The sequence below is a fragment of the Chenopodium album genome, chromosome 23 (assembly GCF_948465745.1).
Source record: "Chenopodium album chromosome 23, dcCheAlbu1.1, whole genome shotgun sequence".
NCBI lineage: Eukaryota > Viridiplantae > Streptophyta > Magnoliopsida > Caryophyllales > Amaranthaceae > Chenopodium > Chenopodium album.
In genome coordinates this window covers 28,626,407-28,687,803 of record NC_137856.1, presented here as the reverse complement: position 1 = coordinate 28,687,803, position 61,397 = coordinate 28,626,407, and the positions used below count along the sequence as shown (strand labels likewise).

The 61,397-nt window shown below is 34.4% G+C and overlaps 2 protein-coding genes and 1 pseudogene across 3 annotated transcripts; 1 reads left to right on the top strand and 2 right to left on the bottom strand.

The window, feature by feature from the left end:
- Positions 1-5,991: 5,991 nt before the first annotated feature.
- LOC145608432 (F-box/kelch-repeat protein SKIP20-like) lies at positions 5,992-7,639 on the bottom strand. The gene has a single exon (XM_081664048.1). It carries the CDS (start codon positions 7,523-7,525, stop codon positions 6,260-6,262), a length of 1,266 nt encoding a protein of 421 aa, XP_081520174.1. The 5' UTR covers positions 7,526-7,639; the 3' UTR covers positions 5,992-6,259.
- A 14,083-nt stretch (positions 7,640-21,722) lies between these two features.
- On the bottom strand, positions 21,723-31,583 carry LOC145608019 (cysteine protease ATG4-like). 2 transcript variants are annotated; one of them, XM_081663620.1, is made up of 9 exons: positions 31,361-31,583; positions 30,525-31,226; positions 30,357-30,442; positions 30,209-30,259; positions 29,595-29,950; positions 28,526-28,667; positions 24,110-24,165; positions 23,957-24,027; positions 21,723-22,208 (listed from the first exon to the last, which is right to left on the bottom strand). In XM_081663620.1, the coding sequence occupies exons 2-9, from the start codon at positions 31,063-31,065 to the stop codon at positions 22,006-22,008; spliced, it is 1,506 nt and encodes a 501-aa protein (XP_081519746.1). In that variant the 5' UTR covers positions 31,066-31,226; positions 31,361-31,583; the 3' UTR covers positions 21,723-22,005. The 2 variants fall into 2 exon arrangements, with proteins under 2 accessions (XP_081519746.1, XP_081519747.1); XM_081663621.1 differs by having other exon boundaries at positions 28,526-28,664; positions 31,361-31,576.
- A 16,451-nt stretch (positions 31,584-48,034) lies between these two features.
- On the top strand, positions 48,035-51,194 carry LOC145607282 (putative methylenetetrahydrofolate reductase (NADH); annotated as a pseudogene).
- Positions 51,195-61,397: the final 10,203 nt, after the last annotated feature.

The window sequence follows — 61,397 nt, the reverse complement described above, 5'->3', positions numbered from 1 at the left end:
GGAATATTTAAAAGTTGGAGGCCACCATACAGAATTTCCTAAAATATTTATACAACTCAAATATTTTGTATAAGAAGTATACCCTCCGTTTCAAGTATTTTCTCATTTTGACTACACATGTTTATCAATAATTTTTCAGCAACAAAACAATTTTATGGCAATCCATTATGTTAACAACCCCTGATTTTAAATAAGAAATGTTTTCCCTCAACATGAGAAGGAGATAAACATTGTATTTTCAAAAGAGATTGGAAAACCTTATACTGATTTGAAAGCATAACCTTGTCTGACTCGTCCTACGCCATCTTCGTTCAACAAAATGGGGAAGATCAGCAATCTGTCTATCAACCTAGACTCTATTAGGTTGCCTAGTAGCGATGCTCAAAGTGATATTATGGCCTTATCCACCATGATGCTGCCATTGAGATAATGGTAGAGAGCCCTATCACTACATCCAATATTCTTACCTCTTTGGATAAGGAGGAGGATTGATGCTGCTAGGTTTCCAAACAATCAAGATTTTGGATATACTAAGGACAGGGGACCGAGGAAATTTCATATGTTCCTCAACGGTTCAAAAAATTACCAGTCTCTTAAGAATTCCAATTTGTCTTATTTGGATCTCTGTCAAGGGAAAACCTGAGTTTCTACAAAAAAAAATGTTGTATCATGGATGACTGTACGAGTGAAGGAAAAGAAAACATATAATGGGTTGTCATAACTCCAAAAGCAAAGGAATCCAAAATTCCTGAAAACCTTACTCCCGCCCATAAAATGGTGGGTCCAAAAAAGAGGTGTCGCAACAGAAAGGACCAAAAGGAAAAGGTCAAGCGAACCCTGGACTCCGCCGTGGTCAACCATGTTGTTGGACTTTCCAAGCCCAACAACGCTGCATTGGAGAAGTTAGCTAATCATTTACCCACTAATAACCTAATAAACTTCTAGTATCAATGAGGGTTCAAATATCGGGGGGGGACCGAGTTGCCTGCGAGAGATAGATTCAACTACCACTGAATTCGATGATCGAAGTGGAATTCGTAGGTTCTAACGACGAAGACCCCATGACTGTTGAACCCGACCATGTGCAGTCCTCTCCACCACTCACCACCTTCATGTTCTCCGCCATGTCAAGGAAAAATGGAAGGCCAATCAGGTTAAGGGTGAAGAACAAGAAAGGTAAAAGGTATTCTACTAGGAATTGCAGGATCAAGAAACGCAAGGGAACAAGTTTGGAGTAGCTTAGGGCTTTTTCAAGCAGGGCCGTCTATTAGGGGAGCACCTTGAGCGACGGCTCAGGCCCCCCTATTTGTGGGCCCCGACATCTTAGTTTTTTTTTATTATTTATTTATTTATTTTTTACAAAATAAAATGAATTTTTAAATACTATATATATATATATATATATATATATATATATATATATATATATATATATATATAATTTTTAAGTGATAATTGTAATATATTGCTTGACTTTTACACTATTCAATTCATATGCTTATATTTTACTTTGACATGTAAAATAATTTTGGATTAATAAATATATATAGTCAAATGTGTGCATTAACATATGTGTTAGTGTTGTGATTATTATGAAATAAAAGGAGTATATTATTGCTCTCTTCTCTCTCTAGTTTCAAATTTTGTGATACCCGTCAAATTTTTTTTTTTTTTTAATTATCCAATAATAAAGGGTAAAATATTTTATTGCTGAATTATATATGTATAAAATACACTTTGTAGTTTAGGGTCGGGGCCCCTATTTAAGTTCTTACTCCGGGCCCCAAAAATGTCTGAGACGGCACTGTTTTGAAGAGATGGAAATTCCCAACCCCCTTATTTGTATTGCCAAGCAATTCATAGAATCTGTAACCCCAACCCTCTTTTTAGTTATTGTATTAGTTTGGTTAAGAGGTTTAAGTTTTAGCGTTGTTGTATTGAGTCAATTGGAAGCTAGTGTCCTTTTGAACCGTTGTAAAAAAAAAACTTAAGAAAAAAAAATTATTTATTTTGGTAAAAGTTTATAAAAATGAAAACCGAACACTATATTATAAGGTCACGGGGGTATTTCCTATCTTAATCAAGATTATGACACGTAGTTCAACAATTCAAATAATAGCCCTATAATTTTTCAATCATTCACACAAATGTTCCTCTAAGAAATGAGCCATTTTTATTCTTTTCTATAGAAGTACTATCTAGGACTAGGTACATTGGCATGCATAAGAAAATAAGAAAATAAAGTTTTTTTTTGGTGTCATAATACATAATAAAATATTGCGTGGGGTTTAATTGTTTGTATTGTAGTGTTCCAATTCTTGAACCCTACGCTATCTAGGAGATAAAAGATTATTCTTAAGACCCTACCATGTGATCCTTAAGTACTATTGTCGTTACCATGGCTATGGCTATGGCTATGTTTAGTTCACCTTGTTTCAATACCCTATTTTAGATTAAATTAGAAAAATAATAAATTCATATAGAATTATATATATTTTAGTATTTTATATATGATTTTTATTATTAAATATGTTAATTTGTTATGTATAAAAAATTTAAGAATTTTATAAATTTATAAAGTACACATTAAAATCCAAGAAGATCTCACAAAAATTAAGTTTTGATTAGATTATTTTTTTATTTTTTTTAAAAAGGCTCAAATCAATTTAGATAAGTAAAAATATCAGATGAACTAAACATAATCTATGTACGTATGTTTAATTCATCTTATTTTATAATCTATGTATTAAAAAATGAAATCAGATGAACTAAGTACTAAACATAAATTTTGTAAAATATTTTTTTTAAAAAAAAAGTACTAAACATACATACATACGTACATAGAGATATTTTGGTAGTTTCATTTGGATTATAACTGATCGTTATTATAGTTGATAGATGGGAACTACATTAATAGTTAAATTTGCAAAGTAGAAGTAATCGTTGAAAAAGAAATTGAGGTTTGGGAAAGGAAATTATCAATGCCTAACATTTTTTGTAATAATTCTAGTATTTGGTACATTAGGTTGCTACATGAAATATCTTTTTCCTGATTACAATGTTAGCCATTGTATGAAACATTTTACAGCTTTTTCCATATTTGTGTACCAAAAAGATTATTTGATGTTCATATAACCACAAATATGACTTGAAAATCCCTACCAAAAAAAAAAAAGAAAAAAAAAAAAGAGTTGAAATATCTGTTTAAAAAATTGGTATAGATGGGGTAAGATTGTAAGAGAGAAAACGATAAACATTTAACCATTTTACGACTATCTGCTAAGGGCATAAAAAGAGAAAGAAATATGAAGTAATTGATATATATAGATGGATGAAAAATGAAAAAAAATACCTTTATATTTATATAATCTTTTTTAAGAAATTATTTCACTTTATTAAATTTTTTGGAAAAATTGCCCAGAATATTCCCACCTTTGGCCCGTCCGCTAAAAATAATCCTACTTTTGGATTATTTTTAAATAATCCCACCTTTACCCCCTATCCTTTTTAATGGTCCCATTTTACTTGGAACCGGTTGAATAGAGCCACCATCCCACCCAAGACTAAAACACCGCCACCTAGAAGCCACCGCGCTGACCACACCCAGCCAACCCAACCACAAAACCCCATTAACCCTTTAATTCAAGACTACAAAACCCACCACATTGGGTTCGCGCGTGGCCGAAATTTAATTTGACGCCGCTACAATCGGGGCAAGGAGTTCGCGCGTGGCCAGAATTCGTGAAAGGGGAAGGTCGACGCGGCTGGAGGGGGCGGGGGATGTCGGCAAAGCCGAAATTGGGGAATGGGGGTGGTTGCGAGGTCGGAGTAGGCGATGGGGGTGGTCGGAGTCGTAGGACGATTGGGATAAGGGAGTTCGGCGCGTCGGGGTTGGTTGCTAGGGAGGTTGGCGTGCCGGGATTGGTGGCTGGGGAGGTCGGAGCTCCGGGATCGGTGGCTGTGGAGGTGGTTTGGTTGGTGGGTGGCTTTAATATTCATTAATTGTTTTTTTTTTAATTTTATTATTTAGACTAATCGGGTGTTGACACATGTCAAGTAACTTGCTGCAGCAAGTTAAGTGACCGGTTGGGACCATTAATAAAGATCGGGGGTAAAGGTGGGATTATTTTCAGAGGAGATGCCAAAGGTGGGATTATTCCGGGCAATTTTTCCAATTTTTTAATCCATAGTAAGGTAGATGTTATAAACTATGTTCAACATAACGACGACTGCTCGTGTTTGTAGATTTTAGGTTCACAATTATATTTGTGAATTAGGTCCACACAACTTTTAATGAAGATCATTGTATTAAAATTAGGAATCCTATATACACCATTGCATAACGTTAGCTGACATGTGTTGACCATCTATTATGATAATTGTGAACCAGGTCCGCACAAGTTTATTTTCTGTATATGAGGTAGTCCCGGTTAATCAATTTGATAAACAAAATTTGTTTATCAAATGACAAAATGGTATATTTAAAGCCGCCCAAAAATATATTTTATACTCTATCACGCTCGACCCCTCATAAATGAAAAAATAACATATCTTCATACAGGTACTAATAAAGTAATAAGTATAAAATATATAATAAAAGTAGTATGGGCTATCATGCAATCAATTTCATCAATTATTTTAATTTAATTGATTTGTGTCAGCCAAAAAAACAAAGAATAAAGTTTAAATTAACAAATACTACCTGACTTATTAATACAGGCAACAGATTAAATTTTTGGATTTATAGCTCTGTACAAGTACTACACTATACTACGTGTCTACGTTTGTCGATGATATTGTTTTGTTGGTTCTTCAATCTTCATTACTCTTGTAGTCTTGTTCAATAATTTCTAATCCCATTATCTGAATTGTATTGAAACAGGAGATAGATATTTTATTTGTCAACAAAAATAAACCAAATGTAGAATGCACATCATTTCATTTGTGATTTAATCATAGCAACACAATTATAAAAATCGAGTGACTAGAAATTGATTAGGAGGTGAACGATAAGATAAGACCCTTGTTTTATTCACATTTTAAAAATAATATAAATATGTAGCAAATATGATTACTAGATTATCCGAATGACAAATGACCCGAAATTGACCAAAAACTTGAAATCTACTGTAGCTACTACTGAAGTCTTTAGTCTCTTGACCATTGGAGCTAGAATATGCAATTAGGTTTGTCTAATTTAATTGTTTGAAAAAAAAAACTTGCCAAAATAATGCTAAAAGTAAATTAATACTCTGTAATTAAGATGAAAGCAATAAAATAATAAATTAATAGCTAGCCATTGAGACTCAAACTATATTTAGAAAGATAATAAGCTTAAAAGCTTATGTGGCATTGGAATGGCTCATAATAATTGTCTCTCCTTTATGTTACAATTGATAGACACATCTCTATCGAAACAAGACTACGTAATTCCGTCAAATAAAATTGTATAAAAAAACATACCGAAAAATGATAATTAAAAGTGTTGTTTTCTATGTAATTGACATGTACGATAAATTACAGGTTTAAATCCTTCCACAGGCCCACCTCCATTTGTAATTCACTAGGTCTCGAACTCCTGATAGCTTATTTTGTGCTGGAAAAAATGAATTAAAAAAAAAAAAAAGTATTCAATTGATATTAAATTCTATTACGTTATGTTCCATTCAAAAAAAATTCTATTTTGTTATGTTATCTTTACTTGTCTATGTACATGCCAAACGGGTTTCTAAGAAATCAAAAAATTGAAATTATTCTCCCCAAATATAAATTGTTTGCTTGTACACCTTTCACAACATCACACCACTTTACACGCTACTTCATACACCACTTCCTTTTCTCTTTATAACCATAACAAGTCAATATGTGCATTATTGTTCCAATATATAGACCATAGAGTAGATAGTATTTAAATTGCAATCTATAAATTTTAAACACTAAATCTTGAGTAGTTAGTATTCCCTATTCCGTATTTAAAATACAAAGTCAAAATTAATAATAATACTAACGTTATAAAGACTGTAAAACGCTCAATGTCTAGATTTATACAATCTTCAAACATCCGTATAAGACACAAAGTGACAACATAATAACATACTCATACTACATTAAAACATTGGTAGAGACACTTTTTCTCAAACTCTTTGGCGGAATTTGATTTGCAATAATAACCCCTCGACCATATTTCACCTCGACAATTTCTCTAACAAGTTATACTCGTAATAAACTTGTTACATATTCGGAAAATAACAATGCAAGCCTAGATAAGAAGGTGAGAAGCGGAAAAGGGGAACCCAAAAAATCTAGGAGGAGCATGAACATGTTGCCATCTCCAATTAACTCCACCTTGACCTTTATTGCAATTGTTATTATTATTGTTGTTGCTTTTATCCACATTTTTTCTCTCCAAGATGAACATCCCTTCCCCACCACAATTCTCCCCATTTCCCATCAAAAAAATCTTGCCATTTCCAACATCAATCAAGGATACAGATGATGAAGATGACCATAACTCCGTTACTCGTTTCGGAATCGATCCTAGGTTCACCCCTTTCCACACCTTGTCCTCCCATTGGAATTCTTTTATTTCGCCCTCGAGGACGTACCACCACCGCCGTTGTCCTTCTACTGTGACAACGGCGGTGGATTTGGGATTGTTTCCGGGGTACGGCCATACCCCGGAAACAATCTCCCAAGTATTCGATACTGGATCGAATACTTCGGCATCGGGCCTGAATCTCCCTTGAGATTCAGTCCCATATCCGCTTATAACCCAGAACTTTTCTTCTTTGGTTAAGGACAGGCCGTAGCTCTCGTCTCGTTCTTCCGCCATTGGCGGCAGGGCCTTCCACTTGTCGGCCACAGCGTCGTAGGCCTCCGCCGATCGGAGGGCATTCTTCTGTCCGTCATGCCCTCCGGCGACGTAGACCGTGGAAGGCCCTGTCACCGCACAGGCAAAGAACGACCGGGCTGTCGGCATCGGAGACCCCTCCCTCCACGTCCCGACAGCGAGGTCCAGAACCAACACCCTCGAAACCGGCTCCAGCGTCGCCGGGTCCCACCCGCCCAGCACCACCAGCTTCCTCACCACCGGCAAAACCACACACTGCGAAAATGTAGGAATTGTAACCCCACTTAAACACCTCCATTCATCATTATTCGTATTAAAGACGTTCAAATTGTAAAGTAGTGGACTCCCATTAACAACATCTTTAATACCATCATCGGATTCCGATTCTTCGAGTGAACCTTTATCTTCAGCCACCGGTAACGGCGGCGGCGGCGGCGGCGACTGTGGCTGTATAAGAAACACATGATTCTCGGCAAAGCGGCCGAGGCGGCGATTCGAGAAAAAAGAAGGATGAGAGACAGTAGATTTCCATAGATGAGAAACTAATCTAAGTGAAGGATGAGAAGTAATGGGTACTCTTAAAAGACACTCCATTGCTAAATCATCTGGTAAACCAGGGATTAATTGCTCAAATTGGAGAAACCCCGTTGATTTTGTAGCACTAATATCCCCCATTAATCAACAAAATTAAAGGATCAATTGATTTTTGTCGTTGAAATTTGTGAGGAATTTTGGGAAGTTAAGCAAATTTGTTTTTTTGGATTTATTTTCTCTTTTATGAGTGATGAAAAAAATGGATGTGAAGTGAAGTAGTGAAGACAAAGTGGTAAGAGAAGAGTATATATAAGGGAAAAATTAACCGCGCCCACGTTACAACTTCGAGTTGGAAATTTTCTAATTGTGTAAAAGTTGTGTCGTTTGGCAATTTAATTGATTTTGTGCTCTATTAAGAAATAAACTTACAAGTGTCTAGATTTGTAATTAGGGTTATTTGATTTGCTCGAGAGTCTTTTCTCGGATGATTCATTTAGGATAAAGCGAATCTGTTTTTCTATCACGTAATCTCACCGACCTAAATTATAAGTCGTTTTTTGGGTAGAATCTTTTTATTCGAAATATAGGTTGTCTTATAATGGTAATTTGATTATTAATGACTTTTGTTTATCAAAGTTTCATTTCGAAACATTAACTACAATTAAATTACAATAGTAATGCACATCATACAAACACTACAATGACATGTATGATCTATAAAATCATAGAGTGTGTATTTTCATTTATTTATTTATTGTTCTAGGGAGTTTATTATAAATCACCAAAGGTTTCCTTATCAATATTTCTTATGGTTTAAATTAATAAACATGTATGGAGCAATCTTTAGAACTCCTTTCTTAGAAATAATCTTATAATAGTTGAGTATATATACAATAGCAAAGTTTTTAGGTCACAAATAAGAATGAACTTCATAAGCTTAAGCTAGCTTGCCACATCTATTAGTTCCCTCTTGAGGTTTTCGGTCTTCAAATCAATTTAGGGTTTGGAAGGATGCAGTTGTCAATGCCTAGTAGTTTGAGCGAGGTAAATCTATGTGTTGATAGGAAAAATTGTGTCGAATCGGACTGAAATTTAGTATCTAAGGCCTACCAGATAACATTACACTATATTCATAAATATGACATATTTTAGTCTCTAGTGTATTGAAAACATTGGAATAACTTATGTTTTTTTGTTCCTATCGTAATCAAGTAAGTCTCTTTATGATTATCTCCACATTTCAATTCGATTTATACACAGGGCAAAACTTTAGTATGCGCTCAATGCAATACCTTGGTTGGAGCAAAATTTCCATCCATCGGTAGGGGTGTACAAAAACCAGCCCGGAGCTGAAACGACCTGAACCAAACCGGAATAGATCGAACTGGTGAATTCAGGTCCGGTCCAGTCCTTAAAAAACCATGATTTTGACTTTTAGGTTCAGCCTGGGTTTTCAGGTCCGGACCTTAAACCGGTAAAGCTACTTTTTTATTTGATAAGTCTAAATAGGTCCAAATAGATCCATAATCAGGTTTAAATAGGTCCATAAACAGGTCTAAATAGGTCCATAAACAGGTCTAAACAATGGGTCCAACAATTTTTTTTATTTTTTTTTATTTTAAAAAAAATCAATAATCAGGTTTATTCAGGTCCAAACCCAGGGCAGACTTGTTGATTCAGGTCCGGTCTCCTATCCTTAAAAGTCAATGATTCAGGTCCCGGTCCATGTCAGGTCCGGTCCGATTTTGGACTTGTGTACAACCCTATCTATCGGTGCCCTTTAATTCAAGATGTTACGAAAAATGGTGCCTCCACCAATAATGGTGATCAAGGGTGGATATTAGGTAGTTTATGATTTGTTCTATCTATTCAGTAAGAGTTTATTATTATGTCCACATGATTTTTTTATAAGAACTTATACAATGAACTTTATATAGCTGAAAATTGAACCTAGTACTCATTATACCTTTCTTTTAATTTATTTATTCAATAATAAATGAAAATATGGTAAAAAAATTTGATCTTAGTTGATATAGCATTGAGTATAGTATATGTTGAAGTGTTTAACAAATACTCCCTCCGTTTTTAAATACTTGCTCCACTTTCACTTACATACTTGCTCCATTTCCTTTTTTGGAAAGCTTTTACAATATTAATTCATTTCTCACACTTAGTGGACCCAACATAATACTCTCTCTCATCCTATTCTTCCACTACTTTTACTATTTACAATTTTTTATATTTTCAACTACCCCACTACCTCCATATTTTATTACTTTCTCCAATTTCTCCTAAAACTCCGCACATGGAGAAATGGAGCAAGTATTTTAAAACGAAGGGGGTACCATTTATACCATTGCCTATGTGGGAGCTCTCAACACACTTAGAAAAATCAAGATAATATTATCTATACATATGATCAATTTTAAATTCAACTAAAATCTCAAATAAGCCGCACAAAGTTGTTCACCCATGCATGTAGATATGGAACTCACACTTTATAGTTTATACTAGGATAACTGAAACAAATGCACATGGTCTCCAGTGCAATAATTTTTTTTTTTTTGGCAGTAACAATTCATAAAATAGTTGTTGAAAGATTTGAGCTAATATTTAAAATATCACACCATCTATTATAAAAAAAAAATAAAATGATTTATATTAGTATATACGTAATGTCATAAAAAAATAAAAGTAATTTCATTAATTAGGCAAAACTAAAATTGAGTTAAAACCAAACTCTGTACTATTTTCATACAAGAAAAGTGTAGCCTATAAAGCAATAGTAATTTGTTAACTGAATTGTCCAATTAGGCACCGATTATTTTAGTCCAAATCAAAGTACTGTCTAAAGATCTTAATATACTCGTACAAACCTATCTTAACTACCTGTGTTAAAACAAATCTTACCAAAAAAAAATATCTCACTCATAGTTTTGATTTTTATTATAATGACTTTTTTTTATATTTATATACTTCTCGTTTTATATTATTTGTAACTTTAGAGTGTATAATTTCATATTATTTCCCGTTTTATAACAAAGTACAGAGTATTATATTGTCTAGATGCATATTAAAATTATTTTGTGTTGGATGTTCCTGATTAATTGCACGCTTACTCGTATTCGTTGAATATAATGTCACAATGTAAATTTTCTTTACTCTGTATTTTTTCTATATTAAATTTACTATCATTTACTTTGTATTTTCTAAATCTTGAATTCTTCAAAATTATTACTAATACGAAAGTAATAATATTAAAGATCAAATATGTGCATTAGCTACCGCATAAAATAAGTAAATGCAAAGTACGGAGTACTTAGTAAGAAGATATTTAAAGAATCTACCTCCTACTATCTTAACAAAGTAGCCCCGTTGGGTCGTCTAGAATGCAAGTTGATTAAAATGTACCTAAAGCTAGCTATTTTTGGCTAATCAATTGGAAAAAAAGCTAGCAACAAATTGCCAAAGTGCAAATATACATATTGCATTAACACTTAAAGTTGAAAGACGTTTTTCACGTCTTTAATTTAACAAGTTTAATATGAAAACGTCTCTTGTACTCGTCAAATGACTATTGAATTGAAAAGACAGCTAATAATCGAGATATATCTTCATTATTCATCCCCAACTTCATGTTATAATGCTAGTATCACATGGTGTTGCATTCATAGTTGACAAGATCAATACAATTATCTTGATCAAGTTAGGGCATGCAATTTGATCTAATGTTTAAGGTAGAAATATCATTAATGTTTAAGGTAGAAATTAAATATCATGGTGGTGTTTGGTGATGATATTTTACTTGTTTTGAAATAATTTTAGTGCGAAGTAATACGGAGTAAATTAAATTTGCTTTAACAACGATTTACTTTACTGCATGTCTGTATTATCTATATAGTATTAACGTAGGAATTTCTAAATCGATAATTTCTATATTAATGAATTATAACTGTATGATGACCCACAATATCAATTGCTTAGTTGGTTTATACGTGTGAAGTAAACCTAGCAATTTTATGAAGAGGTGCAATTGGTTTTTTTCCTTTAATTAATATTTCTACTAATTAAGTGTCTATGTACATATATTCTTAATTACAATCAATCAACCACACCAACTATGTATGAGAATATGACCAAGATATCATCAATGGTCCATCCGTCCATATATGAAACACGGAGTAGTGATAATGTTGTTTACTCTCATCATCACATTTTAAATGCGACATTTATTTTGAATCACTCATTAATCATTATTGTAGAAATTGTAGACATGAATTAAACAATAACCCTACATGACTTCTCTCTCTCTCTTCTTTTTTTTTTCTTTTTTTTTTTTTTTTTAACACTAGAATTTACTTAACAAATTTCCACAAATTGTGAACATAAAAAAGAAACAAATCAAAGAATGATATTCCTTCATTTAAATAAAAAAAATTAAAAAAATAAATAAAAATATAAAAAATCAAGAGTGATATATAAGAATAATATAACATTCATCATGTTGAACCTCTTGTAACAGTATCTTTTTTTTTTCTTTTTTTTTCATTTTTTTTTTTTTTTTTTTTTTTTTTTTTTTTTTTTTTTGTAATAGTAAGAGTATCCTTATATATACATTATTTACTTTAATTATTCTTCTAGATCGATAGACGTTAAATGAAGGGAGTATACTATGTATATATATTTCGAGGAGAAAGTAAGTAAAGTAAACACTAAAAGCCTTGTTTTTTTGAGCTAAACTGATAACTAAACTAAACTAATAATAAGTCCAAAAAAATAGCTAGGGCTGAAGTACTCCTTGTTCAACCCATTTCTTGTTGTTTAGGTGCTAGGACAACTGAATGATGTAATATAGTAAAAAAAACTCGTAAGATATATAGTAATATTCCCATTTTTTTTTTTTTTATTAAATATAGTTTAGTCCAATTTGCAAAAAACTGAACTTAATAAGTCTCTTAAAAGAAGGCAACTTCATAAATAATGATGTCATGTATTTTATTTTTGAAAGTGTCAATTTTACTTCTCCAAAATCAAATCACTAACGTAACATGACTCAATTGTAAAATTTATTATGATTTGGATGTATGACACTTTTAAAAAAAACCATTATCGAATAAAATCTTTTTAAGTTTCATATATTCCTAAAATATAGTATCAATGTATCATATATGAGTGAGAAAGAAAATGAGGGTAAAAAAAAAAAATAACTATGGAAAAAAGGAAGGTATCTAAACTTTTAAGTAAATGAAAAAAATACAAGTAGAAGGTATTTTAACTTTTAAGCTAATGACCTGAAGTGATTTTTTTTTGTATTTTTGTGTGGATAAAAGTTTCGAGAAGCTAGCAAAGATTAGGGTTGATTGACTTGTAAATAGTGTAGATTTTGTATGGACTCATTCAACTTGAAGTCCTTGTTTTCATGTCACAACATTGATGTGGTGAATTCATTGTTTACTTATATATTATTCTTATCATATAAAGTAAACGAATATCATTCTCTAGTTGGTGTGGTTGTGATTTGTTTGCTGCAAATGATTCTTTTAAATTGACAAATGTTACTACAATATTTACAAATATATATAAAATATATATAAATAAATAGGGTTTATTTTAGATTAAAATGACTAAATTTAATTCTTCAACATGTCGTCTTGGAATTATTTCACAAATGACTTAGGACATGTTCACATTTACTGAACTGAACTGAGCTGAACTGATTGGAGCTGATGAACTGAACTGATTGGAGCTGAACTGAACTGATTGGAGTTGAACTGAACTGAACTGAAATGAATATTTTATGAGAGAAAGAAATTAGGAGCTGAACTAAACTGATTGGAGCTAAACTGAAATGAAATTAAGTTGAAGTGAACAGACCCTAATGAGACCGCCAATTTTCTCTCACAACTATTACTTTTTATCATATTAAGTTTGTCTCTTATGAATTTCACCCAATAAAAACAAAAAATTTCATAGCAAAATTTAACAAGGCAAAAAAAGAGAGAAAGGGATTACTTCGTTTGTACTAGCAGTCGAATATACACTCTTTTAAGTATTTTACAGTTTCACCGGCCATACTTATATGTCAACGCATAATTTTGACTTTTTATACCTAATTGCCTTCTTCCTCCGTTCTTTTTTACTTGACCCGCTTTGACTTTTACACTGTTCACCACCCCTCCTTTGACCATGTTTTGTGAATAATATGTAAGAAAAAACATATTCATGTTGGATCTTTTTGAATTCGTCTCAATAGCTACTATCATAATATATAACTTTTATTTTTTTACTTATGTAGAATTAAAGTTATTGATCGTTAAAGTTTTGCATTGACAAATGTGATAAATGAAACATGTTAAGTAAAAAAAAAACAGAGGAAGTATTAATTATTAAAATAACAAAAAATCAATATTATGAATTATAAAATAAGTTGTGACTTATATAGTTTTTTAAATTAAATATTAGTTATAATATGTTAGATTCAATAGTTCGCATATGAATAGTGTAAAAATCAAAATGTAAAGGAGAGAAAATATTAAATCTTAATAAATCAATAATCATTGCATGGACATTAAACAAGCTTTGTAAATAGTGGGAATGACGTTTATCTACGGTTATCGAAGTGTAAAAAATTGAAAGAAAAAAAAAAATCTAATGAATAATGAAGAAAAAAATTGGTATTTCATAATGCATTGTATATTTAAAGAGAAGCGTACAAGTGTACGACAATTACACAAATAAATCATTCCATTGATGTGATAATTTAAGTGTGTCATTGAGAGTGTAAGAAAGTGTGTAAACGTATATATTAATGTTTCGGTTAATCATCTTAGTTTTATCACATGGATTTATTTATTAATTTATTACGAAGAATTTTTTTAAAAAAATTGTTCTCATGAAGCATGAATGCAGATAGTCAACAATGTAGGGTAATGAAATACGCAAATTAATTAATTAATAATTTATTCTGTTTTTAAATTGGTTTAGCCGTTTAGGGTAATATAATGTGTCAATTGATGTTGATACATTGATTTAACTTGGTGTTTTAATGTTTAATTGATACATTGATTTAACTTGATATTTATTTATTTATTTATTTATTTGCAATAACTAAATATATACATTGATTTAACTTGATATTTATTTATTTTTTTTTTTTTTTTTTGCAATAACTAAATATATACTCTCTCTATTTTACATAATTAAAAAGAAAAAAAATTTACTTTTACATTAATCAATGTATAATTTTGAGTAGAGAGTGAGAGATAGCTCAATTGGTTAGAGCTTTCCTTCCGATTTCAAGAGGTCCTGGGATCGATTCTCATCACCCCCGCCCTTGTGGCTCTCTAAGCACCAAAAAAAAAGAGTATTATTTTAACTTCTTGACAATTAATATCTCATATATATATATTTTTTTCAGAGCAATTAATATCTCTTATATGCTTTTTTTTTTTTTTTTTTTTTTTTTTTTTTTTTTTTTTTTTTTTTTTTGAGGACATATCTCTTATATGCTTGAGTAAAAGTTATAAGACCAAATATTTTGTAGAGTAATCCGTTACATTTATATATTTTACTACTCCGCATATATTTGCCATATAATATAAATATAATGCATGGTATTGATGGTAATCATCTTATTTTGATGGCATGAATGTCTTTTGTGTGTGTTTGTTTTTTTTTTTTGTTTTTGTTTTTTGTTTTTTTTTTCATGTAGGATGAATGCATAATCATATCCATTCGCGCACCCATACAATGCAATGTAGGGTAGTGATATATAACTCTATTTTTTCATTTTTTGAATTTCTAATAATTTACAATGTAGGACAATATGATGCATTGAACAATCATGTTTTATATTAATGTTTTAATCTAATATTTTAACGTTTGCCTTTTAACCTAATATTGGTAAGTACGTAACGATTAACAAATACATATTTTTTTTTTTTTTTTTTTTTTTTTTTTTTTTTTTTTTTTTTTTGAGGGGAACCATACGGTGTAATCATTAATCAATGGACAAAGTGTCCGAAAGTACATAAGGAGCAACTTCCGGGGGACAATGATTCACCCAAACTTGCTCTACACCGAAAGGCCTTACTTTAGCTAAATGATGGGCAACGATATTGCCATCTCTCTTAACATGAGCCCAAGTAAAAGAAGAAAAATCATTACATAAAAATAAGATATCTTCTAGAATTCCATCAAGATCAGAGAAGTAAATCGCACCCTTGGAAAGCCGGTTCACAATAACTTGGCAATCAGTTTCCAAAATGACATCTTTATACCCATACTTCCTGGCAACACCAACAGCAAAACACAACGCCTTTGCTTCAGCCACTTCAGGAGGCCACCAAGCTCGTACTCTACGGGAAGCAGCCAGCAGCACCCTCCCTTCACCATCACGAACCACGGCACCCATTCCAGCCCAACCCTCTTCAGCTAAAGACGCATCCGCATTTACTTTAACAATGCCACTAGGAGGAGCAATCCACCTATTGCTGCTGCGAGTGCGCTTAACAGGGGCAGGGGTATAAATCTTCTTGCTATAGGCGCCAAAATCATCAACATACCTCTGCATACGAGCCAAGAGAATAGCATTTGGAGTGCACTTGCCCTCAAACACCTTCAGATTTCTCTCCCCCCAAATGCACCACATAAGGAAAGCCACTCGCTGCCTGAGCTTCACATTCACATCTTCCCAACTCATCACCATTTCGCACAAATCAGCAGGTCTCCTCTGGATCAGTTCAGCACAGCCACTGTCCTCCCAAAGCCCCTGAACACGCTGACAGTCAAACAAAGTGTGGGAGCTTGATTCCATCGCATCCCCACACCAAGGGCAGGCAGTTTCCTCGAGCATATGACGTTCAGCAAGGAGAGCACGAGTGGGAAGAGTTCCTGTACATAAACGCCATAGGAAGTGTCTGACTTTAGGGGTTACTTCTAATCCCCAGATAGTCCTCCAAACACGGTGAAAATCATCCATATTACAACCTTTGCCAAGCATGTAAGCAGTTTTGGTAGAATATAACCCATCATTTGAAAAAGCCCAAGTTAATAGATCCTTAGGCTCCCTCAAACTAAGCGGAATAGAATAAATACACTTTTGATCCCTCTCATTAAAATGAGCAGAAATCAAGTTCTCATTCCACTCAAAGCGACTAAAATCAATTAAATCGCTAACCTGGTTAATACCTTCACAAGGCTCAGTTGTAATGAATCTCCCGAGCTCATCCGCAACCCATGGATCCCTCCAAACATTCACCGTCGAACCATTCCCTATGCGCCAAATAACTCTTTCTTTAACCAGTGATTTTGAGCTCCATATGCTCCTCCATGAGTAACTACCCGCATAGCCAAGAGATGCATCAAGAAAATCGCAATTTGGGTAGTACTTAGCTTTCATGACCTTACTAAGAAGAGAGCCATCCTTGAACACAAGCCGCCATGCTTGCCTACCAAGGAGAGCATCATTAAAGACACTCAAGTCACGAAAGCCCATCCCTCCAAGGCATTTAGGTGTACACATCGCTGCCCAACTCCGCCAATGAACCTTCCGTCTCATACCTTTTTGGCCCCAAAAGAACCTAGCCATCGCACTTCCAATCTTCTCAACAACCGAGCATGGAAATCTATAAACTCCCATCAAATATGTCGGAATAGCTTGGATGACTGCCTTTAAAAGTACTTCCTTCCCAGCACGAGATAAAAGTTTCTCTTTCCACCCTTGGAGCTTCTTCCACATTCTATCCAAAAGAGCCGCAAATATAGCTTTTTTTGAACGACCAACCACCGTAGGTATCCCAAGGTACTTCTCATGTCTATCGACCTGTCGCATATTCAGAACACTCATCAACTCATCTCTTTGCCCTTGTCTAACACCTTTGCTAAAGGAAACTTCCGACTTTTCATAATTAATTTTCTGCCCGGATGCAACTTTGTACTTGTTGAGGATATCAACTATGGCTTCGCATTCCCGTCGGTTAGCTCTAGCAAAAAGAAGACTATCATCTGCAAAGAGGAGATGAGAAACAATCGGCCCATTACGACTTGCCCTTGCTCCATGAAGAACCCCAGACTAGACTCTATTCTGCAACATGAAAGACAAAGCATCTGCCACCAGAATAAAAAGGTAGGGGTGCATTTGATTAAGGGCCGCAAAAATTTCATCCTTCGTATAAGGCTTGAGCAAATCGAGATTTTGCTCTGTAGAAATTGTGCTTTGAACATGCTGCAACACTTCATCAATACCCAAATCCGAAGGCAAACCTGACCCAAAAATACCTTGAAAATAATTGGTGATTACCTTCTCAATCTTTTTACCATCTCTCTGCCACTCCCCTTCTTCATCAAAGATCCCTTTGATAGTGTTCTTTTTCTTCCTTTGCGAGGCTTTGTGATGAAAGTAACTCGTGTTTTTATCCCCGTCCCGAATTTCAGCCACTCTAGAGCGTATGTACCAGTGCGCTTCTTGCTTCTCGTGGAGGGCATTAAGTTCCTTCTCAAGACGAACACACACATCACAACTAGCTGGGGAAATCACGGCCTGCTGAGCAGCCCGAAGAGCTGCTTCAATGTCTTCAATTTTGCGCCCAAGATCGTCAAATTTTTCCCTGCTCCAATCCAACAACTTGCTGCCAACTGTTAGAAGTTTCACCACAACATTCTCACCAACACCATCAGACCACACCTTGCGTACTGTCTCTTCACACTCTTTGTCGAGAAGCCAAGCTGTCTCAAACATAAATCTTCTTTTGTTCTTCTTCTTTCGGGCACCATTATCATCAAAACGAGTCAAGATGGGCGTGTGATCCGAACAATATCTCAATAGGTGTTCCACATAAACCCCGGGGTAGAGATTGAGCCATGAAGGAGAGGCAACAAAACGGTCCAGCCTTTCCCTGATTTTAGTGGCAACAGCATCCCCCCTCTCCCAAGTCCACCATTGGCCCCGAAAGCCAATATCTCGAAGCTCGCACGTATCCAAGACTTCACGAAAACTAGCCATCTCCCTTCTATCACGATCCGAACCCCCCTCCTTCTCATCATACGTTAATATTTCATTAAAATCTCCACCAAAAATAATTGGCAAAGAACTCCCCTCACATAAGTGTTGAATGAGCTCCCACATTCGATATTTATTCGAAGAGTCCGGCCACCCATACAACCCCACGAACCTCCATTTCACCCCACTCTTTGTAACATCCCCACATAAATGGTTTTGTGAAAAAGAAACAAGGGAAAAATCCACCTTATCAGCATTCCAATACAAGCAAATACCACCCGACCTTCCTACACTCGAAACACCAAAAGCATTCGAATAGCCAATTCTATCTTTCACACCTTCCGAAACCAACTTACTGATCATAGTCTCCGAAATGAACACCATGTCAGGGGCATAGAGATTGCTCCACTTACGGAGCCTACGAACTGACCAAGGGTTGCCCATCCCTCGGCAGTTCCAGCATAAAAGACTCATTGGACCTGGCGGGGTTGGTCCACGCCAACCTCCGCCATTATATCATCTTGGTATTCAAAACCCACCTTCGAACGCTTCACCTCATTTGCAACCCCATCTTCGAGAACATCCTTCAGCAAGCTAACCCCCCTTTTCTGCCCCAACTCCAAATTACTACTCCCACCTGATGTCCCTACTCCAACTCTGGCAATCCTCTTGAAAGCTCTCACTCCACCAGACTTCCCAGTTGGTTCTTGGACTTCAGGAGTGCCAACACTACGACCACAGTCCTGCACATTAGCACCTCCTCCCTCCTTGATCATAGCAGCACCTACACTCCCCACCTCCACTTCATCAATTACAGCAAGCACACCCTTATCTCGATCACAAGTAGTCAGGTTCTCACTTGGTTGTTCAATGCACTTGAGAGTCGGGTCAGCTTCCTTGGTTACAAATAACTGCCGTTTGCCTTTTGTAACTAACTCTAACTCCTCAGTTTCCTTCGCCCTTCCCTTCCTAGGAGAGGCACGAAGGAAAAGTCCCCAGCCCAACTTCTTCTCCTTCTCTTCATCAGAAACAGAAAGACAATCTTTCTCAGAGTGGCCGATAACACCACAAGCAAAGCAAAAATATGGCAAACGCTCATACTTAAAATCTACTTTTAATTCATTCCCTCCCCTGTCTCGAATTTTCTGGTATCTCCGCAAGGGTTTGTTCACATCACACAAAATTCGAACTCTCCTGTATCTGTTCAGTCCAAGCGCATCCTCCTCCATCTCAAAAAAATCCCCTAAACCTGTCACCAAGGCCTTGACATATTCATCCGATCGACAATTGAAAGGTAAATTACTCACCCTCACCCAAAAAGGAGTGAATTGCAAATTCACTTGGTTAGGTTGTTCATCTCCCCTCACCTCGTTCAAAACCAACAGGTGATTCTCCCAACACCATGGCCTTCCTTTAAAAATTTTCTCCTTGTCACGCCAATGGAAAAATTGGAATGCATATAGGTTAGGGCTTAAAGTTCTAATAATTAATCCCTCAGATGGAGCCCAGACCTTCAGCATTGTTCGTTTGAAAGCCTCAACATTATAGGGACGAGCAGTACACAATCTCCCTACTAGCAGCAATTCAAGGTTTTCCTCTGTTTTCGGACCTTCGATATCACCAAGATCAATCACACTACTATCATCCTCGTCCAATCGAAGGGACGAGCACTTTTCAATCAATTCCTCTGCCATGAATCCAGAGTCCAATCGTTCGAGACGAAGAACGGCCTTTTTCGCAAGGGAGCAAACCCTATCTTTCGAGGGAGTTTTTTCGTGGGAACTTAATTTTTACTGAACTAAACTTAAAAAAAAAAAAAAAAAAAAAAAAAGAAAAAAAATCTAAGTTTAGTAAATAATGACAAAATCAGATTATAATAAGATTGAAATTATGTACATTCAAGCTACATTTATCAATTTCCTTACGGCTATACATAGTAATAAGTTTTCTCATACTCCGTAACTATTTTTTCTTTTATATACATTCTCACAATCTTTCCTACGTGAAATAATTCTACTAGTATTTATTTTATTTTTTTTGGAAAGAACTACTCGTATTTAATAATGGATAGAGTATTATCATGTACTCGTATTAAAAAAAAAAAATTGGATTAATCCAGAAAGTACAAAATCCAAATTATGTGTGTATAAAAAATTGAAGTAATCTGAAATAGTGAGTATGTAGTGTATGGCTGAAGTTGCGGAAGAAGTCATCCAGAAATCATCAAAGGTGAAAAAGACATGGACCACTTTTTGTCACACACACTAACATTCATATCACTTGCTGGGGCACGTGAACCCTTTTCTTCTAGAAGATATATGATTTTTTTTTTTAAATAAAAATAAATAATTAAAAAAATAATTTTCTGTTTAACTTTTTGATTGATTTTTTTTTTTGGGAGGTGAAGAATGACAGCTTAGAATTGTCTGTGTACACAAAACGTCCGAACATATTACTGATTTGTTCCTTTCATCTAGAAGCCCTTCTTTGTTTTTCTACTTTTTATTTAGGATGCAACAATTATTGATGCAAGTGATTTTTCATAAAAATTTAAGATTACAAGGGTCCATTATAATCTTTTATAACTTTTTGAATCATTACAGGCTACCCTTAACAACAGTGATGAGCCAAGGGTAGGTCCGTAGTAGAGTTGATTGTGAATTGGATTCGACTTTATACCAAAATCAAGCAATTTGAGCACTAGGAAAAGATGTTGGTATCTTAAAAAAGGATTCGATTAGACCTAGTCGGATTAATCTTCAAGTCCAAAAGCTAAATGCCAGCAATCGAGTTAATTTAAGCTTTTTATGTGGTACATATACACTTTGATTATGATTTTTCATTTATCACTATTGAAATATATCGAAAGTAAGTTTAAGATCAATCAGAGCTACCCAAGTTCAATTCAACAATATACGTAATAAGCGCTAATTAGATTAGACACTAGTACAACTTATATTCATGGCTTACAAATTCTTATAAGCGAAAAGATCACACTCTTTAAACTCCAGCTTACAAATGCCAAGGTCTTCGTAGTACTCTTAGGACAATGTTGATAAAACAAACCTAAAGAGGACAGGCACTAATTTTCAATGAAATTTACTGAAAAAAAAAAAAAAAAACTTTGAGTAATTTAAGCCCCTAATAACCGAAGAAACCAACAACTTAAAACAAATTAAATTACACACAGCACAATGAAGCACAACTATCATAGCAATGCCCAAGAGGAAGGGGGATGAGGAGTCGAACACGAGTGGAGTGGAAAGGAAGCCGAATGCTTTAAAGCCCAATCAACTGAACCAACCTCATAATATTTAAATACAATCTGCAAATGCCAAATTTACAAAAAAAACAAATGAAGATATCATACGCCTTCCATTAAATGAACGAATTTACACCTGTTATGACATGTGATAAATACCTCTACAGATGCTAACATTTCACTATCTGATCTGAAATTTCTAAGATTCATTTACTTGAAACAAAACAAATTAAAGTTTTAAGTGGGACGAGATGCCAACCAACCAACGGACAAACACGATAAAAACATTTAAACTTGTCAAGCTCCTGCACAATTGCTTCAGTTCCAATCAGATTTTAAGGTATCAGCACCCATCCATCTTCAGAGAAGTTGCCAATCGTCCTCTTGCCCGTCGTTTGAATGCAGCATATCATATGAATCATCTACGCGGTTTTCACCAGCGCCCATATCATGTTGACTGGCTGTCTTAGGGGAGTTACGGCTATGTGTCACAGTAAATAGCGGAGCACCATTTGACTCGTTGGCTAGCTTAGAAGCTCGAGAGCAGAAATCATCAAAGTCATCTGACAGTAAACCAAAAAAAAAAAAAAAAAAAAAAAAAATAATAATAATAAGCATTTTTTTTTAATAACCTCCTTTTCTTATATCATTAACCAAAAGCTATTTGATCTTGTTAAACATTAAAACAGTAGAACCTAATAAAAATTCTTTGGTCATGAAAAAGCGACATTAACCTATTGTTTATGGAGGCTTCTAGATTCAACTTAAAGGGCTCTGGAATCTAAAATTTCAGCAATATGTCAAAACACAGAACTACACTTTCAGGTACTGTACATAAGAATTTCTCTCACCCATAATCTAACAAAATAAAGCCACACAGATCTTGTTACCAGTCACTACAAAGTATTTGACTCCTCTGTATCAAGAAAGCAGCAAAAATATCCCCGCAACTAACCCACCTCCCATCCCCCCGCAATAGGTTACCTAATTAACCTTTATAAATTATTTAATCTCAGATTCTACACAACCAGGGAGTTTGTTTAAAAGTTAGATTGTAGATTTGCGGTATTTGGCATATAATACGTTGTAGACATATATGTTTTAACTTTACCGATACACATTTAACCCTAAGAAATTAATTGTAGAGAGGAAAAGAAGAATCTGAGCAGACTATCTACTCCAACAGAAGTATCTAGTTCATTTAAATGACTTAAAGCTTACAATGTCTTTACTTCTAAAGGTACCAAAATGGACCCCATGAAAATTGTGAGGAATTTCTCGCAATGAATGGGAAGGCTAGTAATGACATCAATGTCTTAAAAATTTGCTTCCTTTGTAAAAATGTAGCTCCCATTCCACTAGTTCCAGGGAGGTACTGGTGTTCTCAACCAATGTAGGTGAGCTTCCCTTTTGTGGACAACAGATATTTATAGCTCCTAGAGAATGAGGAAAAATAGAGCGAGGGAGCAGCAGGAATGGGATGAGGAGTCAGAAAATTTGATTGTGGAGAGGCAGCAGGGGGAATATACGGCTCTCTTGTAGCGCAAATGGACAAATCTTCTCAAGAGTCAAAGATCTAACAGATTCAATTATAACTTTTCAAGCCCTGGAGAGCAGCGGTTAAAAGTCAAAACCTTTGGAGATCAATTCCCTGCTTGCTGATACCAAGAACTAGCATCTCGACACACACTGACTGTCAATTATGGCTAGAACCTTTAAATAGGTGAGGTTAGTATCTTAATGTCAGTCAGTGCTAATTTACCTAATACTCCAAGTTCTAAAGATATAATCTTCTATATGCAAATACTAAATATGAAGTACTATTTATGCCATCTCCACCAACTACAGTCCTTCATGTAAACATAGTTACTTTTCCAACTTGAACTTCATAAGCCACTTTTTTAATATCCACCATTATAATAGTTCTTTCATGAGAAAATGTTTGAGCTCATTTTAAGATCTTGAATGAACTCATAATGGACTCTCCTCTAGCAGCCACATAAAGGCCCTGGAACCCATTACACAAGCAGAGGCATATCCAACTTCACAAATTGTCCTAGTTGACTTATACTATAAGTGACCAGTCTAGCATCTGCCCTGGAAACACTATGGAGCTGATATTGGCTTGGATGACGAAACTATTGATTATGGGACTACTCTTGGGTACCCAAAATCACCAAGAACAAATAGCGCCAGACTAACCGTCTCATATAGAAAGGATCTGGCCTTGTTTAATTACATTTGCAACAGACAACCAAAAAACCGAACACTACCATGGACCAGATTATGAAATTAAAGACATAGTGAGTACCTTTGTCTCTGCAGTAAAATCCAATCGCCAATGAGGGATCAATAGATTCCAAAGGAATATGTCGGATCACGCTGATGCAAATTAAGTAAATGAGTAACTAAGTCAAGGAAATCCAAGATAACAAGGACATCAACCTCTCAGTATAACTCTTACTTGCTGTGGAATGATGAAGTATCAGCCTCTAGGTCAGTTTTTGTAATATTAGTCACCTGCAAGGCAATACAAGCACAGTGAGAGCTAAAACTTGTTATCAAACTCAATTTATGCAAGAATAACAGAAGTAAAAATAAGCTACCGGCATATTCTGGTCCAATGTCAAAAGAATAAAGGCAAACAAAAAAGATAGGCAAAAGCAAAATCTAAAATCACAATATTTCACTCACTTCTAAAGTGTAGAAAGAGGATTTCATTTATCATGGTTGCATTCGTAATTTATATACAAGAAAGCAGAAAGTATAAATATATGATTACAAATAGACCAAAGGAAAGGAATAAATTGACAAGGAGTAGAGAGACAATCAGATTTTCAGGAAATATTGACTAGTAGGATTTATTTTTTATATGCTTTGCATTGCCAGTGAGCAACCACTTGACAATAACATAATAACGGGACGTTTGGTGGGCCAAACAAGCTTTTAATGGCTTAAAATTTGGGGTCCCCCATATTTTGGACCAATGAAGATAATGGTAAGGGCAGATTTCCAAGATAAGTAAACGTAAGTACACTTTGTGAACAACCTAGTTTGTGGTGCTTTTTGAAAGGTTCTAGACTGCTCTACTTGTGCATTCTTGTGTAGAAGGTTTTGGCTAGGAGTCGTCTAACACTAGTACATATTTGTAAGGAAGTATGTATAAACTTTCTAGTATGTATGTTCCTTTGGAGGAGGAAAGATTCTTGAGAGTAAGTGGAGATTATAAATTAAGAACATTCTATAGTTAGGAGCAAGAAGGCCTGCACATAGGCACTATCATTCATTTGAACATTGTAATCAAAGCATTCTTTGAAACAATCTTACTTGCCTACTAACTCTCTTAACCATTTTTGTTGTAAATTTAGCCAAACGAAGTAAAAGCAGCACATGATTTGGAAAATTGAGCTTAGAATTGATTCAGAGTTGTAGAATTGTTAGTTTTTATATATTTGCTAAAAACGTGAATGTAAATAAATATTAAAAATCATATTTAAAGTAATAAAATGTCATTTATAACACTACGTATCAAGATATGATAAAGTACATTCTGTCTCCATCTCAATTTACTAGTCTGATTGACCAAAATCCAAACTGGCCCATATGACCAAAAAGCTCTCCCACATTTGGTAATTTTTTTGTCAAATAGAGCAAGTAAAATGAGGGAAAAAGAAAAAATTATAAGAGCTTAGATTTTGTAAATTTGAAAAAAAAAAAAAAAAAAATTAAACTTAACCATAAATTCAATTTTTTAACTTAAATTTGTCGGTAAAACCAAATCACTAGAACATAAAATAGTATTAAGATATTAACACTTCAAATGTTTAAATTGTTATATAATCATACAATTCTACTCCAGCTTGCAAGTTGCAACACTTCATTATAAAAATACAAATAATCCACAATCACTAAAAATAATACTCCTTTCGTTTTCCTAATTTCTAATCACTTTCCATTTACATCTGTTTTTCTAAGTTTTACTCACTTTTGCTTTATTCCTTTTATGATAACTTTTTATCATCCACAATTTCACTTTGTGTTAAGAAAATACAAGATAGAAAATTAAAACTAAATACAATTGAACAATTACAAACAAAAATAGGATGAGATTACCCTGTCCTTAGGAATTATTAGCCCTCCCATATACATATAACCTATGCTAATTTGCCCCCACAATGAAAAATACAACATAAGAATTCATCCTCCATGGACATATTATGTAAAACGTTGTGTAAAAAAAAAAAAAAAAAGAAGAAGAAGAAGAATAAAAATGGATGATTAAAAATTAAACGATCATATATAGAGATTGACATGGCATATATTAATCCCAAAATAACTACCATTCAATTCTATCTGGAAAAACCATCAATAAAATTAATTAAAAAATAAAAATTAAATTAATCGGCAATGTTAATCCAATTTAATTAACCGTGCGCGTGCCGCAGTGCTAAGTCTTTGATTAGTAAATAATTCGTATATTAATAAAAATACTACTAACCAAACTACTAGCATAGCCATGACCAAGCCCAATACTATAGGCCTTAATTAATTAAATTACATATGGCACATACAAGTCAATAAATACATCCAAGCTTTTACTTTCTTTCCATATGGAAGAATTTTTATTCACTCTAAGACTCAAACCATTTGAAGATTACTTACAACAATAGGGGGTGTACATGAAACAACCACAAGGGTTTGTACTTCTTGAAAATGAACAAAAAGTTTGCAAATTACTTAAATCATTGTATGGTTATAAATAGGCTCATAAGCAATGGCATGAAAAATTAGATTCTATAGTTTTATCTCATGGTTTTGTGCATAATTCTGCAGATAGATGTATATATTCTAAGCTTACAAAGGATTATGGTATCATTTTTTGTCTTTATGTTGACAATATGTTGATTTTTGGAACATGAAAGGCATAAATGAAACCAAGGATTATTTAAGTTCATGCTCTAAGATGAAGGACTTAAATGAAAATGATACTATTTTGTATATCAAAGTTAAAAGAAATAGTGGGGGTTATTCTCTTAGATAGTCTCATTATGTTGAGAAGATGCCTAAGAAATTTGAGCATTTAAGCTTTAGAGGTTTAATACTCCATATGATACATCATGTAAACTTAGTAACAATTGTGGAAGAGTTGTTGCACAATTAGAGTATGCTAGTGTAATAGGTAGCTTGATGTATGCTACTCATTGTACTAGACCAAATATTGCATTTGCTATTTGCAAACTCTTACTAGCAATCCTAGTACAGAACATTGGCATGCAATTGGAAAAAATTATGATTTACGTAGTACTTGAAAAGAACTAAGAAATATGTTTTGCATTATGGCAATTTTCCACCTGTAATACATACATTGATGCTCGGATATCAAATGATAAAGATAACAAATCCACAAGTGGTTGGATTTTTATGCTCTCATTAAAGGTATTCTAAGGGATATGGTTCATGGAACAAGCCGAGAGAGATGGGCTTGAGGCCCATGTGATTAAATTAGCAATAATGAAAACCAAACCTTATATTTGAGAATACCCATGATTACAAGGTTCAACGTGATAATTACAAATAGTTGATAATTGATTGGTTTGCACTAAGATATTTATTATTTAGTGCAGGAATTCACCTATATAGATATAAGAAGTGGTGCTGCTTCTACCAAAAGTATGTACTTAATCTCTTGTAAATATCTATGAATCCAGGAGAACACATGGCCATAATAATGCTACCTTGTTTTGGATACGTCATACAAAACAATTGTGTGTGAGGTAACTCCGATTTAAACACTAAAAATTGTGACTCAAAAGCATTTTAGCTTCCACTAATTTCATTAGAGTCTTAAGGTATCACTAAGTGAAAGTTCAAATCGAAAGATACTTTCATTATACACTTGTTAGTTTGAAGACTAAGTGGGAGATTGTTTTAAGTAGTCTTCAAATGGTATGAGTCTTGGAGTGAGGAAAAGATCTCTCACATGGAAAGAAAATAAAAGCTTGGATTTATTTATTAATTTGTGTGTGCCATATGTAATTAAATTATTTTGATCTATAATATTGGGCTTGATTATAGCTATGCTAGTGATTTGATTAGTAGTATTTTTATCGATATATTAACTAATCAATGACTTAGCACTAGGATTAACATTGCTGATTAATTTAATTTTTATTTTGTAATCAAGTATATTGATGGTTTTTCGAATAGAGTTGAATGACTTGGGATTAATAACTGCCATGCCAATCTCTACATAATTTTTTAATTTGGCAATGTTAATCATCAGTTTTCATTCTTCTTTTTTTTCATACATCGTTAAATCGTTTCACATAATATGTCCAATGAGAATGAATCTTATGCTATAATTTTCATTATAATAAATAGGAGAATCCATGGGGTAAATTAGCATAGGTGTTCCCGATAACATGTATATGGGAGGGCTAATATTATCCTAAGGATAGAGTAATCTCGTCCTATTTCAGTTTGTAATTTTTCAATTGTACTTGGTTTTAAAATTCTACATAGTAATTTCTTAACACTTTGTAGGACCCGATATGATTTAATAAATCTCTTATTCTCTGTTCTTTTCTTATTTTTTTTAACACAAAAGTACCTATGCAAACCAAGAATAATTGAAATTAACTAATCTGTCTAAAATCTTAGAAAGGCTAAAGTGATGAGATTAATTCGGAACAAAGAAAGTATAATTTTAACAATATTTAAATTCGAATCTGGTAGTGTATTTTAGGATAGATTTAAGACACTGAATTTGAATTGTGATCTTAACAACATCATGCCAAACTATCTGCTTTAACTCTAAAACATCCTCGAGACATAATCAATCAAATAGATGCCACAAAATGACATAACAGTGCATAAGTACCTGTTGAACTTCATGGGGATCAAGATAGAACGCATTTTCATCTTGCACGCCAACAATGTAAGTTGAAACACCAGGCTTCCCACCCAAAATGCCAAGACTCTGGGGAAATGTAAATGTAGCACCCAATAAAGGAACATACCTGCTGAAACAATAGAATAATCAATGCAAAATAAACAATATCGATGCAAAATAAACAATTTTTAAACACACACACACACACACCCAATGAAGTCATACTTGATCAAGAAAACTAGTCCCTCTGTTTTGGAACAATTAACACAATTTCCTCTTTCGGCCGTTTCAAAATAATTAACAAACTACCATACATGGTCACATGGACAAAAAACACTTATCATAAAATGTATTTACCTCACCCAACATAATCCACTAATTTTTCCCACCCTCACATGTCTCATTTTTTAATGATACAAAATAGAATCACTAGATAATTATTATTATGTTCCCATCCATTATGTTAATTATTATGAAGTGAAGGGAGTAAAATACAAAATAAAAGTATAACAACATAAATAGTTGCATAGATTATCATAGCAACAAGTAAACAATCAGCAGATTGTAATAATGTCTCACAATCATACAAAGGATTGTGCAGCCAATAATTGACCCACATTATTGTGAAATTGGACAAGAAACTTAGATCATAGATCAAAATCATAAACCATAAGATTAAGCAGGGATTAAAAAAAAAAAAAAATAGTATTCACTAGAATTAGGTGTCCTTTGAAAGTCAAAAGAAAAGTAGAAGCTTTGAAGTTTTAACACTACTTTCCAAACACTCCGACCTTCTAGCTTGTGTCTCCAAAGGTTCTAACTTATTATGCAGCTTAAAGGTGGTTAAATTAGCTATATCAAGATCCAGAAAGAAACTTAACAAAATAAGAATTCTCATCTCATGAGGACATCCCAAAATATTAAGAATTTGAAATCTTCAATAATATGTACCAAGATTTGGGGTTTTTGGATTCACATTCTAATAATGAGATACACTAATTTACAGGTAAAGATTTAAAATTTGCATATTTAGGATAACTTGTAAAACATAAGTAACCTGGGATTAAGTTTATCAAGTCCAAGTACTAGAGGAACCAGCAGCAGAATAGCCGTCCAATCAGCTCCACCACCTGAATGCTCACGGCAGCAGCCAGATACATCTTCTACACAGACAACGGGAGCCCCACCTCGTTCACCATCTTCATCACCAGAAACAATATAGACTGCCATTGGCACTGCTTTACCAGTGCGGGCCAGAGTTTCCCATGCACGACATGTGGCATAGGGACCTATCCATGACCCAGCAGCAAGGCCATAACCCTTCCCAGCTTCTAGAAGCTTGTGGATAGAGAATGCTGATTCTTCAGAATCACCAAAATCGTGTAGGATTTCAATGTACCCTTGATCAATTTGCTGCATCATATGAATATCATTACCACAGCATCTACCATTCAAAATATACCATAATATAGACTTTAATTACCCATTTCCACTTTTTTTGTATATTTATATGACTATTGAGACTATTGACTATTGAGCAATATATGGATATAGATTCTATTACAAGTGAGTAACCAAAGGCATATATATATTCACTCTAAAGTTTGAAAATCAAATGCCTTGTCATCAATGATATAATGCACAAAAACAACTTAAGCCATTTGATCTCACCTTATTCATAGATTTCCTCCAAGACCTCCCGAACCGATGAACCAACAATGCCTGCACAAATTAAAATTTAGTCCGTATTTCACAATATTTGAATAATACAACCGAGAAAGCTAACTAATTTAGCTAGAGATAAAAATTATGTACTCACTTGGGCAACAAGCATTTGACTGCTTCGAAGCATGCAACCCCAATTAACATCACTAGTATACTTTGAATCCCCAATGGCATCAAACCCTGCAATACAAGAATAATAACAATCAATCACAATACTTTTAATTACCTTAATCAAGGTCATATTTTCAAAAACTAATCGAACCTTTCCTATACGTCATCAAAATCCTCGATGAGAAATCCTCGACAAATGCAGCAAAGCCACTGCTACTAACAGGATCACCACCAATGGCATCATCAAGTTTATAGCAAACACCCAACAACCAAATATCACTTGTAGAAGTGACAGCACTAGACTTATTAAACCCGAACATGGACTCCCTAATCCTCCTCATCGATCCACTCGCCATAACCCTCTTTACAGCAGCCGCCCACCCATTACTACTACTACTACAACAAGTACTAATCTTAGTCTTAGTTCCAACCCCCTTTTTCTCACGAGAAGAACTCGAAGTCGAACTCGAACTCAGATTTACACTCTCCTCTACCCGAGGCTCAAAAATCGAGAAAGCGGAAACAACAATTCCAGACAACAACGAAGAAGCCTTAGTTGATGAGGATGATAAAGATGAAGACTTGTGATTGGAAGAATTAGAAGAAATGCAATTAAATTTAGGGGAATTTGGAGAAGAACTAGTACCAGATGTTGAATTTGCAGTACCAGTTCTCTCAAACAAATTCTTCATCACCTAGAATTCTACTTGAATCATAGCTGATGATCATACTACTCAAATTAATCAATCAATCACCTAACTCTGCTTCAATTAAGCACAAACAATTCAAAACCTAATTTATCCAATTTAAACCCGTTGCCGAAACAATGATCTCAATAACAGCGGAAAATCACCTGAAAATTGAAAATTGCAAAGAACAACAGCAATTTCTTAGGAATTGAAATCGCAAATCATAATCAGAGGAAAAGAAATTGAAGAAATTTTTGATTAAGGAATTGATAGAGAGAGGAGATAGAAAGTAGATTACCTTGATTTCGCCGGCGAGGAGGAGAAATTGGGGAAGAAGGAGGAGAGAGAATGGCGTGAAGGAGTTGGGCGTTGATTTCCCCTTGGAAGGGAGAAGTGGTATTATTATACGCAACGCAATGTGCGCTCCGTTAAAATTATTGCGGTGATGAAATTCATCAAATACTTGTATTGTAGGTGTTGTGTTCCCGGGTACAAGTCTCCCATACCCAATACAATTATACGGAGTGTGATTAGGGATGGCAATGGGTCGGACTCGGAGCGGATTATGCTAAATTCGACTCCGACCCGACAGGAAGTCGGAGGTTAAATCCGACTCCGACTCCGACTTCAATATTCGACCTCCGACTCCGTCTCCGATCCGACCCGACTCCGAGTTTTTTTCATTATTCAATACACTTTGAGATGTTGGGCTATTCGGGCCTTTACAACCCACACCCAATGCCACCATGACCCACACAAAAATCCACTATCTATTGGAGTCGGAGTCGGATAATCCATCAAAGTCGGATAATCTGTTAAAGTCAGACATTTGTCGGAGTTGGATTTTTTTTCTCGGATTTTTTGTAGGATCCAACTCTGACCCTCCTCCGACTCGGAGTCGGATTATTTTAACGGAGTCGGACTCGGATTACTTTTTTCTTGGACTCGAAGCGGATATTTTTTACCTCGGATCGGGGCGGAGTAAGGTCGGATCCGGACTAGATTGTCATCCCTAAGTGCGATAGGACTCATAAGAAGCTGTAGTAATTGGCTAGTTTTCTGACTTTTAGGTGTGAACTCAGAAGTCGAATCTCATTAAACTCTTGTTAGAGAATTGGTGAAAAAGAAAATGTACGTTGAATATCAAACACATAGTAGCTAGAGGTACTAAGTGCCCTTTAATGAGGAAATACTGGTTGATCTTCTTGATCAACAAAAATTGTCAATCATAAGGTGTAAATGAGGTTTCCATCATTTAATTAGGGACGACATTGTAAATTTGTCGTTAACAGTTGGCATTCTTGCCATGTCACTACTCCAGCTCACAGTTACATAATTCACGCCGTTAACAATAACATTTTCCATCCAACTTTCTCTTTCCTCATAGGCAACTTCCAAGACAAGAGCTTATCACTCGATCGGCGATGTCAAACGTGGAAGCACTCCAACACCACCACGACCAAAACCATCATCACAACCACCGTCATATATATTTCATCTCCTCTCTTCGCCATCGACGACCTCAGTTCTACCATTAACGACCCATCTTCGAAAAACAAGTTCAATAGAGGGAGCTTGAATGGAGGACAAGGTCACCCCTACCCTTAGGGGTTGACCATGCCATTAATTTCACCCTTTATTCATAGAGTTTTCGTTTAAGATTGGGGAAGGTGGATGGAGATCGGAGAATCTTCAATGGTGGTGGAGATCGATGGGGAAGCTAGCTTCAATGGAGGGGTGGAGGTTGATGAAGCTTTAATGGAGCAAGAAAGAGTAAGAAGCTTTTCAATGGATATTGTCAAGTAACCCAATTGTAGTATGATACAGTGTCAAATAAAATGATGCTTCATCTTGCTGATTCATCGAGTGGGGGGTCAAAAAAGCTGAGGTGGAGAATATGATTGACAAATTATGTCAATCATGAAGATTAATTGGGGCAAGCCCTATATATTGGATACGACTCAGCTCTATTAGATAATCAATTTCAACCTAATCCACTTAAGCAATTTGCATGTTTCAACTTGAAATTGTTGGACCCTACCCATAATTGGTTCGAATTGACGTTGCTAGGATTTAGGAAATTTTCACATTTGCTACCACCTAAAACACCTCGCTTCACATTTGCTACCTGTTTAAATTTTTTTTTTTTACTTTGCTACCACCTAAATCAGACTTTGTTAAAAATCACTACCACTTAACGGAATCCGTTAGGATTTCCGTTAAGTTTATTAAAAAAAAAAAGAAAAATTAAAAAGATTTTTAAAAAATAAAAATAAAAAAAACCAGCAACCCCACCCACCCCCTCCCCTAATCTGCCACCCTCCCCCTCCCCCCTTCCGGTAGCCGGCGCCTAAAGATTCGGCCAGCGCCGGCGACCTCCCCCCTTCCCTTTTCCCCACCCAAAATTGCAAAGCCGACACCCCCAAACCCAGACCACCACCGCCACCCCCTTTCCCCTTCCCTCCACCGGAAATCGGCCCCCCTCCCCTGATTCCCCCACCGAAATCGACCCCCCTCCCCTTCCCCTACCCTTTTCGTCCGTCCCTAACCCTAAACCACCACCCCAAAACCACCACAAACGAAACCCTAAAATTCGTTTAGGGTGGTTTTGGGGTGGTGGTTTAGGGTTAGGGACGGCCGAAAAGGGTAGGGGAAGGGGAGGGGGTCGATTTCAGTGGGGGAATCAGGGGAGGGGGGCCGATTTCCGGTGGAGGGAAGGGGAAAGGGGGTGGTGAGCTCAAGAACGGGGAAAGGGGGATTGGTGGGGGAAAGGGAGGGGGTGGGTTCGCGCGGCGGCGCCGGCGCCGGCAGGGGGAGGGGGGAGGTGAGGGGTGGCAGTGAGGAGGAGGGGTGGCTGCAAGGTGGTTGGAGGGGTGGCTAAACGGTGGAGTGGGCCCACTAACGGAAATAGTAACAGAATAAGGCATGTGGTAGTGATTTTTAACAAACTCTGTTTTAGGTGGTAGTAAAATAAAAAAAAAAAAAAATTTAAACATGTAGCAAATGTGAAGCGTGGTGTTTTTAGTGGTAGGCTGGTAGCAAATGTGAAAATTTCCTAGGATTTATTTTAAGATTTGATATCAAATTATCACTCTATTTTGCTATTTAAAAAAACTCTTCGTTGTTGCCACCATAAGAGTGAATGAAGAAAAATGTGGTGAAGGAAATGCGTGAGAGATAGGGAGAGGTTGAATGGCCAAACATTTTACTTTTTTCGTTTCATAATAGTTGATAGTTGACACATTTCTTTTTGGACATGTGTCAATGCATTTTTCAAACATTATTATCTCCTATTATCATCAATAAGAAAAACTAATAAATTATATTATATCAAGACATCATATGATTTTTTTAAATATATAAATCACAAAAAAAAAAAAAAAAAATAATGCAACTTATGTCAAAACATGTCGACTTATATAAAACTAATAAAGTACATTGAAATTAACCTCTTAATTTTCTTTATATCCCCATCCCATTCTTATTTTTCTTTCCCTTTCCATTCCTTTCTTATTAAATTTTCTTTACCTAGTGTGAATAGAACACCCCCCCCCCCTAAAATGAGTCTTAGGGCCTGTTCACATTTACTTAATTTCAGTTCAGTTAAGTTTAGCTCCAATCAGTTCAATTCAGTTCAGTTCAGCTCCTAATTTCCCTCTCTCATAAAATATTCATTTCAGCTCAGTTCAGTTCAGTTCAGCTCCAATCAGTTCAGTTTAGTTCAATTCAGCTCAGTTTAGTAAATGTGAACAGGCCCTTACTAATGTTGTTCTGACTTGAGTGTTTGACGTGGTGTTGGATCCTTTGCTACCACTAAAATTTGTAAAATTTCATAATTGGCCCCTATACATTTGAATTTCGTGTCACGTCAAATTGTGAAAATTTGACATGCGACTCCTATTTTACAACAAGGTGGCGAAGTGTTTTTTTTGTTGTTTTTGTTATTGTTGTTTAAAGAGCTACATGGACGGATGATGAGAATCGATTCCAAGATCTCCTAAAACCGAAAGGGGAGCTCTAACTGCTTGAGTTATCCCTCATTTCACAAGGTGGCGATGCAAAATAGAGTCTCACCAATACGGTAGCTTGGTTGGCAAATTATAAGATACACCACGGTGTACCTTAAACTGTGTCCACCACCAATGAATTGATGCCACGTAGTTATTAGTTGCCAGCTATAGCTTTCTTCTTATAAATTATTCTCTCTCAATATTTTCTCTCTCCTCTCTTCTCCTCCCTCATACTTCCTTAATTTCTGGTTTCTTTCTCCTCATCTTCTTTCTCTTCTTCTCCCTTCTTTCACACCAAAAAGAAAAAATCTACTCTCTCTTTTATTTTCTCTCTTAAATTAATTCATTATTTTGTTTTTCAATTCATTTAATTTCTTTATCACCTACCATTGTTGATCACCATTGATTGAGATCTTTCATCTCCTCCTCTTACAATTCATAATTTCTGATTTCTCTCTCCTCTATTTTTTTTCTTAAATTCATTCATTATTTTGTTTTTGATTTAATTTCTTTATCACCATTGTTGAATTACCATACATTAATTTCAAAGTTCGTTTTCTTCAACCTTTAATTTGAAGCTTTGTTAATGAATTTTTTGCAATGAAATGAAGTTTAAATTGGCGGATTTGGCGAGAAGAAGGTGGTTAAGACTTAAGACGACGGAGATGATTATTTTCCGATGAGACTCCATTATCTAAATCACTATGGCTAGGTTTGAGTTTCGAAATATGTAGTTTTCATATTATATTGATTTTTTTTAGTGATATTTGTGTATTCTATTATGAACAGTTCTATTTTTGGTTATATTTTGGTACTTTGAACATTTTTAGTTACCAATATGAACACAGGATACGTTTCCTATAAATATATATATTTTTACAAACATATATTTTTAGATTTATGAGCATCTTAATTATAATTTTGAACAAGAGATACATTACTTATGAATTTTTTGTGATCTATGTATTTTGTAATCATTTAAAAAAAAAATAAAAAATTGGCATTCGATACTTTATAAGGAAAGTTCCAAGGCTGAGCAGCATTCTGAGCAGCGTCTTCAGTGCAGAAGTTTTTGAAAGATGTTCAGTGGTTTGTGGTTATTAGGGTTCAGAAGTTTTTATAGAGGGTTCAGAGGTTTTTGTAGGGTGTTCATGAAGGAGTTATGTCTTCGTCGTGTGCAATTACTAGATATATAATTGGATCAAATTATGGAGATAATTAAGTCCGGACATTTGGGTCGTCGTTTTGCCATAGCTAGAGGTACTTACGATCTTTGGACTAGTAAAATAGGCCAAAGCCCAATTGGACGGATCCTATAAGGTCACACAAAGGGGCTAGATCGAGCATTAGAGGACGAGGCCCATTATGGGCCTCATCACTCTAGGTGGCCGGCCATATAGGGGCTTTGAGAGGCTATTGGGCTTCGTGCCCTAGTCTAATTATAATGAGATTATAAATAGACTAGGTGCCTAGGTTTGCAAGTAAGAAATTTACTGATCATTTAGATCAAACCCGAATTAGCAAACACGAAACCCAACCCCTCTCATACTCCCCTCTCTCACGGCTCTCTCCTCCTCCTAGGCGCCGGTGGTGTCTCCTGGTGGTGGTGGTTCGTGCGGTGGTCGGTTGTCCGAAAAGGTGGTGATCGCGGTTTTCCTCAATCACTCGACCAATCTAGTATTGGTGGGGGCTCGTTCGAATCTCGTGGACTAAGTAGAGGAGCAACACTTGGGGCTCTATTCTCTCCCTGATTTGCCTGTCGAATAGCTACGTGGAATTCACGCTTCAAAGGTATGATTATGTGTCTTGTGTGTTATGCATGTGATTCTTGGGATTAGGTACTTTATTGAATATGATTCATGTTATTTCCGCTGCGTAGTACCTATAAACTCCTACAGTGGTATCAGTTAGCCTCTTGCATGAGCGCGCTAGATCATAATAATACGATTATTTGATGTCCACGTTAATTTTATAATCAATTAAGAGGGAGAAATTAATTTAATTATGGTTCGATTATTATATTTAATGTGATTAAACTTTTGGAATCGATTAAATACGATTTAATTATGCTCAAATAGCCATGAAGAGGACCGAATTAAGCCCTAATATGTTCGAATTTTTTCGAAAATCCTAGCCCTAAAATATGATTTTTGTGCTTGATTTTGATTTAATTCGATTTGTTTTATGTTTCATAATTTTAATTGGATTGATTTATGCATAAAAATGTTTTATGTATGATCATAGATTTAATTTTAAAAGTTATAATTAAATTGGGATTAATTTTATGATGAACCCTAATTTTGAAGTTGAATGTGATTTAATTTTAATCTTATGGACTAATTTAATTCAATTAGGATAAATGTTATTTTAATTAAATTAAAAAACACAAAAAAAAATTTATTTAAGGTCGGCAACCCGGCTGGGTGACGCAGCCACGGCGGCTGCCGACCAGGTGGCGGTCCAAGAGGGAGGAGAAGGGAGGGCGGCAGTCTAAGGTGGCTATGGGCAGCAGCGTGCAACCGTTGCACGGCTGCCAGAGCTGGCGCTGCTGCTGCCTTGCGCGGTAGTGGCTGCTGCAAAGCAGCCAGCCACCGTGGCTAGCCTCGGCTGGCCACGCACGGTGGCCTGCAGCCCGGCAGAAGCAGCTGCCACGCTGCTGCCCTTTGTGGCAGTGGCTGCTGTCACGGCAGCCAGCCACCGTGGCTAGCTTCGGCTAGCCAACCACGGTGGGCGGCGTTGGTGGTTGCGGTATTTTTATAAAAAAAAAAAATTCTGTTTTGAAAAATTATTTCAGGATAATTACGAATTATTTTGGGATAAAATCAGTTTTATTTTGGATAAGTTAAAATATTTTTGAAAATATGATCTTTTATTTTAAAAGATAAAATTGGTTTTATTTGGATAAGATCTTTTATTTTAGGATAAAATTAAATATTCAAAAGTTGTTATATTTGATATTATCCATATTTAGTTTGTTATTTTGGTAATTATCCTAAATTAAAGTGGTTAATTATGGATAAGATTGATTAGGATATTCTGAGCATATTCCAAAAGGATAATAATTGATTTAAATAATGTGATTATCCCATAAATTAGATTATGATGTAATTGATTTTAAAATTATTTGATTGGCTAATAATTAGGATAGAATCTCCTAAATTAGTTAGGATAATCATGGAAGATTAAATATGATTTATCTTTCTAGATTAAAATATGATTTGATTCTATCTCATGACTAAATTAAATATATGATATTTTATGAACCATCATGAATAATATATGATATTATCTAATTATGATTTAAATATAAGATATTTTAGGAAATGCGTTGTCTTTATTATGATCATTCGATGTTATAGTTTAGACAAGCATGTTGAGTGATTTATTATATTGCACTTTTCTAATATATGATATTATATTGCTATATATAGACTAGTATGGCCCATAGATTCTTAAATACGATCTGCGTATCGTGATGTATTTTTGTAATCTAAATACGGTCTGCGTACCATTGAGTATTTTTATAACTTTTATTTAATGTAAATAGAATAGTTATTTAAATGGTGTTAGCCCAAAAGAAGCCCATGAAGTGAAGGCCCAAAGGAGCAAGGTGGATGAAGATCCATGATGATTCAAGTGGGAGCATTTTTCATTTCTAGTTTTCTTAGGATTAAGGGGCCATACTATGTCATATTTTATTGCATTAGTAGATTATGCATGTTTAGGTTTATTTATGTTGTTCGATGATGCGCTATAGTTCACTAAATAATCACAACATAATAAATCTAGATCCCAGTAATATTGATGCAGCTTTTCCAATTAAAAACCCGACGAAAACCTTGATCGTTTATGATGGGTCCGCCCTCAGCAGAGCATCATAATATATCTTGGGGAAGTGGGGGTATGACCCGCATTCTACACTTTTAATTGGTTATATTCAACAAGGTTACCTAAAGCGTTTAAAACCTTGAAGCTAAGAGTAATAATTAAACATGCAATGGTTAATCATTCAACCAAGAGTTACAAGAGTTGTAATCAGTAAAGAGTTTACTCACCTTGAAAATGTAATGGTTGATTGCAGGGCCTCACTCTGGTTAATTATTGCACAAATAAAGGATCTTGGAATCACTTAAAATTCAATTGGGATCATTTAATTATTGAATAAAGTGTTTTAAAGTTACCAAATGAATGTTTTTTATGGTACTTTAATTTTAATTAAACATAATTATTAAACTTTGCCTTATTTTGACATAGATGGGTAGCCGTAATAACAATGACAGCAACGTTTACAATTTGCGACCATTCCTTGAGAAGGATAGGTTGACAGGGGAAAACTTTTCCAACTGGGAAAGAATGCTAAGACTTGTTCTGAAATCTGAAGGTAAGGAGGATGTCATTGATACCCCATTACCAGGACCTCTGCCAGAAAATCCAACTGCAGCAGAGATCAAGAAGCACAAGGAAGCTCATGATAGAGCTATGCCTATCACTTGCTTAATGATTGCTACCATGGAACCTAGTCTTCAAAAGCGTTTTGAGGACCAGGATGCCTACTCAATCATGGAAGAGCTCAAAGCTTTGTTTAAGAAACAAGCTAGAGTTGAAAGGTATGAGCTTCATCGTGAGATACTGGATTGTAGAATGGAGAAGGGTGCCACAGTTCATGATCATGTTTTCAAAATGATCGGCCTAATTCAAAGTATGGAGAAACTAGGGTACCCATATAGTGATGATTTGGCAACAGACATCATTCTCCACTCACTTCCAGAAAGTTTCAACCAGTTTATCATGAACTTTAACATGACTGCCAATGCAAAGACTATGAATCAATTGCATGCAATGCTGGTTAGTGCTGAGAAACAAATCCCTAAGGAACCTAAGAAGGAAGTTCTTATGATTCAAAAGGGAAAGGGGTTCAAGAAGAAGGGGCAAAAGGCTAGTGCCAAGAGCAAGGGCAAGCAAGTTGCCAAGGCTCCTGAAAAGCCTAAGGCGAATCCAAAACCCAAGGCTGCAAGTGAGAGTGAATGCTTTTACTGCAAGAAGAAGGGGCATTGGAAACGCAATTGCCAGAAATACCTTGATTTCCTCAAGAAGAAAAAATGAAGCATCAACCTCAGGTATTATGTTATAAACATTTTAACTTTCACTAAGGTATGTGATACCAAGTTGCAGAGCTTAACATTATGATGTTGCGCAGGAACTGCAAACAAGTGAACCTAGCATGGAGATGGAGCTTGAAGGTGCACTAGGAGTATTTAAGTGGCCAGAGATAGCTTCATAGTTTTATTTTCTGATTAGTTTATCATGACATTTAGAACAATTTCCATTTTTGATGAGACAATATTTCAGTTTCTTGTTTTGAATACTGATTTGGTTTTACTTGGCTTAGACAAATGTTGATCCATGACCAAGGTAATAAATTGTTTTCATTTTGCTAGATATGAGTTAATTTTATTTATGACATTGATATAAGTAGATCACAAAAGTAAATTTAGATGATTCAAAGCAAACTTACTTATAACAAAGTAAGGTTAGGTCACATAAACCATTTGCACATCCAAAGTTATGGATGGACTCTTACTCTTATATGATTATGAATCACTTGAGAATTAGAAGTCATGCTTGATAAGGTAAAATGACCAAGTTACCTTTTAGTTGAAAGGGTGAAAGAGCTAAAAATGACCTTTTGGAACACAAACATATGATGTGAGTGTACCATAAATTCAAGATTTAGCAAAAGGATTTAACTATTTCATTGCTCTTATTAACGATTTAAGTAAATATGTCGATAGTTACTTAATGAAATAAAAGTTGGAATCATTGAAATGTTCAAAATTCCAAAAATGAAATGTAAAATCAAGTTTGAGATAAACAATTTAGCACCACAATATGATTGTTGTGATAAACATTTAACTCAAAACAAATGATCATCTAAGAGGAATTGTTGAATTAGTTCACAATCCAGGAACATTACAATTAAAGATGTATGTATAAAGGAGGAATCAAACTTTGCTTGCCATGGTTCGATCCAAGATTTAATGATTTACAAATATCGTTTTGAGGATATGCATTAGAACAACAACAATTGCGAATATACTAAACAAAAACTTAACCAAAGCAATAGAAAGATGTCATAAGAGTTATGGATTGGAAATGTTCCAAAGTAATCTTTTCCTAAACAGGATTGAGCGAGTATGAAATCTATGTAAAATGTTTACAAAGATAACATAATAAACCCTAAAATCAGAGGTATTATTCCTACAATCGCGTAAAAACAAAATGTTTGTTGCTCGCGATAGTGTCTTTATAGAAAGAAATGTCTTCCTACAAAGCCAAGTGGGAGTAAAGTTAGATCTCGATGAGATTCGAGACGAGCAACAAATGGATGTGGATAACACTACATCAGAGACGAAGGGGCATGAAATCAGCTAATTTGATAAAACATGTGTCGAAGCAAGCTAATTCAAGTAGCGAGACTTCTATCGTCCTACTAGAATGAAAGGCTTCAAAGAGTTGAAGAGAATAATTCTATTGTCGCTCATACCTATCGTAGGTTACTTAGGATCGAAACAAACAGGTTGTCGGAATTCTAGTATAAGGTGGATTCTAAAATTTTCCTATTGGAATGGTTGGAATCCATGCCTACAAGCAAGCTTTGGACAAGTGCCAACTCAGGAAGTGGCTTAAAGCCAAGAAATCCAGAATGGACTCCATGTCTGTAAAGATGTGCTAGTCCATGACAGTCTTACAAATAGGGTCAAACCTATTAGTCATGTAAGCCTATTCGGATTATTTCTAGTTATGGAGATCAAAATCACCTTCATGAAATGTTCTTGATGGATGGCAATGTATATGATACAACCTAAGAGTTTTGAAATCCAGAAATTCCTAGAAAGTTCTGCAAACTTAAGAAATTCATTTATGGATTGAAGTAAGAATTAGGGAGTCAGAACATTCATTAAGAAATCAAACAGTTTGATTACCTTGGAAGAATGAAAAGGAATCTTATAGAGACAAGAAGTTTAGTGGGAGAAATTGGTCCTTCTTAGTCTAGTATGTAGTTGACATACATTTCATATGAAATGATATATCAATGCTTGAATAAGTCAAGCAATGGTTAGAAAGATTGTTTCTATATGGGAGACTTAGGAGATGTTGAGTACATATTGGGAATCAAAATCCACAAAGTGAATCTTGAAGGATGACTGGACCTAATCAAGAGACTTATGTTGATAAGGTTCTTGACAAGTTCAAGATGCAAGACTCTAAGAGAGGATCTCTTCCCATGTCTCATGGTTTTACACTCAGTAAAACTCAGTGCCTTAAAAGCTAGTAGAGTTGAGTTGTAAAGGTAGTGTACCTTATGCTTTTGCAAAAGGGTCCATTACATGTGCCATGAAATGTACAAAGCAAGTTGTTACATATGACTTGTGCATGTGTAGCAAGTTTCAAGCAAATACAGAATAAGCATACGGAAAGTTACCAAGAACAAATCCTTGAGTGCTTGAGAAGCGCTAAAGGAATTTTTCTAGTTTATGGTGTTAAGGTAAACAAGTTGTCAAAAGGTTTTACGGATGCAAGTTTTTCCAAACAGGCAAGATGATTCTAGATTTCGATCTAGATGCATATTTTGTCAGTATGGAGAAGTATAGTGAGCTTGAAAAGTTCAAAGCAGAGCACTATTGCATACTCAATGTCAGAATTAGGGCTGGCAAAAACTGACCCGACCCGAAAACCCGACCCGAACCCGACCCGAAAAAAGCGGGTTAGGGTTGAGGTTTTCGACCCGAAAACTTAAATGGGTCGACACGAACCCGAACCCGAAATTAAATGGGTTAGGTTAAGGTTGAAAATCTCAACCCGAAAACGACCCACTTAACCCAAAATAAATTTCAGGTCAAAATCAGGTCGGGTCAACCCGAACCCGACCTACCTGATAACCCGAACTAATTTAAGTAAGAAAAAGAAAAAAACGTAAAAAGCTTATTAAGCCCAGCCCAAATTCACAAAGAGGCTTCCATATATAAATTCAATACCCTAAATGAACTCATTTCCCCTTATTGATCTTCAGCCGTTTTTCCCCTTACTTCTCTCTCTTTAATTTTCCCTCTCCTCAAAAACTCATTGTTGAATTCGACAGAGGTAGTTCCGTTAAGCCCAACTTTACCATTGTCATTTCCTTCACGGCTTGAATCCTTCACTCCTCCACGAATTCCTCTCCTTCATCAAAGGTATCTTGCTTCTTAATTTATTTTCTGTTTTTTTTTTCGTATTTTTTATATGCTAGTTTTGTTTATTTTCTAATTCTTCTGTTGTTAATTTTATAATTACTTGCTTCCGTTTATTTTAGTTTTTTACATGCTAATTTTCGAGTGTTATTACTAATTTCTGATGTTAAATGTTGTTGATTATGTTATTATACGGTTGTTTTTGCTAATTTTTGATTGTTAATGCTAATTTTTATTGTTAAATGTTGTCTATGTCATGGTGATTCTTGCTAATATTTGTTGTTTACTTTTGTTTATCATGAGCATGCATGTTTTAATTTAGATCTTAATAGTTAGATCTAGATAATATAGTCTGATTTAGAATTGCATGTTTTAATTATGTTAGTGTTGTTTTTCTTTATAGGTTTGGCAGCAAGAAGTAGCCCACCCATGTTCAATTGGAAATGTTGTGGGATCAATTTTGAAGCTTGAGGTGGTGAACAAGGATGACAGCCATGACAAATTGACAGTCCCAACATCGCCCGATCTTAATCCAAATGAAACTCTTATTGCATCTTCTATTATTTTTTGAGAACTGTAATTTGTGTTATTAAAACTTTATCTTTGGTTTGTAATTAGTGAATTACAATTTTTATTGGTTTATTATCGTTAAGTAGAATTGTTACTTTGTTAGACTAAGCTATTTAATTTTGGTTTGAATTAAAATGCTTAACCTCTGAACAACTTGTATTTGAAAATGAAAAAAAAGTTATTCAGGTCAATTTTGGGTTAACCCAAACCTGAATATATCAGGTTTGGGTCGGGTTGATTTCAGGTCAAAGAAACCTGATTTTAACCCAAATAAAAATCAGGTCAAATAAGGTCAATTTCGGGTTGACCCGAACCTGAAAATATCAGGTTCAGGTTGGGGTTTTCAACCCGAAAAGTTAAATGGATCAGGTTCGGGTTGGGGGGTAGCTGACCCGAAATTAGGTGACCCGAACACGAACCCGACCCGACCTGATCCATTTGCCAGCCTTAGTCAGAATATGTGTATTAAGCTATAGTCGGATAGTTTTAGAGGAAGTTTGGATTAAAATGTAATATGACTAAAGGGTCACCTTTGCCCAAGAACAAAGGAGCCAGGGTTACATCACAAATCCAAACAAATGGATATGAGATATCGCCTCAGTTATGAGATCATTGACCAGCGGGAGGTCACGTTCTGCAAAGTTTTATTATGAGTGAGAAATCACTAAACCCCTTCCATAGACAAAGGTATGAAAGTCATATTAAAGTCTTGGATTGAAGCAAATTATATAATTTAAGTTGTGTATGTTTGAGAAAACATATTACATAAGAAAATACATCAATTTGCAGAATTATGTTTAAAACAGAAATTATTATTTCTCTTATTTAATTATGGTTTTGGAAATTAAATAAAATGCTCAAAATAATTATGAATTGATGGGCTCACTAGGTTAATGACCTTTTGAATGAAACCCCACAGGTGAACAAAATTCATATATTATTTAAGTTCCTAGTTCGAGATCATTAAAGTGGACATAAATGATTTCAATAAATGGACTAGCATGTAAGATTGATTGGATAGCGCAGTTTCATGGGCTATAGGGGCATAGTGATGCTCGGTCAATCACTTGGATATGCATGAATGATGCATGATCGAACTATTGACCTACTTTGAAGTTCAAGTATACAGCTTCCGTATATATTAGTGGATTCCTTTGACATGAGTGGAACATTGATTTCATTCAATGAATGTTATAACTGTGGTACATTCATACGTCTACCCGTAACTGGAGATTATAAAGGATGTTTCCCGGTTATTTCAGAAGTTGAGTGGGAGGCTTGTTGCCACAAGATTGGATAGAGTCTACCTATTAAATTAGGAAATGTGTCATGGCCACTTGAAGAGGGAGAATTCAGAAAATACGTGGCCGCGTTCAAATGCATTACTCAGTAATCATTTGGTTTTGTAATTCTAACTCAGATTTCAAGAAACGATTTGTAGATTAATATGATCTCGACATGTGATGCAATCATATTATCAAATCGACATATACATTGACTTAAGGAATTTGAATATTGCACCCTTGTCTCAGACAAGTGGGAGATTGAAGGAGTTATGTCTTCGTCGTGTGCAATTACTAGATATATAATTGGATCAAATTATGGAGATAATTAAGTCCAGACATTTGGGTCGTCGTTTTGCCATAGCTAGAGGTACTTACGATCTTTGGACTAGTAAAATAGGCCAAAGCCCAATTGGACGGATCCTATAAGGTCACACAAAGGGGCTAGATCGAGCATTAGAGGACGAGGCCCATTATGGGCCTCATCACTCTAGGTGGCCGGCCATATAGGGGCTTTGAGAGGCTATTGGGCTTCGTGCCCTAGTCTAATTATAATGAGATTATAAATAGACTAGGTGCCTAGGTTTGCAAGTAAGAAATTTACTGATCATTTAGATCAAACCCGAATTAGCAAACACGAAACCCAACCCCTCTCATACTCCCCTCTCTCACGGCTCTCTCCTCCTCCTAGGCGCCGGTGGTGTCTCCTGGTGGTGGTGGTTCGTGCGGTGGTCGGTTGTCCGAAAAGGTGGTGATCGCGGTTTTCCTCAATCACTCGACCAATCTAGTATTGGTGGGGGCTCGTTCGAATCTCGTGGACTAAGTAGAGGAGCAACACTTGGGGCTCTATTCTCTCCCTGATTTGCCTATCGAATAGCTACGTGGAATTCACGCTTCAAAGGTATGATTATGTGTCTTGTGTGTTATGCATGTGATTCTTGGGATTAGGTACTTTATTGAATATGATTCATGTTATTTCCGCTGCGTAGTACCTATAAACTCCTACAGTTCAGTGGTTTGTGGTTGGGGTTAAGAAGTTTATATAGGGGGTTCAAAGGTTTTTGTAGGGTGTTCAATGGTTTTTTATTGTAGTTCAGAAGTTTTTGTAGGGAGTTTAGAGGTCTTTTAAGGGTGTTCAGTGGTTTGTGATTAGGGTTATGAAGTTTTTGTAGAGGGTTCAAAGGTTTTTGTAGGGTGTTCAGTGGTTTGTGGTTAAGGGTCAAAAGTTTTTGTAGGGGCTTTAGAGGTTTTTGTAGGGACGTAGGGTGTTGAGTGGTTTGTGGTTGTGGTTCAAAAGTTTTTGTAGGGGGTTCAAAGGTTTTTGTAAGGTGTTCAGTGGTTTGTAGTTGGGGTTCAGAAGTTTTTGTAAGGGGTTCAGAGGTTTTTGTAGGGTGCTCAATGGTTTGTAGTTGGGTTTCATAGGTTTTTGAAAGTGGTTCAATTGTTTTTGAAGGGTGTTTAATGGTTTGTAATTGGGGTTCAAAAGTTTTTGTAAGGGGTTCAGAGGTTTTTATGTGATCAGAAGTTTCTGGGGGCTTTTGTGTTGCTTCTGGTGTCTTATAAGAAGTTTTAGGGGTTTTCTATTGCCTTTTGTGTCTGATCAGAAGTATCAAGTAGCTAATTTGAACAATTAACTACTTACCCATCTTCATCCTCTTTAATAGGAGTAGATAATTTTGATTTTCTCCAAAAAAAAATAAAAAAAATTGAAAGAAAGAAAATCAAAAAGACAATTATACAGTAGATTATTGTTTCAATTTTACAACTTGTTCATCTTTTTTAGTGATGTTTTTGTGTGTTCTTCGTCTTTCGTCATGATAGATTGCAGTTTTAATTTTAAAGAGAGATTAATGGTGAAAGGAGAGAGAAAATACAAAAGAATTAATTGAGGAAGGTTTAAAATTTAATGAGAGGAGAGAGAAATTTTTTAAATGAAATAAAAATAGATAAGGCGGTTAGTGAGGAGGAACAACTACTTTTGTAATAAAATTGAACTCCATGCGGGCTTCTTTCATTTGAGCTTTCTCTATTGGGCACGGATTGGGCCTGGTTTTTAGGTGCACCATGTTGCACATAATACCAATTGAGCTTGGTTGACAACAAAGTTTCATGAATGACTAACATTGGGCCTTTACTTTTTTTGTATTGGGCCGGGTTTAAGTAGTGTCATCAATTATAGAATTCAAGTGTTGTATTTTAGCTTGTTGCTTGCAATATGTAGCTTATTAGAGCAACTCCAATGGTTGTAGTTAGGGACTTGCTTGCAATTTTAAATAGTGCCTAGCTACTAGCTTGACCATTGGAGCAAAAATATGTGATTAGCTTAGTGAAGCCAAGTTAATTTGCTTGAAAAAAACTTGCCAAAAAGAAAATGCTAAAAGTTAATTAGTAATTAAGATAAAAATATTAAATTGATAATTTAAATAGTAAGCTAATAGCTAGCCATCGGGGCTCAAACTAGCAACAAAGATAATTAGCTTGAAAGCTTACGTGGCATGACAAGTTAATTTGACAATTAGCTTGTCATTGGAGTTGCTCTTATTGCTTGTTTCCGTAATTAAAGACAGGTTAGTTGATTAAATTACTTAATAAACATATTAAGTAAGTTTGCAAGAGCAAGAAAGCTGGAAAACGAGTTGTTTATGTTCATACTATGACTCAATCTACTCATACTTCCTGTTTTTGTAAACTACCTTGTGTTGTTTTTAAGATTCTTTTCAATTATTCAATAATAATTGCTTGACTTTTTATTTTTTTATTATGAAGTATAGTAATAGATCATCACTTATCTTATAAATCTTGTACATCGAGTTGCATATTCCTTTGCCCCCTCCTTGACTTGCACATCTTCCTCCCTTATTCTAGTGTAAGAAACCAAAAAATGAAGGTGATAGACAAGATCAAAGCCGCGGAAGCAGAGAACAAACCCCTGTTCTCCTTCGAATACTTTGCTCCAAAAACCGAAAATGGTATCAAAAACCTCTTCGAAACAATGGAGAGAATGGTTGTTCATAACCCCTTTTTTTGTGACATTACTTGGACTACCGCGACAAGCAATGTAACAATAGACATTGCTAGTCGTATGCAAAATAGTGTATGTGTTGACACTATGATGCACATTACTTGCTCTAACATGCCTGTCGAGAAGATTGATGAGGCTCTTGATAATATTAAGGCTAATGGTTTGCAAAATGTACTTGCTCTTCGTGGTGATCCGGCTCCTGGTCAGGATACGTTTGTTCCTGTTGAAGGCGGTTTTGCTTGTGCCCTTGACCTCGTAATCCTTTTTAATCTCTTATCGATGTTTTGTTTTTGTTTTTGTTTTTTCGATGTTAGATTTGGTTTGATTGATGGTTAGATGGTCTCAGGTTAGTCATATGAGGTGCAAGTATGGTGATTACTTTGGAATTGCTGTATCTGGTTATCCAGGTGAGAACTTACTACTAATCAAGTAATATAATTTTGCACATTTTTGTACTCAAATTCTAGGTTTTGTATAAATTTATATACATTCGTGTTTAATAATTACTTCGCATTACACAATTTATTTGACATTGTGTTATGTTTTGGAATAATATAGAAGCACATCCTAGTGTTTTTGGACCTGATGGTGTAGCAAGTCCAGAAGCTTATGCTAGTGATTTGGCTTACCTGAAGAGAAAGGTAAACTATCTACTACCATTACCAATTTGCCATTGTTCAATGTGCTACAAGTATTTTAATACTCCATATCAGTTTTTTTTTAGTATGGTGTTCGGAATAATATATTTTCATATAATTAACTACGCTGAAAGTTCGATTTTTTATTTGGATTTAGGCATTTAGCTATGTTCTAGTCTAACTAGACGTAATCTTAGGATTGTTGGATCTGATTTAATATGTGATCTGATTTAGTTTAAAATTTCCTTAACGTCAAACCAGATTTAGAATAAGGTTGTTTGGATCCAATTACAAATCCAAATAAATAATGTCAACCCTTTTTTTTTGGTGGCACATGGACCTTATTTTATGAAACATTGACCCTTATAGGCCCAAACGTTGACCCACAAGAATTAGATCCATAAGTCTTAAAAATCTACATAACTATCTAAAATGTAACATTACGACTTTATAAGTATTGTGTAGAACGGACTCACGTGAGTCCGGTCATACAAACTGAAAAAAAAAAAAGAAAAAAAATCTTAATTGTCAGAAATTAGATAAATATGGTCATACATTAGACTAAAAGTGTCAGAAATTAGAATAATGGCCAGATATTAGATTATAAGTCTCAGAAATTAGGTTTTAATTGTCAGAAATAAGACTATAATAGTCAGATATTAGATTATAATTATCAGATATTAGATTGTAATTGTCAGAAATTAGATTATATTATTATCAGATATTAGATTAAAAGTGTCAGAAATTATATTATTATAGTCAGATATTGGTTTATAAGTATCAAATATTAGACACTTTTAATCAAAATATTTGAAACAGGGGAACTCAAAGAAGTATAGCCGTAGCAATTCGCAAACATCTTCTTCAGCGACATCTTCTAAGCTTTTGTCATAATATATATCTGAGCTCAACAAATCCCAAAGCCATCCACACATTTTGAAACTTTAAATTATTCCCAAACTCATTGTAACTAACCTTCAGTTCGCATTTGAAGCTAATAATTTATTTTTAAAGGCCCTACCAATCTTTGATTGTGCGATTCTCTGTCGGGGAATGGGTGGGGGAGGGTCGCTGGCACCGGGGATGGGAGGGGGAGGGTGGTCACCGGCCGCCGACAAGTGCCTAGGTAATGACAGTGGCAGTGGGTGGGGAAGGGTGTGTGCATTATAAACTGGACTCACGTGAAACGGTCTCACGCAAAACCTTCTTAGCAGGATTAATCGACCATATAATTTCAATTTAACTAACATTCTCAATTTGACCTAGAAATTCAATTATTTTGCAAAAAGATGTGTGACCAATCCAATATAAAATAAAATCAAACCAATTTAGTAATTTAGTTTAGATTTGATAGCATTTCGAATTTAATCCAAAAAACTTTCACCCCTGTACATAATTGACGTTGTCTAAAAATTCATAAGGATTGCAATTCATTAAGTTTACGATTACTAACCAGTTTATATTTTTTGTGTGTACGTATGCGCACTTGCAAAATGGTTTAGGTTGATGCTGGTGCCGATCTTATCATCACACAACTATTTTTCGATACGAATATATTTCTCAAGTTTGTTAAAGATTGCCGTGAAATTGGAATCACTTGTCCAATTGTTCCTGGCATTTATCCCATCGTAGACTATAAGGGATTTATAAGAATGACCAGTTTATGTAAAACAAAGGTACATCTAATTTATCTGTTATATTCATATTTTCGTTACACATATATGTTTTCTAATTTTCTTAGAGCATGTTTCAATATCGTGCTTGGAAACTAGCTAATTTGCATGCTTTTGGATGAAAAAATGTCTTAGATCCCTCAAGAGATCACTGATGCATTGGAGCCAATTAAAGACGACGACGAAGCAGTGAAAGCCTAAGGTATCCGTCTAGGAACCAAAATGTGCAAGAAGATTTTTGCCCATGGAATCAAACACCTGCATCTCTATACTTTGAATAAGGAGGAGTCTTCACTTAAAATTTTGATGGTTAGTTGCTTCTCCTTTTTACTAATATAGTTATATTCCTAACAAAAAGATTACTACTTAAACAACACTTTTAAGCTTTAAATGTATACTTAAAAAGGTAACTATGTTACCCTTACAATTATATACCACACCTTATGGGCTTATGTTTAATGTTGGCTAATGCTTCCTAATATAAGAACTTAATTGTACACTAAAGTTAATATCTTTAACTAATTATAAATTTTGAAGGTGATACCCAAAATTTGAGATCAGATCCATCATTATACATATATGTAAGCTACATGGATGTATATTGATAAAAATGTTATACGATAATTGTTGCAGAATCTTGGATTGATTGAAGAGTCCACAAATTAAAGGCCATTACCGCGGCTAACACCTTCCTCTTCCACGGGGTAAAGTCCAAGGATTTCGAGGTCTAGACAACTTCGTCGCAAGATGTTGCATTCATTCATCTCCATCTCTCATGCGATGATCCATCGTTTGTCAATACCATTTAACCATCTTCTTTTCTTCCCTAGCAGTTTTTATTTCTACAGTGATCTATGTATTACAAATTGGCATTCTATAATTATTGTTTGGGAATTATACAATGTAACCTTAAACTGAAGGTTCTTTCCCAAACTATAAACCTATATTGTTGGAAATTCGAGCAATTTACTCATAAATGTTGAAATCTCTCCTAAGGTTGAGGCCATGATTATCATTAGTATTTTTGTTAAACATTTTTAATTAATCACATCAACATTTTCATTGCAAACTTTAGAAAATGATGAACATTTGACTTTTAAAAATGAAAAGTGTGAACTCTACCGTCAGTCCAATTCTATATATAGTATTTTAAGAATAAAATTTAGATAGCAGTGCAAAATTCTAATCTTTGAACACTTTGATAATACTACGTAAAATCTTCTCATGATCCAAACTCATTGGCTAAATTATACTACGTATTTGACTTTAATCCATAAAATACAACATTTTTTATTTATATTTATTTTGTTTTCTTACAACTCTTTATTCATTTTGAAGGCGTGTAAAAGAAAAATGAGAATATTCAACTTTTTCGGGGGAAGGGGGGTTTTCTGACAATATTATTTGTTTATATATTTGATTCATTGATAAAAAATCACATTTGATTTCCCTCAAATTTGGTTCATGTTAGTAGACTCCATTTATGGAATTAAGGCTTTGATTGATAGATTGATTTAAAAAATAAAAAAATAATTCACATATGATGGGGGTAGTTAGCATTAGTAGTTGTTTTATTAGCTTATACTCGAAACAGTTATGTCTATGTGAATAGATGTTAACCACTTGAAAGTAGAGGTTAGTTATCAGCTACAGAGTAATAGAGTATTATTAGACGTGGTTATTTAAATACGAGTAAATGACATGAAAATAAGTAGTAAGACTAGTAACACTCCAATGTGATTTAGGGTCTGTTCACATTTACTGAACTGAGCCGAACTGAACTGAAGTGAACTGATTGGAGCTGAACTGAACTGAATCGATCTGATTGGAGCTGAACTGAGCTGAACTGAACTGAACTGAACTGAGCTGAAATGAATATTTTATGAGAGAGGGAAATTAGGAGCTAAACTGAATTGAACTGAACTGAACTGAACTAAACTGATTGGAACTGAACTGAACTGAAATTGAGTAAATGTGAACAGACCCTTAGTAGACAAAATATGTGATCTTACTACTCCATATTAAGTAATGTGTGTATTAAGGCCCTGTTATTCTTTAAAGTTGCTCTACTCTGTTGAGTCCTGCTCTGCTCTACTTAAAAATAATAATTAATATTGAATTATTATATAAATAATTAAAACTTAATAATAATAATTAGTATTGAATTATTATAATAATTAATATTGAATTATTATAATAATTAATATTTAGTAATAATAATAATTAATTAATATTTAATAATTATAATAATAATGATAATTAATGTTTAATAATAGTAATAATTAAGTAATATTTTTTTTTATTTTTTTATAATAATAATAATAATCCACCTTCTCTTTATCACAGCACAAATAATAATAATAATAATAATCATAATAATAATAATAATAACAACAACAACAACAACAACAACAACAACAACAATAATAATAATAATAATAATGAAATCTGCTCTGCTCGGCTCATCTCTGCACTGCTGACTCCTGCTCCGCTCAACCCAAAAGCTCAAAAAAACAAGGCCTAAGTACACATTATATTGAAAACCGAGTACGACATTATATTGAGAATGAAGTAAAGCATGACATCAAAAATTGTGGTGTACGAATTCTCCACATAGATTGCTTTTTACATTGTAATATGGATCTAAGAATATGAATTTGCATAAGAAATATCTTTACAATACTAATTTTTTGTGGTTCCTCTTACTCTTTGAAAGGGGCCTTTGCATAATTTCTTGTCAAAAAAAGGGCCATTAGTACAGACTAACAGTACGTGTGTTTGGTGATTGGTAACACCAAAGAAGGTATTGTATTTTTTTTTTAAAAAACTTTAATTAGTTAAATTCTCCATTGTGTAATTGTGTTAGTGTGTTACCAAGTACTCCGTTTTTGTAAAAAAAAATATAAAATAAAATAAAAATAGTAAAGAAAAAGAAGGAAATACTCGGTAACAACCAATACAAATAAGTGTTTAGAAAGTACTCGGTAACAACCAATTTTTTTTGATTTAGTTTAATTTTAATGGATGGGTTAATAAATGTTATAAATCGACTCTAATAAATTGTCATCATTTTATAATTTATCTTACATTAGTCCAGTTGTAGGATAATATGCCAACAAATTTCATAGAAAAGCTAAGGAGTATTTACACAATTAATTAAAAAGTTGGGTTGAAACATTGAACAATGAACACAATCTACAAAATTGTCTAGTATTCTTGTTAATTACTATTTTTATGGAGTACATAGTTATTGAGTACTTGTTAAAGCACCCATTTAAAATGCATCATGCATCCTTCTATTATTCATACTTATAAATTTCTGTTAAATTATAAATTAAAAATAAATTTCTGTTAATAATAGAACAAACTTTCATGCATGTCTCTTTCCTTTATCTTTTTCCCTGAGACAACCCTGCCTTAAGTTGTATCTATATGTAGGTCATGTACATAATTTTTTTTTTTTTTCTCTTTTGTATTTTATTGTGAAACTTAATTTTTATTTTTCTCAAATTTTGGCAAAATAAAATATAAATAGAGTATCATCCTACCACTTGTCCCCGCTTTTTACAAACTCCCAACAAATTAAAAGGTCAATTAGAAAAGTCATTATCATATCACTTTCCACAACCCTTTATGTCACAACAATTTTATTGGACAAAAAAAATTGGGTTGAGACCCAAACGTTTTTTCACATACATCTTAGTATCTTAGTAATCTTACCACTACAATGCACCCAAATTTTTATTTTTTTAATAATTATAAGAGATAATAAACACAATAAAATAAAAAAAAAAGAAGTCACAAACTTATAACTACATACTTTGGGTCGAAGAATGTTGAAGAGGAAAACAATGAGGATCCAAATCCAAAACTTTTTCTTTTTTTTTCACAATCATGGTTGGATAAAAGTTGTTCTTTAAATGGAAATTAAAATGATATATCCTTCATTTCTAAAATTTATTCATTTATGAATTTTGTAAGTGAAACAAATCAAACAATCAATGTCTAAATGGAAAAAAACTTTAAGAGATGAATGAAGAGCTTGTTGGCACTATTTTTTGTTTTCAGTTTTCAGTTTTTTTTTTTTTTTTTTTTTTTTTTTAAAACAAAAAACCAAAAACGGGAAACAAGAAAAAAAAAAAGTGTTTCCACTTTATGTTGTCAGTTTTCATGATTTTAATAAGTTTCGTTTGATTTTAAAAAACAGAAAACCAAAGTGATGCCAAACGAACCCGAAATAATTAATTTTGTTTTACTTATTTTATCATGTTTATAGCCATTCTTAATTACTATTCTTAGCCAAAATCTTTAGAAATTAGACCCTATTCCGATCACCTTATTTCTACTTAACTCATGTTCAAATAATTTAAGGAAAATATTAATTCCGATGATAATGGTTACTCACATCCAATCTACATGTAAGATAAGTCCTTACAAATTAACACAAGTTCAATACTCCGTATATTCATCTAAGTTCCAAATAAGTAAGTTTCTTTTCTTTTTTTTTTTTTTTTTAGAGAGCCACAACGGCAAAGATGATAATCGATCTACCTCAGGATCCCTTGGAACTGGGAGAGAGCTCTAACCACTTAAGCTATCCCTCACTCTCTCCAAATAATCAAGTTAAAATATGTTTATTTGAGGGCAAATTTGTCAAAAAAAACCTTTTAAATGCATCATTTTGCGAAAAAAAACCTTTTAAAAGCTTTATCGTAAAAAAAAACCCGAAGTTGAAAATTTTTTGTTAAAGGAAACCTAGTACCACTAATTCACTTGATTAATCTCTAATATCATCTAATTACTCTCTAATTCTCAATTAACTACTCAATAATTGAATTAATTTACAAATTAAAAAAAAGCACCACCACCACTCTAACCACCAGCTCATCCACCCTCTAACCACCAGCCCATCCTCCCTCTTCCCTTTCCCCTTCCCTGGCACCAGCTCCCACCATCGGCGACCCAAATTCACCGTAACCCTCCCCCCTCCCTAAACCTCGACAACTCACCTACTCACCTCCTCCTCCGTTCCGCCATCGCCAAATCGAGTTCCAATTTCCTCCGCCATTACCGCCGTTGGATCCCGTAACCGCCATTAGAGGCAACGCAGAGGTGAGGGAGAATAGGGATTTGATTAAGAGGGTATGATCGAGAAGGAATTGGGAGAATAAAGGCAATTGGAGGAGAAAACTAGAAAAGGGAGGATTGGCGAGGGGGAGAAGAAAGGGGAACAGCAGATCGAGAGTTGTGATAGATGGTTTTGAAGATGACTCCATTGATGGAGCTTCGAGATAGATCAATGATAGAACGGAGGAGCTGAGGTGATGGGTAGGTGAGTTGTCGGGGTTTAGGGAGGGGGGAGAGTTGCGGTGGAGTTGGGTTGTTGGTGGTGGGAGCTGGTGCCAGGGGAAGGGGAAGGGAGGAGGGTGGCTAGGCTGGCGGTTAGAGTGGTGGTGATGGATTTTTTTTTGTAATTTATAAATTAATTTAATTATTAACTTGTTAAGTGAGAGTTAAGGGGTGATTAGGAGAGATTAGTGGTTAATTACATGGATTAGTGGTAGAAGGTTTCTTTGAACAATTTTTTTTCAACTTTGGGTTTTTTTTTACGATAAAGCTTTTAAAAGGTTTTTTTTTCGCAAAATGATGCATTTAAAAGGTTTTTTTTTGACAAATTTGCCTTATTTGAGGGTATGTTCAATTTACTAGATATTCACATGTAGGAACTTATTACTCCTTGTGATCTTAAATGTGTTTCTCATTTAATTTTCACTTTGCACATTTGCCGGTGCATTACTTATAAAATTTTTTAGTTTCAAAATCATAAAAAAGGCAAAATTGGCCTCAACACCCTAATTTATAGTTTGGGTGCAGCCAACAATCCGAACTTTGACTAGTAGATAAAACACCACTACATATTGACTTGGGTGCAATGCGTGACATAAATGGGTATTTTTGGGCACTTCAAATGAGATATTTTTGGTAAATACTTCGTATAGGATAATTGATGGCACATGTTGCACCCAAATCAATAGTTGGTGGTGTTCTAGCTACTAGTCAAAGTTTGGGGTGTTGGTTGCACCCAAGCTATAATTAGGGCATCGAGGCCAAATTTGCCAAAAAAAAATCATGACAATTGAATGTTAATAAATTACTCATTGAGTCAATTAAATAAAACTCATCATAATTATGTTACATTTTAAAAGATATGAGCCCAATTCATTGCATTCCATTTTATTAAACATGATAGATAATAGGTTAATAATGTTATCTTATTAATATTCTGTAAAGATAGATTTTGTGTAATTTAGGATTCTCTTAATTAAGTTTGTAAATACTTATATTTATTGTATTAATGAGAATACTACAACTAAGGAGAATTACACTATTCTACATGGTATCAGAGTCAACGTGACACAAAGGTCACAGATTCAAATCTCATTCACCCCCCACTTTCAAGTGGAATATTTTGCGTAGGTGTGCAGAGGGCCCATGCTGCATTTATATTTCAAGCCCAAAGAGCTCTTATGTGAGGGTGCATGATAGAGTATAAAACATATTAACCATCAGCTTAAGCTTTTGGTTATATATTGTGTTAATGAGAATACTCCGGCTACGGAGAATTACAAAAGATATATCTTTACAAAATATTAACTTTACATAATATTAACAAGATAATATTAACCGATTATCTACCAAAACAAACGGCCCTCCGATTATTTATTTGTATTCTTCAATACAGAGTGTTAATAAAATTCCCTCTCTTCTACCCAGTGCGGATGTAACTACAATTATGGTTGGTATAAGATAGTGAGGGATAGATCAAGTGGTTAGAGCTTTGAGATCGATTCTCACCCTCCGCCCTTTTAGACTTTAGCTCTCTAAACACCAAAAGAAAAATCAATAATGGTTTGTATAGCATGCTAATCTAAGTTTTATAATAGTCCTCGTACGTTTTTATGTGTTAATTTCATAAATCTTTTTTTTTTTTTTTGAAGCTCGATCTATCGTTCTTACAATTGTTGTAACACTCTTTGAAAAACAGATGATTTGCGCTTGAGGCTTTAGTGCTTGACTATGTACTTCGTATTACGTAGTGTTTTTTTTTTTTTTGTTCTTTCGTATTACGTAGTTCGTACAAAGAAGATAAGTCGGAGATAAAAGTTTATGAGAGAAATGTTTGTTGTTAAGTCCCTTTGACTTGATTCTTTAATAAATTTTTACTGTAAGGCAGCTAATGCGCGCAATACCTAGTCATATCTGTAATCTCTTTCGGTTTGACTTTACATCATAAATTTAATTATTGGCAACATAATAAAAGAAAATATATAAATAAATATATTAAGGGGTATAAATATCCACACATTATTCTTAAGAGTTAAAAATAAAGAGGTAATAATCACTACTGAAGGTACATAAGTAATATAACATTTTAGATGGTATAATTGTCCAAATGCTATTCATTTAAAAAACTTGTACATATTAATGAGGTTATATATGTAAATACACATTTTAAAGGGTATAATGGACATAACACTATTTATAAGAGTAATCTTGTAATTTTTATAAAGTAGGGAATAGGGAAACTCCCAAAGTATACCAAAATTTTGATTGTATTATTCCTCTAATGAGGCTACACTCACTATCTCTTTTTTACTGGCCTCAGTTCTTATATTTGGTTGTCTAGCTACTTGTCTTAAAGTATTATCTTCATTCATTATAAACTTATAGTGAAGTTTATAACCTTTTTCTTTTTTTAGGGAAAGTTTATACCCTCTACTTGTTTTAATTAAATTTTGTTACAATAGCTCATTCCTTTTTACTCTTCACTTAACCTTTTTTTTTTTTACATAAAACTGTGTCAACGATATACAATTACATAATCGTTATTAGGTCACTATTTCATCTAGTTCGCTACATGGTAAACCTTAGGCTATCTGAGTGAAACCTGATCCTTACAGGTTTTTGGTTTAGTTTTTTGAGAATACTCAAAAGAGTGCACGGAGGCGCATATCTAAAGATGACGCTGAGTCAAGTTAGGCTAACCCAACTACCCAAGACACAGCACCGTCCTGTAACAAAAAGGTACACGTTATTATTGTATATGCCTAGTCATGGGAAGCCTTTAGATCGGAGAAACATGACTATGCATAAAGCAGAAACCTTTCATACTACGGAGTACTAATAAACTAGCAAGGGAATTACGGAGTACAATGGTTGGTGATGTGGACCCCGTCTCACCAACTTAGATTTTAGTCATCAATTTCATATGACTTTGAATAATTTTTTAAAATATATCCTTCTTTCATTTTCTCTTTGGGTAAATGTCATTCTGCAGGCATAACTAGTTGGGAATTTGGAATATGGAGTTCATGGTACTTTGGTAGTTGGTGGTGCTTGGTAGTTGGTGAATTATCTATCTACTTAAACATGAAATACAAGATTTAATTATTAAGTTCATCTTGCTTTGGAAAAAAATATTAATTCAAGTAGTTAGATGCCTCAATTAAGTCATTATATGTAACATGAAATAGTTATTTGTTTACTAAATCAATTGTTGAATATAATATGAGGCAAATGTTACAATTTTAGCTCTCTAATTCTAATAATCACAAAAACAAAAATAATGCGTCAATTAAAGCATAATAATAATAATAATAATAATAATAATAATACAATTGACACACAAAGATTTTACGATATGATACAGAGTACAAGTTATTTTTAAGATCTCCTTGTATACCACAAGAGTCTCAAATCTAAACCTAATTACTAAAGCCCTAAGCTTATCCTAAACATTCACATCATCTTGCTTTCCTTGTTTTTGTCCTTACCTTTTACAATAACATATGACCTGTAATATAATCTTAAAATCGTAGAATTACTTTATTAGGTATAAACTCTGGGAAAAGATAACTCAAATACAGTCATGGATTGACATGTTTTGGAAAAGAAAAAGTCACATGGTCAAATCATGCAATTATCGTGTTGTTTAATTTATCATTTGGTCAATTCACTAATTAAAGATTCGAACCTGCCATTCCAACAAATGGGAGGGAGGAGATGTTATGAGTGAAATACTATGTGAAGGAGTGGCCGTCTCACGAATGATTGGGTGAAGCAAGTTTGTAATTATTCGGTTTTAAGTTTTGAATATCATCTCCAAATACATCAACCAACTAAGGCTCTGTTCTTTAGATCTGGTCCGCTCTGCAATGTCTAGCTCTACTATGCTCTGCTGAAATATGCTCTGCCCTGCCCTGATTTGCTCTGCTAAAATCTACTCTACTTTGCTTCGCAGTGTGTGGAAGCGTAGCCCTACTCTGTTCTGCTCTGCTTTGTCCTGTTCTCCTCTGCCCAGAAGCTCAAAATAAAGAACAGGGCCTAAGTTAACTAACATGCATTATTAATTTTATCATCTATATTTCTCTCTTTTCTTCAATCTTTTGCATTTATCAGGAGAAGATTTAAAGAATAGTTTTAATATGAAAAGCTAACTTGCATTAGAGTTGGGAAGGGCATAGAATTAATTAAAAACAATGCAATTGAGATCAACTCTTGATTTCTTAAATAAATTTATCTAGTTTTTACCAAAAAAAATAAATTAAAAAAATACAAAGTATTAGATGCGGCAAGCCGCATCCAATGTTTCGTCAGTCGAGACTCAAGGAAGTATCAGATCACCGTCATCTTCTTGCAATGAAGAACAAGTTTTCACCCGATGACAAGTTGGTGGAGGTTACAGCGAAGGAGAGCAGCGAGGCCATCCATGGCGGAAGAGAGAGAATGCTTGAGATTCTCAGTTTTTTTATTAAAAAATGCCCAAAAATCGAATTGGGGCTTTCTTATGTGATGTATAATTGTTGAAATTGATTGTCCCATATGATTGTATGTTGGATTGTGAGCATTTTGATAACATATGCATGTATTTTGGTTGATAAATAAACAAGTTATGTTATGCCCATGACCTTAGTATGAGAACTTCAATGGAGTTCCACCATTGTTATGCATATTAAAAAAACAAATTATACATATCTTCAAACAAATTATACATATCCTCCATTGGCCGGATGATATCCTCTATTGTCTATATAATATCATGGTTGGATGATATCCTCTATTAGCTATATGATATCGTTTATGATTGTGACTATGATATCCTTTATTGGCGGGATGATATCCTCTATTGGCTATATGATATCATGGTTGGGTGATATCCTTTATTAGCTATATGATATCGTTTATGATTGTGTTTATAATATCTTTTATTGGCCAGCTAATATCCTCTATTAGCTATATGATATCATATAGCCAATAAAGGATATCATCTAGCCAATATAGAATATCATCTAGCTAGTAGAAATATTATCCAGTCAATAAAGGATGTCATATAGTCAATAGAGGATATTGTCCAACTAGTAGAAATATCATCCAACCAATGAAGGATATCATTCAGCCAATAGAGGATATCATTCGGCCAGTAGAGGATATCATCTAGCTAGTAGAAATATCACCAGCCAATAAAGGATATTATTCAGTTAGTAGAGGATATCATCTAGTTAGTAGAGGATATCATCCAACCAATAGAGAATATCATCCAGCCAATAGAGAATATCATCCAACCAATAGAGGATAACATCTCGCCAATTGAGGATATTAAAAATGTGCATTTTGTCAGTCCACACTGACGAAATATTTTGTCAGTCTGGACTGACACAATACCTTCTCTAAAAAAATAATGATAAAAAAAAATAAAAAATTAATCTACTAGTAATTTAGATATATTCTCCTGAGACCTATTACAATTTATTTATCTTTTACAAAGATTGAAGCAAACATAAAAGTATTACGGAACAAATTACCAGCCTTAGGCCTTGTTTTTTTTAACTTAATTTCAATTCAGTTCAGTTA

What these genes read in the sequence shown, in the direction of transcription:
- LOC145608432 (XM_081664048.1), bottom strand. Translation starts at nt 7,525, where the DNA reads ATGGGGGATATTAGTGCTACAAAATCAACGGGGTTTCTCCAATTTGAG.
- LOC145608019 (XM_081663620.1), bottom strand. Translation starts at nt 31,065, where the DNA reads ATGAAGAATTTGTTTGAGAGAACTGGTACTGCAAATTCAACATCTGGT. An exon ending in CTTGATAAACTTAATCCCAG is followed by an intron (nt 28,668 to 29,594) that starts GTTACTTATGTT and finishes CTATTGTTTCAG; the next exon opens with CAGGTATGTTCCTTTATTGG. An exon ending in ACTTCATCATTCCACAGCAA is followed by an intron (nt 24,028 to 24,109) that starts GTAAGAGTTATA and finishes AATTTGCATCAG; the next exon opens with CGTGATCCGACATATTCCTT.